We start from the raw sequence: 72,089 nt of genomic DNA, 5'->3' as shown, positions 1-72,089 counted from the left end.
GTCTTCTTTCCTACTGCTTGTCTCCATTTTTTATTTTTTCCACAATGTAAATAATTAGCTTCAACCTAACTGAAAACATTCAGTTAATCAGATCTCTTTCTACTTTATTACGGAGTAGAATCAACATGTTGTCTGTGGATTTGAAAAAGCACATCCAGAGTCTCTTCACATTCCAACAATCAGTATGTAAAAACAAAACTGGATAATAAATGATTATATCCACCCACACACACACACACACACACACAGCCAAAACCATGGGGAAATTTAGCATTTTTTCTTCCCCTTACAACCTAATTTGCAATTTTACTTGAGAGTTGACTTTGAATATTTTGTTTGAATATTTTTTTTACACAAGCATAAGTTTTTATGACCTTTTTGGCTTGAAGAATAGACCATCTGAAAGTAGCACGTGGAGAATTACACTCCAAAAGTGAATATGCTCCAAGGCCTAAGCAGGAAACTCAGAAATTTTGACAAAGAATGTGAAAAAGCAGAGAAAGAAGTTTTATTCTTATTGTGTTGTGTGTTTTTTTAAAAAAAAAAGGATGCTAACAATCTGAAACACTTCTGGGCTGCATCAGCCCATATAAATTTTGCACCTTAAGTAGAAATGAGAAATGCAAGTGCCAGTAAGACAGAACTAGAAAAGTGGTTGTCATCCTAATGAGTGAAATATAGGAGGTAGGAAGATATGGACTAACAAGAACTTCGCTTCCCAGTTCCCTAATTATGCAACATCAGTCACATAATGAGTATAAACTAAGATGGAGATAAGGCACAAACGATCTCTATCCTAACACCCTGAAACACCTTTGATTGTTCTTTAAATTTACACATACCAAAATGGGTTTTTTAAAGCACAGAACTGAGGTTGAGCATATGAGGGATTCCAAGCTATCCCACTGAGCCTGCCTCTTCTTAGCTATGTCCAGAGCTAAATAGAGTTGCTGTACTACTCAGAGGTGCTGTAAATTTTCTGCTCCTGGTCATGCTACAATGTGATGACTGGCTATAAAGGGGTTTCTCAAAATAAATATTCCAACAATGCAAGAAAACCTGTTCTAGCAATTCTGCAAGAGAAGGGTTTTAACTGTCCTTTCACTACCAGAAACTAGGGGGGGGGGGGAATGTAGCTCAGATCCAGTCCCAAACCATAAACCCAAATCCTTCTTTAAGTGGCTCCTTTCAGTTCAGATTTTTTTAAAAAAACCCACAGGAAAGAATTGACTAACCATAGGATACTTCTTCCTGCGGTTATTCCTTTCCAGCTTATTCAAGTCTGCATGATGAGATGCTGATTTATTTAGCAAAGAGTATTAACAATTTAAACTTCATTTAGAAAGGGAGCTACAGTAGTTGATTGTGCTTGCTTTATAACATCCTGTTAAATCATACCATCATTGTTGATTTTGGCTTAACACGCAGTGTGAAACCAGTCACTGTAGTTTCTAGATGGTTTATGTTTTTAATGCAATAAGGAAACCACCCAACAACATGTTCAACAAATCATGCTTAAAAATAAACAAGGACTGAACCCATTCTTGGTCATATCTCATACATTTTACCTTACCACACCAAGTCAAATGAAGCTTGTTAGGCTGACTGAGTGGCCCTGTACACAAGGGTCAAAAAATCATGTGTCTCAGGCAGCTTATTTTTTATTCATTTTGACTCCAGAGTTGCTCACTGTTCTATCACACTACCTCACAGGGCTTTTGTTAGAAAGTAAGAACAGAACTCAATGAAAGCAATAGGTTTGCTTTGGATGCCAATCCATTTACAGCAGCTGTGTAACAAACAATATCTTTAGAGACGACTTATGATTTGAAAGGATAAGCTGCAGCAAGGAAAATTGACAGCAGATTTTTCACAGGGTCAGAGTTGGAGCTAGATTATCAGTCCAATGAAAAGCACTGCCCTTCATGGCTTTATTTTTTTTAAAAAAAATACATTGTATTTTACAATATTAAAGCATCTGACAAAACAGAAAATAGCCTTTTCCTTTGATAAGAGAAATACTCCTTATGCAATAAGAAACTTTATCATTATTGCTAACTCATAACAGTCTACATATCTGATGAGACTTACAATTTTCTCTAGAAAATGTAGTACTTTTTTAAAAAAAATGGCAATATTCTACCTTTCTATCCCACTTTCAATGTACAATTGGAATTACTGACAAATGTTACCAATTAGATGAAAAAGATTAATATACTAGCAAGGTGATGGAGTTTAGATATATACTTAGATACAATCATTTAATACATATAACCACTATTTCCAGTAGCGTTATTCACACACCTGTAGTGCCACACTTTGGACAGTCATGGTCATTACTCTCTAATAATGGGGAAGGTCTCCAGAGAAAAGAAGCAGGTGAAGCAGGCATCCCATAATCAATATGTGAGATTTCAGTTTTGCTCCAATATAGCAAACAAAGCTCTGACATTTTACCAAAGGCTTTTAAAAGAATCAAAAAGTGCACTAGAATAACAGAAATAGGATTATCAAATCAGCAGTTAGTGAAGTATGAAATAATAACTGCATTCTTTTTAACAGAAGGGACAAATTTGCTTGGAAAACTTAAGAAACTTAGAATATTTTATCCATCCTTAAAAATAGGGTAAGTTTTTTTTTAAAAAAATCAAACCCCAAGTAACCAGTTTCTAGCAAAATGAGACTTTTAGAGGAGAATGAAGATCTAGACAGTGACAGCTCACCAGCCCAAATGAAGTCCATCAAGATATGACTGATCTATAGGAACAGATCAGTCTCCTCTAATTTGCTATTCTCCATCTGATACTAGCCTATAAATCTGATCAACCCCAAGGAAGCAGAGATATACAGTTGGAAATGATGAGTGGTTTGGTGTTGGAGAATGATAAATAGGTAATCAAAATAGTAAAATGCAACAATCCAAGTATCTATGGAGATTCTCAATCATCTAGGCCATGGTTGTCCCAAAAATGCTTTTTAAAGAGGCAACTGGACTTTCACTTCTCATCCAAGAAGCTTTTTCAGCTCTCTCCCCACCATCCAGTCAGAGCTGAATAAGCTTCTTGGAGAATAGTTTTGGCAAAAACAGAACACAATAAAGCATCCAAGGAAATTTAAACTGGATTCTCTACAAATGGAGAAACTATGAGGCAAAAGAGGATGAGAAGGCAAATTGAAGTATTCCAGTAACTGCATCTAACTAGCATCCCACTTGTAGAATACAGAGGTTTGACTGCTTCCTCTCTTAATAAGCCCAGACATCTCAAAAAGCAAGAAAATAGACACAGCCAGTCAAAAACAAGATTCTGTCCTTAATTGAGTTCACTCACTCTCCTCTTTACCTTCCAATGTCATCTTTATGAGAGTTTCCCAAAGATAACCACAAACAAACAGCTGATTGTCAACCCAAATCTTCTGGGAGAAACTCTCCCAGGATGAAAGACCTCAGTTGTTTTTCAGTCCAATCACAAAGTTGACCTAATGATGTATAAAAATACAACCACACATGGCATCCAACCTCCCCGTACACTGAAGTAAAAATGCACTGCATCTGGTAGAGCTTCAGTTCCTTCACATTTTTATGTTCAGGATTGTGGCCAGATCACTTTGGAAAGGGGTAGAAAAGAAGTCAAAGACCTGGGAAGAAAGATTTCCCCAATGCATCCATCCGTGAAGAAATCCTAATTAATCCAACCTCTTGCAGGCATTAAATCACCCTTTAAGAAAAACCAACTGTCCCTTCTTTCTTCGCTCAATAACACTTGTCAAGAAATCAAACTTCAGCCTTTGCCAGCTTCTGCATCAGGGAAGGTAGGAGAAAAGCCCTACTTCCTTTTTGATCTATTCTGGAGGTGGAAAATTATTAGCAAAGTCAAGGCCTTAATTCTATTCTGAGTAAAAATGGGGAGGGGGCTGGTTTGTTTGTGTGAAGATGTCCTGGATGTGTTGTATCACTTTCACAGCCCTACAAAAAATTAAGAGTTTTCTCAAGTATAATCTTTTGTTAGATAACAAAAATCTAAAGACATCCAGAGGGAGGTATATATTCTTCACATAATGTTTTTTCCCAGTTTTGCAAATTACCAGCCCAAAGGAAAAAAATAAAATAAATCAATTCTACAGACAGTATTCTGGAGGGGCTTGCATCCATTCTTCACCCACCTTCTCACTCATCCAGGGGAAGAAATTACCCTTTGAAAATTGTTGCTCAGATGCCCTATCCTTGCAAAGTTTAACAGTCTGGATGAGAAGCAAAATGTACTAAAAACTGCCAAGCTCACGCAGCTTCCCTGAAACAAGACCCCCTGGATTCTCAATTCTACCGACTCTCTCCCTTGGGAAAAAAAATGCAGATCAAGAGTAGAAAAGAAACTGATGGGTCATCCATTGGTCTTGGGGAAGGAGAGATGTGGTCAGCCCCGGCGCATACATTTACGGCTTTACCCCATAAGCTTTCCCCCCCCCCAAACTTAACCGTCTTTCTCGAACCCCACTTACCGGTGGCTGTTGTTGCCAAAACCCCCACCGAGAGCAGTAAAATCCGGCTCCAATAGCTCACTTCCACCGTCATGAGAGCAAAAATCCCCAATTTCCCCCAATTCCGTTTAAAGCTGCAGCGGCATGCCGGCTTGTCCCAACCGAAAGAGGATTGCATGTCAAACAGGAGCTGGGGGGCTGATTCGCTTGGAAGAGAAGGAGGGAACAGGAGGAGGAGGGGGGAGAGAGGGAGGTGGGTGATTGGTCTGGATTCCTCTTCCTTTTCAACCCCCCCCCCCTCCTCCTTTCTTTGATCAGTGGAAGAATCTAACGGAGGAGAAAAGGGAAGTATCCAGCTTGGGGGTTCTGGAGGATGGCCCTCGTTTAATCTTACGTACATGTATAAGATTAATAAGGTGGGGTGGTGGTTGTTTTTTTTCCCCTCTCTAGGAGGAAAAATCGGGATGTATGGACAGCCTCTGTGTTCCCTCCTCCCAGCTGCTGCAGCTGGACTAAACCAAATTACACAGGAGCTTGGGGAGAGAACTGGTACTCTATTCCCCCTCCCCGTTCCCTTCATCCCCCGTTTTTCTTTTAATATTATTATATACTTTTAAGCACTATCTTGAACTATCTGAAACTCCTCAGAGAATTATACTTCTAAGGCCTTAGTGATTAATCAATGATTCACCCTGGAGAGATTTTTTTTTGTTTTAAAAAAAAAAAGATGATCTGCCTTTGGAAAAAAAAATAAAACACAAATAAAATGCTAAATTAGGAAGACGAATGTGTGGGGAGTGGGGGTGGGGGTGATGGAGTTCAATTTGGATGGGTTGCTAAGGGGCTTCTATCATTCTTCCCCCCCACCCCACCCGCCGCCTCTCTTTTTCCCCACTCAACAGAAGGAAATTAACCTTAAATCCACCTTGCGGGAGATAGATGGTGCAAAATCTCTCTGGCTTCCGCCTTTTAAATTCTTGTTTATTTTATTTTTTTGTGTAAATGTATCTTCCGCCTCCGCTGCTTCTGGCGGATCTGGAGGAAAAGGGACAAGAGCCAACGCGTGTATCAACGGGAAACTGAAGAGCATCTCCCCGTTGGGGTGGACGGAGTGAGCTCTGCGTTTGAGTTAATTGCAGCAAGTTGTAAAGCAAAAGCTTCAGACCCCAAGCTCCCAGCACTACGAAGTATTTTGCCGTTGTTATTGTTGTTGTTGAATCTTTCTGCAAATGTTCAAATAAGTCACCTCGCCTCGTAGCTTCGGCCTCCTCTTCAAAATTTGCTGGAAGGGAGTAGAGGGTGTAATTTGTGCGATCTGCACCGCCGCATCCCAAGACTACAGCCTTTTCATATTAGGGAAAGCAGCAAGAAATTGCTGCGGAAAGACGGTGGGGGGAGGAGAGAGAGAGTAGGAGGGAGGAAAGAAGGTGCTCCCCAAATCTCTTTCGCACCGCTGGCCGAGGCGCCCCTTCACCTCTCCTGCTCAAAGAGGGGCCGTTCAAAGAAACCGCCGCGGAGTGCTCGGTTGGCTTGGGGGCGGAAGGGAGGCAAGATCGCGCGGTGAATCTCCTCCCGCCAGCGCCACTCCGGGCTGAATTCGATTCCAGCGCCCTTTCTAGAGGCACCCTCGGCATCCAACGCGCCTTTTGCAGCGGCCTTTCCGCGGGGAGGTCGTCCTCGCCACTCCCGCAAGTGCGGACGAGGAAAATGAGACTCCCCCCCCGACACACACACACACACACACACGCCTCAAAACCTAAGTTTCCCCTGTTTTTGAATACTGCTCTTGTCCAACTTGGCCGAGTGGGGGATTAACGCGAATTCGGATGGAAGAGGGACGGGTGCGAGACGGTAGCGGCTCAAAAGCCTTTTCGGAGTGCAGTGAGTGTGGAAGTGAGAGACACTCCTTCCCGGAAAGTCAGCGTGCTAGCCCGGGCTCCCGGAAAGACACCGGCACGGGCGGAGGTTGGGGATTTTGGCCTCCTTCCTTCGCGCGTTCCTGGCCGGTCCCTGAAATCCTGGGAGCCGCGCTGATGAGGCTGAGCGGCGCCAGGTAGCCCTCGGAGGATGTCTGGGCTAAGGGATGGAAAAGGGGATTTTATACCCCCTTATGCATAACATATAAAATCGGAGAAGCACAGGGGATGGGGCTTGTAAAAAGTCAAGACTCTGAAGTCAAGATTAACCCACCCACCCCCGTGCCAAATCTGCTTTGCGCTTTCTCAAACGTTTTCTTCCCCCGATGAAAAAGGCTTCTGGATTTTCCTATCCATAGTCTCAAGGGACTGGAAAATCCGCTTTGAATTCATCTCGATGATCTCTTGAGGCTTACTTCGTTGCTGGAGAAGGAACTGCTGAAGTGGGTATTACCAGTCACTTCCATCACCGTGAGGTCTTCCTTGGAATTTAAGAAGAATGAGGAGATAAGAAAGTCTTCAAACCACTGAAATGATTGTACGGCGAAAAACAAGATACTGGGACACAGCCCTTGACCCTCTTGTGATGGGTTATGTGACATCGAGTTGGTGTCGCCTCATAGATAAGAGTTCCATCGTGACAATCTGTCCCACACTGGTCTTTCAGGTCTTCTAACAATCCATTCATCTACAAACATTGACAAAGTCTGTTCACCTTGCTGCTGTCATCCTTTTTCTTTTTCCTTCCACTTTTCCCACATTAGTGTCTAGGGTTTTTTTTTGTGTTTTTTTTTGTATAATGCAGACATGTCAAACACAAGGCCCGGGGGCCGGATGCGGCCCACGAAGTGGTTTCATGTGGCCCGCAAAGCCATCCTGGAAACAGTGAGGGAACGGCCCCCACTGCCTTGGCCCTGGCCCAGAGACCCTCCTCCTGCCAGAGACCCTCAGATCTGTCCCACTCCTGCCCAGGCCCCCATAGGCACCCTTGATGCGAACTATGTAGAGCTGGCCATGCCCACCCAGTAGGCCATACACACTCTAGCCACGCCCACCCAGTAGGCCACACCCACCCGGCCCCCTGAGGGCAACCACAATGCTGATGCGGCCCTCAATGAAATTGAGTTTGACACCCCTGGTATAATGTGTCCAAAATTAAGATTTTGACCTGGCCAATTGTGCCTCAAATGAGAATTCTGGGTTGATTTGTTTGATGATGCAGTGGAAACGTGGCTTAAGGTATGATGGAAATTGTAGCCTCTGGCTTGTTGTAAAGTGATATGTGAATTCAGTAGAATCCTGTTCTACTCAGAGAAAGCAAAAAGAAGCACAACGTTTCAGCAAATCTGAGTGGTAAGTAGTGGTAATGGTTAGAAGACTGTGGGGAAAAAAAAAACCCTTCATTAGTTTTGTCTTTTCTTTGTGAATGGCTGCCATTTAATTACACTGGGAGAGAGTCACTGAAGCAAGCTATTCCTGTGTTAATCTAAGATTTGCTCCAGAGTAAAATCATGGTGGCCCCTGGCACTCATATTCTGTCATTCAAGATACAGCAGCAACACTCTGCTCTCAGGCCAAGAAGCCATATAGATCAGTATTCAGTGCCTCAAAATGGCCAACAGCATTCATCTGGAAAAACCATAAGCATAGAGAGCAAAGTAATTACCTTCTTCTACAGTTGATTTCCCTTAGGTGAGATGAAGATATGTTGGGTACAAATTAGCAGGGAACCATGAAGATTGCACAGCAATCCCTTACTCTCTCCTTGATGTAGTTTTGTCTATTTTCCTGAAATTTGGACTTTGAGGTACAGGCTTGCTTTAGAGTAGATGGGACATCCTAATTGTGATGCAAGCTCTTATAATACATATGCAAAGCTCATGTATACCATTGTCATATTAATGTATAGATTAAAAATGCATTGAATTACAATAGCTTAATGGGTTTGCATATTGGGAAGATATAAGTTCTTCACAGCTCTGTTGAAAATGAGTCCCATCAGGGCAGATTGTACCAAGAGATGAAAATATATGTAGTTCAGGCTTGAACTTTGGAGCCCTTCATGCTCTTTGGATTTGGTTCTTTTCTTGCAGATGTTTTATTACCTAGCTAGGTAACATCTTCAGTGATAGAATTTCACAACACATGGACAGACTGAACTATGGTTTCAACAGTAAACTTATAAGCATTCTAGATCAAGCTACATCCAAAAATGCTAGGGTATTCCTGACAAATCAGCCATCAACAAGCACATAATGATAAACAACACTTACCATTAAAAGATACAATAAAAAACTGAAAAGGAAATAAAAAGATAGAACATCTCCTTGCCAGCAATCAATACCTAGATAAGCAGGGATTAACACCAGACAAATAATAAAGCAGTAAACAACAGGCGAATCAAGGAAAAAAACAAGGAGAAAGCAGTACTCCCACCAACACTGACAGGGCAAGTTATTGTATATAAAGATAGAACAAACTCCATTCCATTCTAGCACCGATTTGTGTAATGAAATATTTGAAAGAAAACCAATTTCGCAGGATGGATTATGATATGATGTATGATATGATTTCAGCAGAGTATGGAGAAGAGAGGTTACCCAATTTGGGATTCAAGTAAAGGTTTTCTGAGAGGGTATTTTATATAACACAATAGTAAATTTGAAAACAGAAAATGTAAATGATTTTAGATGAGATAAAAAAATAAAAAAATCAGGGATGACAACTATAATTCATCAAGTTAAGCTTTTACAGAGACAATTATCTAAGACATTACTTTGGAAAAATGGATGTCTGCTAATAGAATTTATAAAAAAAAATTATGGACAATCAGACAACTTTTGAATGGACTTATAACAACAAAGAAGATATGTGTAACTAATAATTTAAAAAAACTAAAATAGGAAAGGCTTTAGATGAATCCAGATGGATTGCTGGTCTCTTACCATAAATGTTTTGCAGATAAGCTTATCCAATCTTAACAGCAAGTGATAAATATTATTCTGTAGAATGGAAAGATTCCAGATAGTTGGAAAAAAGGCTAATATAACTTGTTAAAAGGGATAAGGTTTGTCAACCAATATGTTTATTAAATAATGATTGCAAACTGTTTACCACAATATTGGCTAAAACATTGAAAATAATTTTACAGGATTTTATTTATGAAGATCAATGTGGGTTTAAACTACTGTATGTGATTATTCATTTATTAAATGTGTTTTCTACCTATCTTGCTTGGAGGTGACCCTATTACAGTATTATACTATTAATAATATTAGAAATGTTTTTAATATTCTGGAATATTTGGGGTAACTTAATGAAAACAACATACATTCATATTCTTAGATGCAAAGAAGCCTGATAATTTCAGTTGGATTACTGTGTTTAGAGTCCTAGAATATATGAACTTTGGAGATAATTTTATTAAACGGGCTAAGTTTGATTTATGCTTCTCAGAAAGCACAAATAAATGTTAATGAAAAACTAGCAAAACCTTGTGAGATTCAAAAAAAGAACAAAAGCATGTTTATTATCTCTATTTTTGCCCATTTTGCTTCCTATAAGGCAGGGGTGTCAAACTGCCGGTTTGCGGGCCATGTGCATCATACAGAGGCCGTGCCCGCCCCAGCTCTGGCAATACAAAAAGTCACGATATGTCACGACACATCATGTGATGCAGCGAGTTTGACACTTGTACTAGAAGGCAAGTTTTACCTTGAGATCAGATAGGCAACCTATAAGTTTTATAAATAAATAAAAGATCAGAAAATTATGGGAGTTAAGATTTTAAAAAGAAATGATTAAGTTAAGGGCAATCATGAATGATTTAGTGTTAATTTTAGAAGAACCACTAGAAGAAACTAATGGGATAATTAAAGGAATTTGATTTATTAATAGGACTCAAGATTATTTTTATTTTATTTTATTTTTATTCCATTTATATCCCGCCCTTCTCCGAAGACTCAGGGCGGCTTACAAGCTTAGCAGTAGCCTTCATTCTATGTATATGCCTGCTTATTAGGGCTTTCATACACCCCCCAAGCGGCATTATTACAAAGTCAGCTTAATTGCCCCCAACAATCTGGGTCCTCATTTTACCTACCTGGGAAGGATGGAAGGCTGAGTCAACCTTGAGCCTGGTGGGACTCGAACCTGCACTAATTGCAGGCAGCTGGTGTTACTTAAGGAGGCATTAGCCCACTGCTCCACCAAGATTAATGTCAGAAGATAAAGACAGTAACAAAAATATGTTATTAGATCAATTGATCTAATGGAACTGAGGGGAAAAACCTGGTTTTAACATTGAGGAAAAAGGTAAAGTACTTGGGTATTACTGTGACAAATATGAATTGTATGTTATTTCAAAATAATTATGTGAAGACATGGGTAAAGAAGGACATGTTAAGATAGGAGACATTAAAATTGTCACTGCTGGAGAGAAATTCTATGACGAAAAAGAATGTTTTGCTAAGATTGATGTTTTTGTTTCAGATGATTACCTGTTTTGAAAACAGATGTACCATTTAAACAATGGCAAAATGACTTATCTAAATTTTATATGGTAAAGGGAAAAACACAGTTCAATATTAAATGTTACCATATGCAAACAAAAGAGAAGGATTGGGTTTACCAGATTCAGAATGGGATTTTGCTTCTCATTTGGTCTGAATGAAATAATGTATGTTACTGAGAAACAAAATTTACAATTAGAAGATAAATAACTAAGGTGGATATTTATGATATTTTTAAGTTAAAATCAATCTGGATATTAGAAGTGCCATATTGAAAATATGAAATTGATATAAAACCTGGTTGTGCCTGAAAATTCCTTTATGGATCTCAGCTCAAAAAGCATATTATAAAAGAGAAAAATAGATAAAAATAATTTTCTAATAGGTAATTTCAAACATTTATCAAGGGGAATTTAAAATCAAACCAAGCGAATAATTAATAGAAGTATATAGCTGTCAATCATTCTTTCATTTACAGTTTTTTTGAAAGATTTAAATGAATAAAATGACTAGGGTATAGAGAAAAGTAAATCAGAATTTGAAACATAATTTTGTATTGATGATGAACATGTATGTGAAAATACACAAATGTATGGCTGAAAGAGTTGAAATTTAATTGTGTTATGATCTCAAAAAGAATTTTTATAAAATAAGGTATCATTGGTACATGATACCATTAACTAGAACATATAAAAGACATTGCAAATGGATGAACAACATGAAGGGACAATTAATCATGTTTGGGGGACATGTACAAAAGGTAAAAAAAATATTTAAATATATACACTGATACAGAGGATTTTAGAGATCAATATGGAATTGAAGCCAGAACATTTCCTTTTAGGATGAATAGATAAATAGTCAGAAAAAAAGCCATGGAAGTTTATTTCAGCATATGATTACTATAGCAAGATTGCTGTGTGCACAAAGATGGAAAAAATCAACAGTACCCCTATAGAGGAATAGTTGAAGTTGGCTGACTGAAGTGGATAAATTGACTTCTGTGATTGGAGAAAAGATCTTTTTACATTTATCGGTGTTTGGAAGTCTCTTATGGACTTTTACCATAAAAATGGAAAAAAAATGAACTTGTGATTTATGGTTTTGATGATTAGACAGGATAGATTATAGGAATAAGAACAATAAGATGTAATTTTGGAGAGAGAGGTTAAAATATATCTATATTTATAACTGCTGTGAAGTATATTGGAACCCACTTGTTTATATATCTTTTTTTTCTTTTCTATTTTTCTTCATAAGCCCTACCCTCAAAATAAGTCCTAGTTAAGGCCCCACCCACTCGTCCGCCTCTTTCCTTTTACTCCTCTTCTGAGGCAGAGTGCTGGCGCTTTCAGCCACCTTTGCAGCTCTGCCCACACAGCAACCAAAATGGCAGACAGAGCCCCAGAGGGTTGGGGAGGGTGCTGAAGGTGAGTGAACATCCTGCCTGCAGTGCCCATGCCAGCTGCCCCTTCCCTGCCACTGAAGATGTTTCCCTCTACAGCCATTTGTTTTCCAGAAGCCCCCACCCCCACCTCAACAATACTACATCACAACAGCTAATCGGGACATCTTGGAGAAAGAAAAATATGTCCACTAGGAAGATCAATTCCAGAGAGTTTTGCCATTTCAGAGAAGAATAAGGAGGTAAATGAGATTTTGTCTATCATCCCACCAATCGTATGTGGTTTAACATTTTCAAGAGAAAACGTGTGTGTTAGTTTTATGTTTTACTTCTTCATTCAAAGAACCCAAGAAGTAGGAATAAACATTTTATTAAAAAGCTAAACGTATGTAAGACCGGCAACTTCATTTTTCTCTTTGCGTGGATTCTTTTAAAACTGTCAAGCTGTAGGATTTTCATAACATGCTGAGAACTGTACAGAAATTCAACAGAAACAACATTGTTGTATTGTCTGGCAATGACTTGCTCCTCAGCTAATATCTTTCTATAATGCTTATTTTTTAAAAAAACAAAAACATATGTTCTTTAGTAAAGTTCCTATTCGATAGTATTTGAAAGTACCCTCTTTGCAATTCTGCCTTTAATAGCTTCCTGTTTAGACTAATCACTCATAAGAATCTGATAAAATCACCCATATTTAGTGCTGTTTTTTGGGATGGAATTTAATAACCATTTCCTCTCATTTTTTTGTCTTTAGTTTTGAACACTTATTTCCAATAAGATCATTCCCACCCACCCCGGTTTTCTGCATCATTCCCCCTCTGTGAATGATGGGAGGTAGGATTGTTTCATATAATATTTAGAACTTTAGATGTGTAACAATTTTTTTGAGCAATTGCTAATCCTTAAAGCGTGAACTAGTTTATTTATTTAAAAATAAGTGTGTGTGTGCAAAATGAAAAGAAAATGGAACCACAAATATTATTCTCTTATCAGTGTAAACATATGTCACATAATACAGAAGCTTTAAAAGTCTGGCTTGTATAAGTCCACTTTTCATGACATTGTCCAAAAACAAACAAAGAACAAAAAAAAAAACCACAACAAAATAATATTGCTCTGCATTGCCACCTACAGTCAAAACAGGGACAAGTAAATGGAGGAACACAGTTGCCCAGGAATGTGTCCAAACTTTTATGCTTTTAAGTTGGGAACAATATGACATTTCCCTCCTCTGCTTGAGGTTCAATTTTACCAATTAAAATTACTTGAGTCCTGTGAATAGCTTTCCCTGCATGAGATGAGTACAAATAAAAATAACAAATTGTAAATTGTAATCCATTGTAAATTTATTTAAGTCCTCTTGAAATCAATAGAACTTACTGTTCTGTAGCCTGTAGCTGGATTTAAAGGCTGCATGAAGCCATGATTTGTAAGTATTGTTATTGGTTGCATATTATATTGCCTAGGTTCACACAGACCATATTAAACCACAATGGATTGTTGGATTCACCTGTTTTAAAGCATTATGCTTAGTATGATATGCAGATTTGATCTTTGTTTGGTCTGAATTGCTATTAAGAGTAACCATTATATATGCATGTTATATATTTATGAGAGACAGTTTGGTGTAGTAGTTAAGGCAGAGGTCCTCAACATTTTGGGCACCAGGGACCATTTCCATGGAGAGAGGGTTTTTTTTGTAGGCCAGGGGGCATGGTTTTGTGTGCTGCCTGCATCCTGTGGATGGGGCTTCACTTGTTTGTACGGACCATGGCATGCCATGGACTGGTGCTGGTCTATAGACCAGGAGTTGGGGACCCCTGGGTTAAGGCACTGGGCTGGAAACCAGAAGACTGTGAGCTCTAGTTTTGTTTTATACATAAAGCCTTAGGTCAGTCTTTCTCAGCCCTAGGAACCAAGCTACTTATGAAAATCTTGCCAAGAAAACTATAGGGACTTGTTCAGGGAGTTGTCAAGAGTCAACACTGGCTTGAAATCACAAATAGATAGATAGATAGATAGATAGATAGATAGATAGATAGATAGATAGATAGATAGATAGATAGACAGATAGATAGATGATAGATAGATAGATAGATAGATAGATAGATAGATAGATAGATAGATAGATAGAATGTCAAGACACATGGGACTTAATTCTGAATTGTTACAAATAAGAACCTAGGTTAGCTCATTTGACATAATTTGTTTCTCATAAAAACTCTAGTTTTGAAGTCAGATTCTTCTCTGACACATAAAGCCACACGATGTTGATGGCTATGTATGCCATCTTTGATAGAGAGGCCCCACCCTAAGCATTTAATTTAAAATAGTTTGATATTTGTTTAAAAAATAGTTGACTAATTAGGGAGTAGTGTATCCTGAACAAAACAGTATATTCTGAACAAAAAAAAAATCTAAACATGTTCTAAGATGGCGGCGCCTGGAATGGCTGTGGCTGCATTGGCTCTTGAAGGCGAATAGTTTTGGGAGGGATAGTAAGGGCTATAGGCCACATGATCAGGAAGATTTTAATGTGTTTGAGCAACATGGTGGAACTAAGGTAACATATGACATACGACCGACAATCTTTGCTGGCCTAGCGAGTTTCTAGTTGTTTTGGAACTGTTGGTGAGACCGTTAAAAGTTGTTGGCGCTGTTTGAATTTGTTCTACCAGCAGCAAGATCTGACTGCTGGCCTAGTGATGGATTGTATTGCAAATCAGGGCTGTTTCCAGAGGAGGCAGAGGAGGAGAGGACCTGGAGCTTATGGAGCAAAGGAACTGGATGAGGCTGTCGGCAGGCCCAGAGGAAGAGAGAGAGGCTTTTGGAGGAGCTGGTGGCAGCGGCAGCAGCGTGCTGCAGGGGCGAAAAGAAGCAAGGCCTCTTTAAGGAAAAGGTGGAAGAGTCAGGATCAGAAAAAGGAAAGAAGGCGAGGTTGTCAGAATACAAGCTAACTTGAGGGCTAATCCACATGGAGCCCCATTTCCATCTGTCCTGTTTGCCATCGTTCCCTCCCTAGAGACTAAAATGGACAATGTGAAATTTGAGCGGGCCACGAACAAGGAGTATATATTGGAGGCGGTGACCCTTTGAGAACTGTATGCAACAAAATTTCATTTTGATGTATGCCGATTGGTGTACATTCAAAGTGACAATAAAGTTATCATCATCATTAAAGGCAGAATTGCAAAGAGGGTACTTCCAAATACAATTGAATATGAACTTCATTAAAGAGCATATCTTTTTGTTTTTTTTTAAATAAGCATACAAAATTATTTTTTTCATGCCTTGAGTTGCTGTCTTCCTATTTCAAGACCTGTAACTAGGAAGTTGGATGAACTTGAATAATGTGACCTGTCTGGTCTTCTGGAGCATGATGCCTTACTAAGCTACTTGTAATTTGTCAATCTGGATTTCACTCCATCTTTGCTTAAAGGCACAACTATGGTGGTCATTTTAAAGAAATGACCACTGCCCCTTGAAAGCCGCTGAAAAATAGATTTTGTTGGTTCCACTTTTCTTCTCAGAATATCTTCATGAAGAGTTTGGCTTAACTCATCACCAAAAAAGTTATCAATAAACTCACATCCATCCCTTTCATTTTTTTCTTTTTTAATATTTGTTTACATCTGTACATAGCAAACACTCTAGTCCTCAACCCTGACTTTCTTCTATTTATTTCTAACTGCAGAGTGTAGATGAACAGTAATAGTAAATAAGAATAGTCAAGACTAATTTGATGGATCATTTCTCTGAGTATATAGTAGGCATCTAATATTTTTTATTTGGAAACCATCAAAAGGGAAACCAAAAAAGGGAAAAAATACCTTTGATTGCAAGTAGATGTTCTAGATCAGACATGTCAAACTTGTGATGTCACGTGACATTGCACAATGTATCAGGACGGTTTTGCCATTAACGGCAATGGGGTGGGTGCGGCTTCCGGATGATGCATCCGGCCCACGGGCCAGCAGTTTGACACCCCTGCTCTAGATATATATAGCTGCAGGAAGTAAACCTAGTTTCAGCCTCTATATGTATTTTATGCTTCTTCAGAGACAACATAATATCACCTTCCCCTTTTTGCTAGATCTTTGTGGCTCAATATGACTAAATCCAGTTGCTGTCCTGATCAGTTGGCTTCCTACAAGTATTCCATGGTTACTTGGCTACCCAGGTTTGTTGCTATGCATTCCATTCTAGGCCATCTGAAAAAAGTCACACTATATTAACGAACATGTACACACAACAGAAAAAGTTTATGGCCCACTCTCCTATTTTGTAAAAATTTTCTTCCTGCTTCTTGATGTTCAAAGTGAAATGCTGACAAGTAGGAGCAATATTCAGTGTTCAGCAGTCAACCCCAAAGGCCCTTTCCCTCTAGGCCCATTCCCAAGACATATCTGGATCCACCACAACACTCCCCAGGACAGTTTGGATAAAGCTTGCCATGAGATCTGGAAGAGAGTCCAAGGTCTCCCTGAGGAACTACAGCCCAAATCTTCATCACCTCTTCTGCAGGTTAGCTGTCACCCTATCACCTCTTCAGAGGCTCTACTACAAGAAGACAGCAGTAGTACTCACAACAGTTCTCAAAAAGAGTGAGTGTTTTTGTTATTTTTTAAAAAATGCTTTTTTTAATAAAATGAGAATAGACTTCTTTCCAAAGATATTGTCCTGTAGAAGATTTACCTAACTAGAGATCTCATACAATGACTGAGTTGGGAAAAAAGAGGCATATTTTTTTTTATAAAACCCTAAACAGAGCCATTGGGGGCCTGAAAGGATTTCACTTGGTGTGTCCACAATAGTTGTGATAGACAGTTGAGTAATAATCCCTGGAGCCTCAACTTATGGACCCTTCAAAGAATGACTAAACTGAATGATAAATAAACAGTCATGGTGAATGTAATTCAGAATACCTATTGTAGAGCTAGTTTGGTCTAGTGGTTAAGGAACCTGGTTTGATATCAGGAGATGGTGTTGCAGTCCAACTCTAGGCATGAATACTGGCTAGGTAACTTTAAGCCAATAATGAGACAGTGAGTTCTAATTCTGCCATAGATAAGAAAGCTGTCTGGGTAACTTTGAATCAATAACCAGGGAGCTGCGAGTTCTAGTCCTATCTTAAATATGAAAGTTGGTTGGATGACTTTGGACCAGTCATTCCCTATAGCCCAACTTTGCCCAGATTCGCCTGGTACGCCAGTTGCGCCCCTTTCTGGACCGAGATGCCCTACGCACAGTCACCCACGCACTCGTTACCTCCCGTATAGTTACTGCAATGCTCTCTACATGGGGCTGCCCTTAAAGACCACCCGGAGGCTTCAGCTGGTGCAGAGTGTGGCTGCACGGGTAGTGATGGGAGCATCCCGATACTCCCATATTACACCCCTCCTGCGTGAGCTGCATTGGTTACCGGTTGCCCTCCGGGTGAGATTTAAGGTGCTGGTACTTACCTTTAAAGCCCTACATGGCTTAGGCCTGGGATACTTGCAGGACCATCTGCTGCCGGGAACGAATTCCCATCACCCAGTACGCTCACACAGAGAAGGCCTCCTCAGGGTACCGTCGGCTAGACAATGTCAGCTGGCGACCCCCAGGGGGAGAGCCTTCTCTGTGGGAGCGCCAGCCCTGTGGAACCAGCTCCCCCATGAGCTTCGGATGGCCCAAGATCTCCAGTCCTTTCGCCGCGGCCTCAAAACACTCCTTTTCCACCTGGCTGACCTGGACTGACAGGGATTTTAATTATGTTTTTAATTTTTTAACTCTAATTTTAATTTATTTTAATTTTAATTTTATTGTACAGAGGCCTTTAATTTTAATTTTATCTTAACTTCTGTATTTATTGTATGTTATTGTTGTTAGCCGCCCTGAGTCCTTCGGGAGATAGGGCGGCATATAAGTCCCAATAATAAATAAATAAATAAAAATAAACTCACCTCAGAGGGTTGTTGTGGAGAAAAATAGGAGAAGGAAAGTTTATTAGCTATGTTTGCCTCCCTGGCTTCTATAAAAATAATGATGGTGGGATAAAAAAAATACCTAATTTTAAACAATCCAATATTATTATTTCATTTAGGAAAAAAAATAGGATGCAGGTAAACCTTTTTAAGGAAGTTTTACAATAATCATAAACACTGAATGCAAAAAATCAGAATACATAGCTTGGAACCTGAATATTTCACAATCACTTTTTCTCTTGCCTTCCCACCCAGAAGAAATACTTTGTTATCAAATGCATAAACATTCACACCTAAATAGAGAATAATTTCGATAAAAGTGCCCCAACTGTAAAATAGTCTCCCTGTTCAGTTACACTTGATGTGGAATCTTCTTAGCTTTTAGCGTCAGCTGTAAAGCTATTTATCTGACCAAGCTATTGGTTGAACTTATGTTTCTTGGTCATTTAGTATATTGCTCTTGCTTTTATGATGCTATTTTTTAGGCTTTAAGTAGTGTGATATTTTTTTTTACCATTTTATTGGTTCTGTTGTATTGTATGTCATTTGGGGATTACTTTTAATGGAAAGTGGGAGAATGCTTTTATAATGAATAAAATAAAAATAACATTAAAAACCACTCAAGAAAATCTAGAGAAAACAAATAGGCCACCTAATTTATAGGCAATTCTGATATACCGAGAATGGTTTCTTGTTTAAAAGAGAAGTATGTCATATATCTTTCATTTTTAGTAGTCAAATAGCTTTTGCAATCCCTCTACCAAAACACACAAACGAACAAAACCGAACATCAAACAATCAAATGAGTAGTAGATAATTTATCTCCCCAACTTTGGAAGTTTTTCCTGACACTCTGGGGGGATCTGTGCACAAGTGAGTGTGTGTATCCAATTCAGATTGTTTGATAATTTTGATTTAATTTTTCTCTGGAATCATAGAAAAGCAATGTCTTAATGGAATTAATGCAATTAATGGAAAGGATCAAAAAGCACAATGAACAAGATTAAAAAAGAATTACAAATGTGATTCTTCTAATGTAATGGACATTCTACCCAACTTGCAAATGCTTTCACAGCAGTTTACAGCCTCATGTTGACATAAATCCATGTCTGAGATTATGCAAGCAGCTAGAGGATGCATCAGTACAGGTCTTAAATTAAAAAAGAAGCAAAATAAGTCTTTCATAGAGGAAAATGAATGAAACTTATAGAGGAGCATTATAAGGAATATCTGAGGAGACAGGCAAGAAATTTTGTCAAAATTCCAATAAAATAGATATCTTTGAGAACAGTCATAAAGCAAAAAAAAGTATGAATAAATTTGTAAGTGACCATTAAACAGAAAGATGTGGAGTTATCCTGCTGAACAGGATGTTGAACGCTAATAGTGTTGCTCAGATAACGTATATGTGTGTGGTGTACACTTCAGTAGAATCAGTCAACTGCCTTGGACAATTGATTGGGCAATGAATTGTTAAATCATTTCTGCTGTACATTTTTACTATCTAGGAGGAGGAAACATCCCATCAGATCTTCTGCCTTAATGCCAAAATAACTAATCTAGTCTTGGGGTAGGCAAATGTAGAACTTGCTGTTTTACCCGGGCACAAATAAGCTAGAATTTGGGGAGAGTTTAATATTGTTTTGGTATAAAGAATTTATCAAATTCTTTCTAAGTCTATATGTGAAATAAATTGTAGCTTCCCTTTAACGATTTCCAGATTTTTATAATGCAAAATACATTTATCTATCCCTGAATATGATCATCTAAGCATTAGGGAACTGCATTGATTAGGCAGTTTATTAAGAAGAACAGGGTACAACAATACATATATTCTAATATATACCGTAAGTATGCAAATTGATAAAATCTGTCCAAATATATTTACAAATGTTTTTGAGACTTCCCTTGATCTGATAAGCAACGTGGAAATACTGATGATCATTAAAGTGAAGAATTTTTTTTTCCACCCGAAACAGCAAGAAAACTATATTGAATTTTCCTCTTCATATTTAAGCTGTACATTTTAGCCACTGATATAGATTAGGTAAATATGTTTAGATTGTGGTAACACCATGATTAAAATATGTATAATCAATTTTTAAATGGTGTTTGTGTTACTCTGTTTATCAACATTCTGCATTACATAGAAACACATGCATATTTGCATATTTGCTTCTCACACAAGAATTTTTTTCATTCATTCCCTACCATTCAGTTTGAACTGAAGAAGCTTGTTGGATGAGAAGTGAAAGATTTTCAAAAAACCAAAACCCAAAACAAGAAAGTCCAGTTGCCTTTGGGACAATGACTGAATATGTTCTTTCCGCATCAGTTTGTATTTTTTTAAAAAGTCTTCATGAAAATGCATTCTTGAATAAGTTCTTCTCTAATATGCACATTATTTTTCCAAGCAATTTGCTTTTAATACTGGACTTTCACAGACCTTTCCCATAATGTGTGCACTTTATATGTGGTTTTTTTTAATGAAAGCATTGCATGACAGAATTTGGAGAAGTGTGAAAAATGAAGACATTTGCATTCCACTTTGTACATTAGCTCAGGAAGTCTAACATTTATATTGAAAAGTGACCCAAACATTTTCCCCCCTAACCCTAATGATTAGAGATGCTTCTCTTTTGGCAACAGCTGCCATCAGCTTATCTAAAAGCAGACCTGAATAATTCAAAAAGTATGGAGCTGTTTAGCAAAATGAAATCATAGCCATCTGCCTTCGGTGAATCTACTTAATTCTCTAGAGGCCAGGAGTATGCATGTTATTCCTAATACATTGGAGGAATGATAAAATATGAATGCAATAAGCAATAATGCAAGTGTAGTATGAAACATTTACAGCTTAGGGGAAGAAGATCTATGTTCTTTGTACAAGTTCCTCAATCCAATTCCTGCCATCTCCACGTTAAAATGGGAAATATTTCTGTTCTGCAGAGCTCCTACTGTAGTCATAAAAGCAGAAAATGCAGTGCTAAAAAATTACCATATGTGAGGCAGTTGTGAGTTCTATTCTACTTGGGTGACTTTGGCCAATCACAGAAGACCATGAGTTCCAGTCCTGCCTTAGGCATGAAAGCCAGCTGGGTGACTTTGGGCCAAACACCAGTAGATGGTGAGTTTTAGTCCTGTTATAGACATGAAAGCTAGTTTGGTGACTTTGGGGCAGACCCTCTCTCCTAGTCCAACTCAGTTCAAAGGACAACTTGCCATTCCCAACTTGTCATGGCTTTCTCACTGCTGTTAACTTGCCACAGTCATTTTTCCATAGCCAACCTGGCACGGCCATCTCACTGTAGCCATCTCACCATAGCCAACTCACCGTTGAACAACTCTCTGCAGGACAATCCATGCAGGATAACTCAAAGCAACAAAGGTTATTCACCACTGTTTCTTCTACCTTATTTCCATTTTTGTCAATAGAAATAATGTTCAAAAACAGTGGTACATAATATTTATCATGTTGAGTTATCCCATATGGAATTGTCCTGTGGTGAGTTGTCCAAAAATGAGTTGTCTCACAGCAAGTGGTCTGCCATGAGATGGCCGTGGCAAGTTGGCCAAGATGAGTTGGCTGCAGCAAGTTGTCCCATTCCATCACAGGATTGTTGTTTTGGGGAAAACAGGAGGAGGAAGGAGAAATATGTATGCTTCTGCCTTGAGTTATTTATAAACACAACAAAGACATGATTTTAAAATCTAAAATCTGTTGTTCTTCCTATAACACTTTGCATACTCAATATACAGTTATTATTTCAATAGACAAAATGCTACATATATATTATATTATATTATATTATATTATATTATATTATATTATATTATATTATATTATATTATATTATATTATATTATATTATATTATATTATATTATATTATTATATTATTATATTACATTATATTATATTATATTATATTATATTATATTATATTATATTATATTATATTATATTATATTTATTATATTTATTATTATATTATATTATATTATATTATATTATATTATATTATATTATATTATATTATATTATATTATTATATTATGTTATTATATTATATTATATTATATTATTATATTATATTATTATTCACAAATCAGGAAACATCAGAATAGTCCAAAGAGAGCTAGTGTTGAATAGTGATAAAGTAATAGACTAGAAATGGGGAAACCCAGATTCAGGTCCATTCTCAGTAATGGAAGCTAACTGACTTCTAAGCCCAAACTCAAGTTTCAGAATATACAGTTTTCAGGTCATTTAAAAATGCCAGTTCAGGGTTAAAATGACCTATTTTGAGATTTATTTTTTTATGACTGGGACATTCAGAATGATGCCATTTGAAATAACTAAGCATTATTTCAAAATGATTTGCTTTGTTTTGAGGTCAAGATGCATTTTGTTTTGAATCCGAAAGAATTGAAACAGGTGTTTCAAAGTTGAAATATTTCAAGATGAAAATTCAACCCCTGAATAGTATATGTAATTATTATAATATCCCTCTGTTGATTTACTTTTGGTAAAAAATGAAGGGTCTAAAATGTGCTGGACAATGGCAGGAGGAAAAGTATTGCACTCTCTTAGATTTATAAAACATTTGTTGATGCTCACTTTTCTACTAGCTCTGGAACACTGATGTGATATTATTTCTCCTTTATTACATGGATCAGCATTACAAATAAAGAAATTGCTACTGAAAACCCATTTCCCAAAAGTATTATGTAACAATAAGGCAACATATCCAAGAGTAAGTTTTGCAGAACTGTATGGCTTGTTAAAATGTTTTGCAACTTGAAATGTAACTAAAAAATCCTGTAAAAGATAATGTATCTACAATTTATCTGGTCCTCAAATTTGGGAATAAGGGGGAAGATCAAAGCATGCCTCAGAATATCATAAAATAGGGAAGATATGGGCAAGAGTTTCTACCTTCCTAGAGCCACTAAGACAAAGTTTCTGAGAATAAACAGTGCAAAGGGAAGAATATGTTTCTAAAAGCTTGCCTACACTTACTAAGACTGTGAAGATACCCCATGGTAGTTTGTGGCAGTCTTGCATTTGGTGGTACAATTCAAAGCATTAACCAAGACTATGTAATTCTGGTATGACATCAAATGATGGAAAATTACTTGAATATACCTAATGGCAGTGGATAGGTTTGGAGAATCCTAAAAACTGGTCCAGAAGTTAGGATGTACCTCATCAGATAATTCTCAGCCCAAGTTTCAGGTAGCTCCAATACTAAACTTGTTGCCAACCCCGAATTCCAATTTTCATTCTAGATTGAAAACTAATTTAAATTTCAAAAATTGTCCATTGCTTGTCACTTAATTGTACTACAATAGAAATAAATTGTTCAAACCACTTGAGCAATCTACACTATTAGTTAATGTGCAGCCTTTTTCACTCTTTTTTCACCCTTCAAGGTTTTTTTCCAACTGTACTTAGAAGAAAAAGGCAGTGCAATTACCTAAAAGTGCAATATAGTTTGTCTTACTTTGAAACAGAAACAAGTAAAAATTATAGTTTTGTAGCTAAAAAAGTGAGTGAAAAATTTCTAATCCTATATTCTTCCGTGATTCTGCCCCATCTTAAACAAAAAACTCCAAGCACAAATATCTTAGAAAACATTTTGCTACAGAATTCTCCTTTTCTCCCCATCAGTTTGAAGACATTTTGATTTAAAAATATTTGAAAGAAGAAAATTCCACAGAGATCTGTAATATCAGAATATGAGCTCCTTGCACTTGTTTAGAAAAAAAAAGCAAATGCATATCAAATGAATGGCATATCTTGTACACTCCTCTGTTTCCAGCCCCTTGTAATCTTTTTACACTTTCTTTTCATCATTTAAATCTAAAGAAAGAAATTCCAAGGAAATACCTTCCGGGGGTCTTTTCATTCAAGATACCATTAAGGAAGAGTTTTCCCCATGAAAAACTAATATTTATCGGTTTTTAATTTCCTGTAGAAAATTACTCATTTATTTCTCTGCCTTAATTAATCATTAAGGCTACAGCCTTCATCTTCTCATCAGATTTCAAACTGTCCCTTGCTGAAACTTTTGGGGAAAAATAAAAATAGTGGAAGCATTTGTCAAGAGTTTTCCCACTCTTATTTGAACTTTTCAGCTCTTGTTACTGGCCCAAGGCTATACAAAGAAGAAAACACAATCCAAGGGAAGGGGGCTGCCCCTACCCTATCAAAATCCATCACTGTTGATCCAACTGATGAGACAAAGGGATCAGGAACAAGAGGCATAAAGTTAGTATTAATCATGCAGACATCCCATTGCAGGGAATAAATTGCATGTCATTTATCTTTTACCTTTAGATCAACAAAACACCCATTGAGTCATTGGGGAGACAGAAAAACTTTGATTCAGTTTCATAATTCAGCCTGAGTTAACTCAATATATAGATTCACCTCAATCATTTTATAAGTGAAATTTTGAACTGAATTTTTGCACAGCCTGTCTCTAACCCTGTGTCTCTGAACATCCTATTTTAATCTTTGAATGAGTTAATACAATATGCTGAATTCTAAAACCAATTTAGATGAAGAGAATTTCTGTGTTCATGGAACACACTATGCTCAAAACAAATACATCACAGGATTACCATAGGGGCCTCAAACTCTACCAAGTAATTTCCTTTTGCAAGCAACAATATTTTGTAGCAGCTATTATATTATTACACTATTATCCATCATTTTAATCATTGTCTATCCACCGCAGGATGAAGGCCTCTTCTGCATGTTTCCAACCAATATGGTCCTGAGCTTTCTTTTGCCAATTGGGCCCGCAATACTCGCTGATGTCGTCAATCCATCTTGTTTTAGCTCTCTTTCCTGGATGCTTTTTATCAAGTGGGATCCATTCTATGACTGGTTCAGTCCACCTGCCATCAGTTCTTCTTGCTCTGTGACCAGCTCATTTCTACTTCAATTCTTTGACTCTCTTGATGATATCTTATACTTTCATTTGTTCTCTAATTCACATGCGGGTCTATCTTGTCTTGTAATACTGAGCATATATCTTTCCATAGCTCTTCGTACCACTCATAGCTTTTGTATAGATTGTGAGGCTAGTGTCCATGTTTCACTGGCATATGTTAGAGCAGGTAGTTCACACTGATCAAAAACTTTTCTCTTCAGGCATCGGGGGAGTTTGTTCTTGAAAATTACATTTAGCTTGCCAAATGCCTGCCAACCACATTTAACGTTCCATTCAATTTCCTTTATTGTATCACCTTCCATTGAGATCCATTGGCCAAGGTATATGTAGTGATCTACTATGTCTAGATGATGATGATGATGATGGTTGTTGTTATTATTGTTGTTGTTTTTGGAAGGGACCTTTGAGGTCTTCTAGTCCAACCCCCTGCTCAGGCAGGAAACCCTACACCGTTTCATATTTATAATATTATTCTATTATTAAATTGTTCTGTAAGGCCAACACATGAAACATCACATAGAAAAACAGGAAAGGAAGTACTCCAGGGAGAAGAACATCATGGCACAAGTGCCTAATGCCTCATCTTGACCTAGCTTGGCTGATTTCTCAGGTTTTAGTCAGCTGGCCATGCAGTTCTCATAGCCTCTTATACCAAGCAGCATCATTGTCAAAGGAAGGAAGGAAGGAAGGAAGGAAGGAAGGAAGGAAGGAAGGAAGGAAGGAAGGAAGGAAGGAAGGAAGGAAGGAAGGAAGGAAGGAAGGAAGGAAGATCTGCTCAGCAAGGAGAGAGAGAGAAAAAAGAAAAAGTAAGATTTGGGCAGTTCTTAGTGGAATAGGTTTCCTAAAATATATCATTACATATAAACATAGTAATAAAACCAAATATTTCCAGGTAATTTATTTTATTTATTTTAATTCCATTTATATCCCGCCCTTCTCCGAAGACTCAGGGCGGCTTACAAGCTTAGCAGTAGCCTTCATTCTATGTATATGCCTGCTTATTAGGGCTTTCACACACACCCCAAGCGGCATTATTACAAAGTCAGCTTATTGCCCCCAACAATCTGGGTCCTCATTTTACCTACCTCGGAAGGATGGAAGGCTGAGTCAACCTTGAGCCTGGTGGGATGCAAACCTGCACTAATTGCAGGCAGCTGGTGTTACTTAAGGAGGCATTAGCCCACTGCTCCACCAAGGCTCTTAAAAATTGCTGTCAACTTTGTGGCCAAAGTGAAATATCTGTTTCACAATAAATGGGTTTTTTTAAAAAAATATTGAATACATTTATGTTTAATGGCATGCTGTGATATTCTTTGCTTTCAACTTGCTGGAGACATTTCTATCAATGTACAAAATGGCTTCAGCATTCCACTCCTCAGATTAATGAACTAATCTTCATGTGGCATTTGTGATGACTTCAGATTGAGGCTCCTGGCTTATCATCCATGACTGTTCCCACAATATACTGACCCATGAAGAAAACATTACTTTTAGAACCAGTGAGGTGAGGGAAAAATGCAACCAGAAAAGATTCCTAATGTTAAATGATAGGACATTTTAACCTTAATGTAATGAAATATCACCTCAGCACAGAAATAGATGAATACATTTCTTAAATTTTATCCCTTTGTAACTATGAGAATTTAAAAGAAAAAAAGAAAACCCTCACACTAAGCAACAGAAAATACCTTGAGCTAAGAAAACAAATCTTTATTTGTTAAAAAGATTCCAAAGTCCTTTCAAATTGAACTTGAAGCAGATCATTTGCATAAGTCAATATGTTGAAATAATTAAAGGCCACCAGATCATGGTATACACAAGGTGTAATCTTGGCCCTAAATGCTACTACAGATGATAAATTGAAGGGACACATTCTATATTCGGCAGGAAAGTGTGGGGTAGGACCTTGATCTTGATTTAGAGGAACCATAATGAATTGAGGGCATCTACAATGTATACTTGTGCTTCTAAGGTCAGAAAATTATAAAATGAGAAAGTAAGAATCCTTTTCATTTTATTCAATGAAATTTAATCTCATGCCTCACTGGATGATAACTGGGATTTCTTTTTTTCTTTTTTACCCCCTTCAAGATATGGACAGCATGGTAGTTCATTTTTCATTTTCATCAGGTCTGAATGAAGTAAAAAAATATCTAACTTTAAATATTTGTTCGCAATTTCAAGAAAAATCTGGCTAGTTTGCGGAACTCATATTAAGTCAGAGAAAGATAGTTCAGGACACATGTAATTCAGGATCTGTGCAAAGAAGTTGCTCAGCAAAACCTTTTAGCAAGAATGAAAAAATGTTATAATATTTGACACACTTGCACAACTGCTTCAAAAGCTTTCCCTGAATATGTATAAACTATACACTTCATTGGTCTGGCAAAGTAGGGAACTACCAGAGGACTGGAAGAGAGCTGATGTAGTTCCCATATTCAAAAACGGGGAAAAATAGATCCAGGAAACTACAGACCTATCAGCCTCACCTCAATACCTGGGAAGATTCTGGAAAGATAATCAAACAACAAATCAGCGAACACCTTGATGCAAACAAAGTTATCACTAAAAGCTAACATGGGTTTGTCAAAAACAGATCATGCCAGACAAATCTTATTGCATTCTTTGACCAAGTGACAAAACTAGTGGACCAGAGGAATGCTGTAGATATAATTTACTTGGACTTCAGTAAATTACATTTGATAAAGTAGATCACAACCTACTACTTGATAAGATAGAAAAATGTGGGTTAGATAGCATCACCACCCGATGGATTTGTAGCTGGCTGACAGGCCGTACTCAGCGTGTGGTCCTCAATGGAACTGCATCTACAAGGAAGGAAGTCTGTAGTGGGATGCCCCAGGGCTCTGTTCTGGGCCCAGTGCTCTTCAACATCTTCATCAACGATTTGGATGAGGGGATAGATGGGGAACTCATAAAATTTGCAGATGACACCAAGCTGGCAGGAATAGCCAATACTCCAGAAGATAGGCTTAAGATACAGGAGGATCTGGACAGACTTGAACACTGGGCACTATCTAACAAAATGAAATTCAATTGTGAAAAAAGTAAGATTCTACATTTAGGCAGGAAAAATCAAATGCACAGGTATAGTATAGGTGGTACCTTGCTCAATAGTAGTAACTGTGAGAGAGATCTCGGAGTCCTAGAGGACAATCACTTCAATATGAGCCAGCAGTGTGCTGCAGCTGCCAAAAAAGCCAACACAGTGCTAGGCTGTATTAACACAGGGATAGAATCAAGATCACGTGAAGTACTAATACCACTTTACAATGCCTTGGTAAGGCCACACCTGGAATACTGCATCCAGTTTTGGTCACCACGATGTAAAAAAGATGTCGAGACTCTAGAACAGACATGTCAAACACAAGCCCCGGGGGCCGGATCCAGCCCGTGAAGTGGTTTCATGTGGCCCGCAAAACCATCCTGGAAACAGTGAGGGAACGGCCCCCACTGCCTTGGCCCTGGCCCAGAGACCCTCCTTCTGCCAGAGACCCTCAGATCTGTCCCACTCCTGCCCAGGCCCCCATAGACACCCTTGATGTGAATAATGTAGAGCTGGCTATGCCCACCCACTAGGCCATATGCACTCTAGCCATGCCCACCCACTAGGCCACACCCACCCTGGCCACACCCACCCGGCCCCCTGAGGGCAACCGTAATGCTGATGTGGCCCTCAATGAAATTGAGTTTGACACCCCTGCTCTAGAAAGAGTACAGAGAAGATCAACAAACATGATTGGGGTAAAAAGGTAAAGGTAAAGGTTCCCCCGCACATGTGTGCTAGTCGTTTCCGACTCTAGGGGCCGGTGCTCATCTCCGTTTCATAGCCGAAGAGCCAGCGCTTGTCCGAGGACATCTCCGTGGTCATGTGGCCGGCATGACTAGACGCCAAAGGCGCACGGAACGCTGTTACCTTCCCACCGTAGTGGTCCCTATTTTTCTACTTGCATTTTTACATGCTTTCGAACTGCTAGGTGGGCAGAAGCTGGGACGAGTAACAGGCGCTCACTCTGCTACGCGGCACTCGGGATTCGACCCGCCAAACTGCCGACCTTCCGATCGACAAGCTCATGATTGGGGTACTGGAGGCTAAAACATATAGGGAAACGTTGCTGGAATTGGGTATGTGTAGTTTAATGAAGAGAAGGGTGAGGGGTGACATGATAGCAGTGTTCCAATATCTCAGGGGCTGTCACAAAGAAGAGGGAGTCAAGCTATTCTCCAAAGCACCTGAAAGCAGGACAAGAAGCAATGGATGGAAACTAGTCAAGGAGAGAAGCAACCTAGAACTAAGGAGAAACTTCCTGACAGTTAGAACAACTAACCAGTGGAACAACCTGCCTCCAGAAGCGGTGAATGCTCCAACACTGGAAGTTTTTAAGAAGAGACTGGCCAGCCATTTGTCTGAAATGGTATAGGGTTTCCTGCCTGAGCAGGGGGTTGGACTAGATGACCTCCAAGGTCCCTTCCAACTTATTATTATATTATTATTATAAAGTATAGAGCTACAAAGTATAGTAAAGTGTAAACCTACAAACAACTTGGAACAACCTTTGAAGAAGCACAAGAGTCTTATTATGGAATTTACTGCATGCTCAGCTTTCTGCCTACTCAATACTTTTGGCAATATGAATAACTGAGATGGCTCCCACACCACAAAATGGTAACAAAAAACAAAACAAAACAAAACACCCAGTAGGTACCAGAGAATTAAAAGGATTGCATTCCCCCGTTTAGTTTCCAATATAGCTCATCTATCAATATGTCTAAGGTAGTGCAGCAAAGCAGACTACTAATAGTATCCTTACACTTCTGCAGCTACCCAAACTTAGCAGCAAATGCCCACTGCATCGTGTGGTATGTCAATGGACAGAATAGGAAAGATTGATTCCCATTTTTTCCTCTTAGCTAGGATTTGATTATTTAATGTATTTATTTATTTGCTGCCCGTCTCATAGCCAATGACTCTGGGCAGCTTTCAGCATTAAAATCTTAATAAATAAATATCTTTAAAAGAATAAAAGTAGAAATCCCAATCAAGATAAAATACAGTTAAAATATAGTTAAATTCTACATACCAGGTTAGCACTTATATCCAGGATGAAATTCTGGGAAATAGATGAAGTCCCAGAATTCTCCTGGTTGAAAACAGGATCTTTAACTTAGGTCATCTATCATTCTTCATTGTAATCTAGACTTTTCTGGATAAAGTCTAATTTTCATGAAAAGGAAGGTGCTCCTCTTTCCATGCTATAGTCAGGTTGCATCCTCCCATTGTGTCTCCCTCAACAAGTTACTATATAGGTTTGCTTCCAAGTGAACCTTTATTTCTCATCTTCTTACATCTGTCAAACATATCCCACAATAACAAGCAACAGTTAATAACAACCAGCAAAAAAATAGTTCTGCATCTCATAGAGTTTGAGTTGCAATGCTCATTCAAGAAGAACATTCAGGTTGGCCCAAAGAACCTTCCAAAGGGACGGTGGATCTTCCCTTTAGCAGTGACCTCATCGCATAAAGGAAACATTTGTTTTAGACCAGAGAGGAGGAGGAGGAGGAGGAAACCTCTGTGTAGAAAGGCTCCACCTGAATGTTTCTTCAGTTACTTCATCCCACAAAGCCAGCTAGAAACAGATATTCCGCAGCTTCTCTCCCAAAGATTGCTTCCAAAAGCCTCAACTGCTGTTATGTTCAAGGAGATGATCTTCACTCATACCAAATTGCTTTGCAAAGCACTTCTTTATTATTCAAAAGCCAATTACAATATGGCCAAATAATTTAAAATGCAAAATCAGGAGAGCTTTAAACTATTAAAAATCTTTAGGAAGAGACATGCTTCCATTACACAAAGTTGAACCATTTGTCCATTTAACACAAAATACTATTTGCTTGCACTTTCTATTACATCAAGCAGAGCTAGAACTCTCTTATCACCTGCTGGCTGAGATTTCCAACTCATCTCTGATTCTGCTGTAGAGCATGGTTGGGCGACCTCCAGGCTAAACTTGCCCCTGAACCTCTTTTTTTTTGTTGTTGTTATAGCTGATGGGAATTGTACTGTCAAAATCTGTTAATAAATGCTAAAAATAGACATATTAGTTTCTGCCAATTTGGGGCAGGAAAGCTGAACACCAGACAAACTATTTGACAGGCTTTTTAAAAAAACACACTTCCAATTACCCCAAACAATAGATAAAATAGCCCATTCAAGTAATGTCATCATATCTTTCCCCCATGACTTTAGGCCATACAGAGAGTATCAAAGCAATTGTCTTCCCCAGGCAGGACAAGCTGCCTGTCCCTTCTGTGAACACTTCATTCAAATGATTTGGTCTGCAAAATAATTATAAACGTAAAAGGCAAGATATCAGGATCAATCTCCATGGGGAGAATATTACAAGGAGAGGATTCTGCCATGCAAATAAATAAATGAATGAATGAATGAATAAATAAATAAATAAATAAATAAATAAATAAATAAATAAATAAATAAATAAATAAATAAATAAATAACAACAGTTTTATGGTTGTTATCTATTTCATTTTTAAAGTTGGAACACTTAGAAAGCAGTTTGAGATGAAGAACTTACATCCTGGGGAAAATCCACAAGACACTTGCAATGATAAAACAAGGGAAGTTCACCTTGGACTCCATGAAGGAAGAACAGGATATAATGTCATTGCTCCTAATAAAAACAAACAGCCAGACATTACAAGGAATATGGAGTCACTCACCTGTGTTGCTCTCTCCCCATGAAAAATTCACTCCTGTGTTGTCTTGACATCATTACACTGTGTTTGAGTAGAAGTGAAGAAATCGTATATATACCTTTCATAAAACAGTGACCTGTAAAAGAGGAGAAGGCTACTTAAGTTGAGATATAATAATCAAGACAAAATGAACTTTGGGACCTTGAATGAGAGGCAGAGAGATATAAGTTTTGGACCTATACGTGATTTCTTTATAGGCCTCTCTACAAAAGATAGGGGAGTAGCCAATCTAGGCATCTGAAGTTAAGCACCATGTCAGCAAATCATCTGGTCCTAGTCCTCAGATCTAGAGGTAAAAGAGGTGTGTATGTTAGTTAAGAGCAACTGTAGTAATTTAGGGGTAAAGCAGAACCTTCTTTTGTTTTGATGATCAGGCATGTATTCCAATCTTGTGTATCCTTTATAAGATATGAAAAAATAGCAGAACAATTTGCTTGTCTCAGTTTGCAGTGTTATTTGAATAAAAATGAACAGAAAATCTGTTCAATTTACAAACTAATAAAGGCTGTTTTAATGGCATAGTGGTGCCATAATTAGAGATAATGAAGTAATATGCAGTTTACTAAGAAATCTGGCATGATATTTATATATAGATAGATAAGTACTTATGCAATGGGTGCTATAATACCAGCTGTTCTGTCTTCAGAGCTTATCATAAAATAAGTAAAATTTTAACAATACTGCTGGGTAATGGCAATTGACAGTGCATGATCAAGCTGGATTGGCATTTTGGAGCAAGTACTTGTTTGTGTTGGCAGATGGTAGCATTCTATAAATCCTTACTAAGACTTCTGGGTTTCTCAAAACACTTACAACTAAAGGATTAATTACTGACCATGAACACTTGGTTAGCCCTTTTCTGTTATGTTTGGTGCAGTTCATTTGCTAGAGCAATTCACTTGATTTTATTCTCCAATGTCTCCTCCTTCTGGATGTAATCTGAGCTGTACTGCCTGTGTTTGATATATACCCAAGTAATAATTGGAAATTACAGTAAAGTAAATTCAGGGAAATAAATTTAAAAAATGAAAATCCTTCATCACTAAACTCCAGCAGAAAATTTGTCCAAAAGGTATCATTTCAACTTCTAGAGTTGGTAATCAAAGTAGTGAATGAAGATAAATTATGGCTGTGAAGGACCTGACTCAGTTAAACCTCTGAAGAAAGCAGAACTCTTGAAATTTGCCTAGTCTCAACAGGAACTTCTATTGGAAGGTACTGATAGCAGGATAGTTAGGTAGGAACTGAGGATTTCCCACATGAAATGTTACATTAAAAGAACCCTTTCAAACCCCACCCCAAATGTCCAACTAGCTGGTTTGAATCAAGCCAATCCATAGGTGTTAAAAGTGGTGTGGGAAAGAACCGATAAAGCACCATTCTCAAGGGTGTCAGGTCTCTCCCCGCCCTCTTCCCATCTGACTTGAGACAAGGCAGATAGCCAGAGGCACATTCCTTTCACACCCCCAAATAAGGTACTTCAAAGAGGATAGAACAAACCAAAGGAAGTACATTGCAGAAGACCCATAGGTCCCCCCCCCCAGAATAGCAGAACCCAAAAAGGAAAGCATAAGGAAGAAATACATTGAGGGTCTGACAGGCTGTCTAGCCTTTAATTCATGAAGTTTTGGTGAAAAATCTAGTTGGGATGGACTCGGATTTTTGGTGACTACAAGGAATGCTTCAATTGTTTCAAGTAGTTTAGAAGTTAACATACAATAAAGACACCTTGAAGTTAGGTTTGACCCCTGGTAGCTTTATGAACATATCCAAGTAATGTTCTTAACAGCAATAGTTGACCACTGCGTACTTCCAGGATGTTTTTTTCAACTTCCTAGACTAGCCTGCAGCCCTGGTATAATTTCCAGGTGCTCCCTTCCTGCTCCATATGTCTATATTAGCCAGATATAAGGAATAATTACAAGCCCCAAATGATGTGGAAATACGGGTAATGGTGACTGGGAACTATGTTTCAGCAGAGATTCCTTCTCTTTCTACATGATTTATTTAAATATAATTCAACAAATATTTCTCTTATTCCTCTGGTCATATCCAAAGTAGTAGACAGAAACATTCCCCCTTTTATTTTTACTAATTCTTATTTAATTTTAATGAAAGAGAAACTAGTTTTCTCATTTCAAAGATCATTTCAGAGAAATTGATAAGCTTCTCACTTAATTGGTTGCAAAGTAGGATTGTGTATGTATTTCACGGAACAATATTTTTCCAGTTATCTGTAGCCTCTCTGGTTTCTCACATTTGTATTAAATCTCAGAAGCAGAGTTAAGATGGAAGTTAACGTTTTTGAGTGACTGTACTATTGCCACTGCTGAGGAGATGCTGTCCTTGGACAATAATTGGAGATTTTCTCCTTACCCAATGTAAATTTTGAAAACAAAATATCTCAATCTATAATTTTTGAGGATTCAGAAAGGCTATTTGTGTTCTGTTTTCCTTATTAGTTATGGAATGCCTTCCTTTGGCAAATTCTTTTAAGTTCTTCATATTCATTTTTTACCACATGTTTGTGTATGAGACATTAAGTAGCCATTCAGAAGTTATCAGCAAACATAGAATGAATCTGCAAAATAAAGCATTTAGTCCCGTCTCCAGGCCATATCATTTAACTTAGTTTCTAATCAGCTGAAATTCAATCTTTGCAACAAGAAGCCGTTTTTATCTATGCAATTTTTCAGTAGCTCCCAGCTTCTCTCAAGATTTCCATCAAACTGTAATTTTTAAAATATGAATTAAGAGGGAAAATGCCCAGCTGGGAGGCAATACCTATGCAACCGTGGTTGTTGGAGAATGCTAAGGAGGATTATTCTGGTAAGTACTTAGATGGGAGGCCTCCAAAATGTTCCAGGGATGCAGACAATGTGGAAGACAAACAATTCCAGGAAAGACTGGAAAGATAAAAATCAATAGATATTCTTGTGATCTCAAGAAAACTTTATGGACATGTCCATGAAATCACCTTAACTTAAAGATAATTTTACTCAGAGGAAAATATATTGAATATGTAACAGGAACTTATGATCCAGAGCTCAAGGAAAGAGAGAGATAATGTAGTGTAGGTTCCATTGCCCACACAGATACCATTTCCTACCACTCTGACTGAATTATTTTATTAATTTAGCCAGCTGACAATTTGACTGGGTGCTGTTAAGAGAACACTCTTAAGAAGATCAGTTATAAATCTCACCCTTTACATATTGTGCTCTACCAAATTACTTATAATCTTGGTTAACAGGCTTTTTGATGATAAGTTGAGCATGTTGGCATGCACTGAGGGAGATGGGCAGTTTCAAAAATCTGATAAATACATAAATGTGCCAATGAAAAGCAAATTATTTTGCAACACAATAGAGTGGGCAAACTCTGAAAATGTGTTAATTCAGAACCAGCTGGGTGAAAAAGATCCTTCACGGGAGACTTCAAGAATAATCCAGTAAAAGTGATACTATCTTTTACCTGTATGTCAAACAAGAATTTTGTTTTGAGGCTCCTGTATAGTATACCACTGTAATACTATTGTTCAGCAAACTCAGTTCTCAAAAAGATTTGCTTTGTTGTTCTGGAAGTGGGTGTTTTGTTTCTGTTTTTATCTTTATTTTCTAAATTGTGGGAAGCTGCTGTATACCAACTTTGACCATTTGTCCACCCAACATGGTCTTCTAGTGTTAGCAATCATTCATCGAGATACTATCCCCAGCTGTATCCGAAAATTCCCTAGGATAAGATCTGATAGTTTTTGCATGAAAATCATGTACATTGCTAATGAGCTACAGCCATTTTCTTACCTAATTTGTAACATGTCATTTATTTATTTATTGGTATGTTACATTGTTTAAATTGAATTAGCAATTCATCTTTCACACAGTGGAAAGATGAGGAGGAAGCCCTTAATAAATCAATCCTATATAAATGTGTTCTTTCTCTTTCACATAGATCTTTGGAAGCCAGCATTTGCAAAGATGAAATATCTCAGCTGGTTGAGCAAGAATATTTGAGCCTTACCCAAGAGAATGCAACAGAGATAGAAATGCAAAGATCTGAAGATGAGAAAGTGGCCCCTGTTGCTTCAATTAAGGCCCCAAATAGCAAGCAGCTTGTCATGCTTTCTGATGGGGACCAGGCATCAGATGAGAAGGATACAATGGAAAATGTCTATAGGGCACTCACTGGAAACAAAAGAGAAGTGAAATTGAAGTCTATTTGTGATGTCCAGTTATCCACCAAGTCTACTGTCACAGGCATTTTACTCCCTGCAAAATTAATCCACAAGAATAACAAAAGTACAGAAAGTGGGACCAATACAATATCTTCCAACACTCAAATTGCCAAGCTCTTGGCTCAGCTCCCACTCAAACGTGTTGAGGCTACCAAAGCTTTGGACAGTAAGTTGGTAACTGAAGAAACCAAGCTCATCAAGGATCTATTGCAAAACAATGTTTTTGGATCTGTGCCCCACAAAGACAGTATCACAAGGCCACCCCCAATTATGACAATAACAGAAAGTCAAGGATCAGGTCAAAAGAAGCAACTCCCGGTGTTTGCCAAGATCTGCTCAAAAACTGAACCTGAACTTGTTGCTGATGGACTCTGTCAAAATCATGGTAAGAACTGTGGACTAACTAATATTAAACTGAGAATATTCAATAAGAACAGACCTAGGAAACATAAAATTTAACGTTGGGCTCAAATCCACCTTATAATTTCTCAAAATATTTCTTTCTCATAGGAAGAAACTTTTACTTTACTATGTTATCCTCAGGAAGCTTAAGAATTTCTAATTTCTTCAGATAGTTTGTTTTTTAAATTTTATTTTTGGAGGTAGCTGAGAGTTCACTTCCAGTGACTGGAAGAGGGCAAGTACCCAGATAATATGTGCAACTCTCTATTTCTCTTCCCCTCCAACTATGCTTATCTATTCTCCCTCATAATAACGAAGCCAGTGCATACCTTTGATTTACTTTTAGAACTGAGCTAAAAGATTTTATGGGTTCCCACACTACTAGCTTTGCATGTTGTGCTCTGGTCTGAACTCAAACCTGGCACACAACTTTCTTTAAGAGAGAGGTTGCTTTTACAAAGATACTAAACTTTGTTAGTGAACTAATCAACAAACTACTCATAAAACAAAATAAAAACAAACGAAAGTTCAAAATATTCAAGTTCAGCTGTTGTATAAATACTGCTGCAAGGTTTGCAACCAACCTAATTCAGGATATTGTCCAGATAAGGGCAGTCTGGGAGCTTTAATGTGAATTCAGCCAAGGTATCTAAGTTCAGCCTAGCAGAGCAGAGCAGAGCAGCCATCTTGGGACTTGAACTACTGGAAACAGGCAGGAATGCTTAAAGCAAAAGTCCTCCCACTAAGTAGGTAAAGGTAAAGGTAGAGGTTCCCCTGCACATGCGTGCTAGTCGTTTCCAACTCTAGGGGCCGGTGCTCATCTCCATTTCAAAGCCGAAGAGCCAGCGCTTGTCCGAGGACGTCTCCGTGGTCATGTGGCCGGCATGACTAGACGCCAAAGGCGCACGGAATGCTGTTACCTTCCCACTGTAGTGGTCCCTATTTTTCTACTTGCATTTTTATGTGCTTTCAAAGTGCTAGGTTGGCAGAAGCTGGGACGAGTAACAGGCGCTCACTCTGTTACGCGGCACTCGGGATTCGACCCACCAAACTGCCGACCTTCTGATCGACAAGCTCAGTGTCCTAACCCACTGAGCCACCGCGTCCCTTTCCCACTAAGTAGCCAGGTGTTAATGTTAATTATAGAAGGCTGAACTAGGAGAAGCACGTAAGGCAAATTCACCACCACTGAAATTTCCTCTGTTCTTCTCTTCTTTCTTGAAGTCACCAGTGTGGGGACTACTAAGTTCTTTTGTGCAAAGGAATCAAATTTGACATGAAGGAGTCCTCAAATTTATTTTTATTTATTTATTTATTAATTTAATTTGTATACCGCCTTTCTCCCGAAGGACTCAGGGCGGTGAACAGGGCAATACATATTAAAAACAAGATACAAAAATTAAAAGTGATTAAACAAACAATGCCCATGAATAAATTAGTACACATTAAAAAGTTAAAACAGATTTATAAAACCCAACCCCATCCCATCAGGCCAGGCCAGCTTGTTCAAAAAGGTAGGTTTTGAGATCGCGCTGGAAGGAGCGGAGGTCAGGCGCCATCCGGAGCTCGGCCGGAAGATGGTTCCATAAATCCGGCGCGCCCACAGAGAACGCCCTCCCCCTGGGGGCCACCAGTCGACATTCTTTGACCGGTGGCACCCTGAGGAGGCCCTCTCTGTGGGAGCGTACTGGGCGGAGGGAAGTTGACGCCGGCCGCAGGTGCTCCCCAAGGTATTCCGGACCCATGCCATGTAGGGCTTTGTAGGTCATTACTAACACCTTGAATCTCACCCGGAAGACAACTGGAAGCCAATGCAGCTCGCGGAGCAAAGGTGTAACATGGGAGTGTCAGGAAACTCCCAACACAACTCTTGCAGCTGCATTCTGTACCAGTTGGAGCCTCCGAGTGGTCTTCAAGGGTAGCCCCATGTAGAGAGCGTTGCAGTAGTCCAGATGAGAGGTCACGAGCGTGTGAGTGACCGTACGTAAGGCATCCCGGTCTAGATAGGGCCGCAACTGGCGCACCAGGTGGACCTGGGCGAAGGCCCCCCTAGTCACAGCTACTATACGGTCTTCTAAGGAAAGCTGTGAATCTAGGAGGACTCCCAAGTTGCGAGCCCTATCTACGGGGGGTAATTGCCAGTTAAAAATACTGAGTACCTTAAGCTCCAGAGAGCAGCTGCCTGTCACCGAAGGTGGTACCGAATGTATTAATTTTTCTTTCTCTCAATATTGTCCCTCAACATTGAGACAACTGATAAGCAGAAGAAACAATGCAATCCCTAACTCCCAACATTCACTGAATGCAGATTAGTGTTCAAATTGAAGGCTTCGCTTCAATGTGATGATTCACATCAAGGGTGCCTGCATGGAGGAGGTGACAAACTTCAGGATGGCAGCCACAGCCATGCAGTTGAAGCCCCACCCCTTTTATGTACATATAAAATATGCACTTTCTCTCTCTCTCTCTCTCTCTCTCGGTATAAATTCTTATTTTTATTCAAAATAATCTGAAATACAGATGCAAAAAAAGGAAAAAGGAAAAAAATACAAAAGAAAAACATAACAGAAAACATTACACAAAGAGAAAAAAATGTGCATAAAAAAAACATACAACATAAATTTCCCCCCAGTTTCAAAGATAATAATGCTCCCTTTGCAAAGCAGGCACACAATTTATAAATTTCTACAACACTGTTTACCCAACTCACTTGACCTGACATCTGTCTTTTTTATGTGTTTGTGTGTGTAGCAGTACAGAATAACAGAGTTGGAAGGGACCTTGGAGGTCCAACCTCCTGTTCAGGGGGGAAACCCTACCATTTCAGACAAATGTTTGTCTAACCTCTTCTTAAGAACTTCCGGTGTTGGAGCATTCACAACTTCTGGAGGCAAGTTGTTCCACTGATTAATTGTCAGGAAATTTCTCCTTAGTTCTACGTTGCTTCTTTCCTTGATTAGTTTCCATCCATTGCTTCTTGTCCTGCCTTCAGGTGCTTTGAAGAAGAGCTTGACTCTCTCTTCTTTGTGGCAAACCTTGAGATATTGGAACACTGCTATCATGTCACCCCTAGTCTTGCTTTTCATTAAACTAGACATTTATTTATTTATTTATTTTATTTATTATTGGGACTTATATGCCGCCCTATCTCCCGAAGGACTCAGGGCGGCTAACAACAATAACATACAATAAATACAGAAGTTAAGATAAAATTAAAATTAAAGGCCTCTGTACAATAAATTAAAATTAAAATTAAAATAAATTTAAAATTAGAGTTAAAAAAATAAAAACATAATTAAAATCCCTGTCAGTCCAGGTCAGCCAGGTGGAAAAGGAGTGTTTTGAGGCCGCGGCGAAAGGACTGGAGATCTTGGGCCATCCGAAGCTCATGGGGGAGCTGGTTCATACCCAATTCCAGCAACCATTCTTTATATGTTTTAGCCTCCAGTCCCCTAATCATCTTTGTTGCTCTTCTCTGCACTCTTTCTAGAATCTTTTTTATTTGCTGTTTCTTTTAAATAATTTAAATCCCTCTAGCTGTATATTCCATTTATGGGTTTCATCCCACCAAGTTTCCATAATGGCAACAATATCATATCTGCTCTTACTTGAATTTCTAATCCACCCTGTTTATTTCTCATACTCTGTGCATTGGTGTATAGACATTTGAGTCCTTTTTGACTGACCCTGTGTTTGTTGTTGTTGTTGTTAGTTGCGAAGTCGTGTCTCACCCATCGCGACCCTATGGACAATGTTCCTCCAGGCCTTCCTGTCCTCTACCATCTTCTGGAGTCCATCTAAGCTCACGCCTACTGCTTCAATGACTCCATCCAGCCACCTCATTCTCTGTCGTCCCCTTCTTCTCTTGCCCTCAATCTTTCCCAGCATGAGGCTCTTCTCCAGTGAGTCCTTCCTTCTCATTAGGTGGCCAAAGTATTTGAGTTTTAGCTTCAGGATCTGGCCTTCTAAAGAGCAGTCAGGGTTGATCTCCTCTAGGACTGACCGGTTTGATCGCCTTGCAGTCCAAGGAACTCGCAGGAGTCTTCTCCAGCACCATAGTTCAAAGCCTTCAATTCTTTGGCGCTCAGCCTTTCTTATGGTCCAGCTTTCACTGCCATACATTGCAACTGGGAAGACCATAGCCTTGACTATACGCACTTTTGTTGACAGGGTGATGTCTCTGCTTTTTAGTGTGCTGTCTAGATTTGCCATGGCTTTCCTCCCAAGGAGCAAGCGTCTTTTAATTTCTTGGCTACAGTCCCCATCTGCAGTGATCTTGGAGCCCAGGAAAATAAAATCTGTCACTACCTCCATTTCTTCCCCATCTATTTGCCAGGAATTGAGAGGGCCAGATGCCATGATCTTGGTTTTCTTAATGTTTAGTTTCAACCCAAGTTTTGCACTCTCCTTCTTCACCCGCAACAAGAGGCTCTTTAGTTCTTCTTCACTTTCTGCCATTAGAGTGGTATCATCTGCATATCTTAGGTTGTTGATGTTTCTTCCGGCAATCTTAATTCCAACTTTTGATTCATCTAGCCCTGCCTTTCTCATGATGTGCTCTGCAAATAAGTTAAATAGGCAAGGCGACAGTATATAGCCTTGCCGGACTCCTTTCCCAATTTTGAACCAATCAGTGGTTCCGTGTCCAGTTCTCACTGTTGCTTCTTGGCCCGCATATAGATTTCTCAACAGACAGATAAGATGGTCTGGTATGCCCATCTCTTTAAGGACTTGCCAGAGTTTGTTATGATCCACACAATCAAAGGCTTTAGCATAGTCAATGAAGCAGAAGTAGATGTTTTTCTGGAACTCTCTAGCTTTCTCCATGATCCAGCGTATGTTAGCAATTTGATCTCTAGTTCCTCTGCCTCTTTGAAATCCTGCCTGTACTTCTGGTAGTTCTCAATTCACATACTGCTGGAGTCTAGCTTGTAGAATTTTAAGCATAACTTTACTAGCATGAGAAATGAGTGCAATGGTGCGATAGTTTGAACATTCTTTGGCACTGCCTTTCTTTGGAATTGGAATGTAAACTGATCTTTTCCAATCCTGTGGCCACTCTTGAGTTTTCCAAATTTGCTGGCAAATTGAGTGTAGCACTTTTACTGCATCGTCTTTTAAGATTTTGAATAGCTCAGCTGGAATACTGTCACCTCCACTAGCTTTGTTGTTGCTCAGCTTTTCTAAGGCCCACTTCACTTCACATTCTAGGATGTCTGGCTCGAGGTCAGTGACCCCCTCATTGTGATTATCAGGGACGTTAAGCTCATTCTTGTATAGTTCTTCTGTGTAATTTTGCCACCTCTTCTTAATCTCTTCTGCCTCTGTTAGGTCCCTGCCATTTTGGTCCTTTATCATGCCCATTTTTGCATGAAACGTTCCTTTCATCTCTCCATTTTTTTTTATTACATTTATATCCCGCCCTTCTCCGAAGACTCAGGGTGGCTTACAAGCTTAGCAGTAGCCTTCATTCTATGTATATGCCTGCTTGTTAGGGCTTTCACACACACCCCAAGCGGCATTATTACAAAGTCAGCTTATTGCCCCCAACAATCTGGGTCCTCATTTTACCTACCTCGGAAGGATGGAAGGCTGAGTCAACCTTGAGCCTGGTGGGATGCGAACCTGCACTAATTGCAGGCAGCTGGTGTTACTTAAGGAGGCATCAGCCCACTGCTCCACCAAGGCTCTTGAAAAGATTTTCTTGAAAAGATCTCTGGTCCTCCCTATTCTATTGTTTTCTTCTATTTCTTTGCATTGTTCATTTAAGAAGGCATTCTTATCTCTTCTAGCTATTCTTTGGAATTCTGCATTTAATTGGGCATATCTTTCTTTTTCTCCCTTGCCTTTCGCTTCCCTCCTTTCCTCAGCTATTTGCAAAGCTTCCTCAGACAGCCATTTTGCTTTCTTGCATTTCTTTTTCTTTGGGATGGTTTTGGTTGCTACCTGTTGTATAATGTTGCGAACCTCTGTCCATAGTTCTTCAGGCACTCTGTCTATCAGATCTAATTCCTTAAATCTATTTGTCACCTCTACTGTATATTCAACAGGGATATGATTTAATTCATACCTGACTGGCCTAGCGCTTTTCCCTACTTTCTTTAATTTAAGCCTAAACTTTGCAACAAGAAGCTCATGGTCTGAGCCACAGTCAGCTCCTGGTCTTGTTTTTACTGACTGTATAGAGCTTCTCCATCTTTGGCTGCAGAGCATATGGTCAATCTGATTTCTGTGTTGACCGTCTGGTGATGTCCATGTGTAAAGCCGTCTCTTGGGTTGTTGGAAAAGAGTGTTTGCTATGACCATCGTATTCTCTTGACAAAATTCTATCAGCCTGTGCCCTGCTTCATTTTGTACTCCAAGGCCAAACTTGCCTGTTATTCCAGTTATCTTTTGGCTTCCTACTTTAGCATTCCAATCCCCCATGATGATAAGGACATCATTTCTGGGTGTTAGTTCTATAAGGTGCTGTAGGGCTTCATAGAACCGGTCAATTTCATCCTCTTCAGCACCGGTGGTTGGGGCATAGACTTGGACTACTGTGATATTGAATGGTTTGCCTTGGATTTGAACTGAGATCATTCTGTCATTTTGAGGATTGTATCCCAGTATTGCTTTTCCTATTTTTTTTATTGACTATGAAGGCTACTCCATTTCTTCTGAGGGATTCTTGCCCACAGTAGTATACCTGATGGTCATCTGAATTAAATTCACCCATTCCTGTCCATTTTAGTTCGCTGATACCTAAGATGTCAATGTTTAGTCTTGTCATCTCTTGTTTGACCACGTCCAGCTTTCCTTGATTCATGGATCTTACATTCCAGGTTCCTATGGAGAAAAAATCTTTACAGCATCGGAATTTCCTTTCACCACCAGACATATCCACAGCTGAGCGTCCTTTCGGCTTTGGCCCAGTCGCTTCATTCTTTCTGGCGCTACTAGTACTAGCCCTCTGCTCTTCCCCAGTAGCATATTGGAAGCCTTCCGACCTGAGGGGCTCATCTTCCAGCGTCATATCGTTTTGCCTTTTGGTACTGTCCATAGGGTTTTCATGGCAAAGATACTGGAGTGGTTTGCCATTTCCTTCTCCAGTGGATCACGTTTTGTCAGAACTCTCTGCTATGACCTGTCCGTCTTGGGTGGCCCTACACAGCATAGCTCATAGCCTCATTGAATTACCCAAGCCCCTTCGCCACGACAAGGCAGTAATCCATGAAGGGGGACCCTGTGTTTACTTTCTACATAATCTGTTTTGTGCTTAAGTTCCCCTACTTCCTTACCATGTTTATTTAGTGCAAATCATTGACAGCAATGTTGATATTCTTACCCCCACAAACATTGGTTACAAGCAGTGATAACCCTATTAGTTTTAGACTGCTGGGGACAGAAATTTTCTGTATCAATTAACTCTCTGTCCCCATTGTTTAGTTTAAATGTTGCTCCAGAAAATCCATGGATTTAATGCCAAGTAACTCAGTCCCTTTCTTTGATGGATGCAAACCATCTCTTTTGTATAGTTTTTCCTCAGACCAACTGCAGACATTGTGAGTAATGTAACCAAACTCTTCCACTTTACACCACTCCTTTAGCCACACATTGAATTCAAGTATATGCTGGCCTTTCCCTTTTTGTTCCTTATATACAAGTAAAACCTCTGAAAAAAATAAGTCTACAGCCTACCCTACTAAGTTCCTGTCCAAGCTCTGGAAATCATTCTGCACAGAGAGTATATCTTTTGGGAATAGATCATTTGTGCCAAAATGTACAACAGCATCAACATTACAGTCCTTACTGGCATTCTTGACTATCTTTAAATTACACCTATTGTCTCTGCTGCCAGTAGCACCTGGCAGACACCTGACCTCTTTCAAAACCTCCACACCCTTTCCTAAATTGACATCCCTTACAATTCCATATATGATTGTGTATATAAACATAGGTAACACCAACAGCAAAATTAAACTTCAAACCTCTCTATTATTGTATTTCACTTACAGGAAGTCCATAATGGCTTCTAGTCTACTATTAGCCAGCACAATCATTTTCTGACATGAACCTTATTTCTGTAAGCCACCTGGAATCACTGTGAATTGTGCAGCCATGTAAATTAGATAGATAGATAGATAGATAGATAGATAGATAGATAGATAGATAGATAGATAGATAGATAGATAGATAGATAGATAGATAGATAGAAAGAAAGACAGAGGTTTCAACCACATGGCTATGGCTTTCATCTTAATATTTGTGACACCCTTCTTTGTGGACACCTCTGATTTACCTCATAATCCAGTTTGGGAAATCAGCCTGGTCATCTCCAAACTGAATCTTTGTCCGGGTGAATAACCTAGTAAAGGGATGTTGAATTACCACTTTATCTGAACAGGTAAATAAGGTTAGGGATAATTGGAAAGGAGGACATGCTAACTGGTTCACTTTCTTGGTGTCTGTGACCAAAAAATTACAGTGAAACATTGCAAAGCAATGTTTTTAGACTTCTGTGCACATGAAATTAATTTTTCCCCATATCAGAAAAACTGGATTTTCAGTTGCAATACCTTTCTGGCAAACTGCCTTTATTTTACATATTTATTTATTAATTTTTAGGCCACCCATCTCCCCTAAAGGTTACTCTGGGCAGCTTATTTGTTATAAAACAAATAAATAATTAAAACGTTAAAACTAGGCAGAATAAAAAGTTTCAAAAATGTTTCTTTTCAACAACACCTGCTAGTGTTAATATAGAATCATTGATAATGCATTTTTCAAATTTCACCTTAGAAATATATACCATATTGTGTGATCCACAAACCTGGGGACTATACAGAGAATATATGATTTTAAGACTATGCTGCTGGATGAGGACATGAGGAATTTTATAATCCTAATTGGTTGCCCAAAATGTCTCCCTCTTGGGAATCCCTCAGCCATCTCCTCAGGCCATGACATTTAATTAAAGTAATTTTGGAATATTTTTTGTCTTCCAGCAAGCAATCCATCTGCTGGAAGACTAAAAGTACCCTCCAAGAAAGAATGTATTTAGAGAGCATTAAGTATTCTCCTCAAGAATAAGAGAAAGCAAGATGTCTGAGCAAAGATGGGGGAGGAATTTTCCCGCCCTTTTTGTTGTTCTTACTGCAGCCTTAGCATGAGAGGTGCAGTCTGGCTTTTGATGCTGCTTTCTTTTTCCAACTCAGGAACAAAAGTGTATCTTATTTAAAAATATATAGTATCAATCTATTGTAGGAGATGTTTGGACAAACAATCTGTAGCACACAGTCCTGTTTATAACTATGTAAATGATACTATATCTCCACAGACATTCATGCAGTTTTTATTTTCATAGAATTTCAGGGCCTGGCCAAGAACTTTTTGAATAAGATCTCTTGAAAGATCATGAGGGTTTTTCCCCCCCAGAATTTACATAACATAAGTCTTTTCCTGAATTGGCAGCTTCAAATGTAGACACTGGATGAAAAGCTGTTGGGAGTCAGATTTATTGTTGCTGTAATTTTGTCACTTATGTCTTGTCAACTATGATAATCAGGTTAAATGTATTTGTCCTGAGATTCTATCAAATAACTAGAAGCACTAATGTTGCTTTACCATTTTTTCCTTGGCAACTTTTCATATTTGAGGATATTTTACAAGCCTCATCATTAAAGCCAAGCAGAAACATTTTCTATTCCATGGTTTGGAGGGGAAGGACTTGACCTGTCACCTGTCCATTCCATGTGGGACAATTTAAAATTGAGATTTTAGGAATAAGTTGAACTTGATTCTCCAAATTAGACAAGTTGTCAGCTAAGTCAGCTTGATTTTGTTTGAGAAATCCAAGTTCTTTGTGGATATCAGAATAATAAATCTTGCCAACTTGATATACCTACTGTTTTTCCTGACACTTTTTGGGGAAAGAATTTCCAAATGTTTTAAGCACATTTATTTTAAGGTTTGATATTGAAAAGTTCCCATATGAGGAGTTTTCCCCCACTTACAGAAATGTATTTAGAGTTCTTCTTTTTTAGATAATCCAGAAATAGTGCTTCCTTAAATTAATTATTAGAGCATTTCATTCCTAATCTACTATGCAAGATTTGCATTGTTTCAGGTATTTTTTTTCCCTTAGTACATGGCCTCTAGAGAGAATCACTTATATTTGAGGAGAAGTCAGTTTTATTTATTTCTAGTCTAACCTTTTTTTTATGAAGTGACAATTTCAAAAATGCTTTGAAAATTAAATCATTTTGCAATATAGTACTCATAGTTGTTTGATGGCTATTATCATATTATGATTTGCATCATAACCTGTAGTTAAAAGGATGTCATCATCCCAGGAGCATCATATCAGCATATCTAGCTGATATCTCCCACCATCTGTCCACTTTCCTGGTGAGAATTTGGCAAGTCAGAGACAGTCTTTTAAAGTTTTCCATATTTGGAAACAGATTCCACAAGGAAAGTACCACTAAATGTTAAAGTGATATGTTATAAAAACAAAATTATGCAAATTTGCCTGTTTTTTCTCCCCTCCTGTTTATACTCCAGTGAATCATGGAGGATCCGGTCTTGGTCTCTTCCTAATGCTACCTCTTTTCCTTGGGCTTCTGCTTTTTTATTTTTATAATAGCTTCTGAAGGCCATGGCTTTCCAAAGAGTACTTAAATTTCACAGCCTAGGAATGATTCCATTTTCAAGTATTATTTGGGTTCTCAGACCTCATGATCTTCAGCAGCTGTTCTCAGGGCCTTTCCTGATGGTGTACTTTAGTTGGTTCAACATTTTAAAAGGGGATCCAATTTTCCTTCTAGTTCCATGCTGGTTTTATTAGTGCCAGTAGATTTTTTTTATTCTAGTCTGTTGGAGGCATTCATAAACACCTACCATTAGCTTTCTTACATGCTTTTTATATCCTACAGTATTTTTATACCCAGAAAGGTCTTATTGATTGACATGCTTTGGCTATATTGTCACAGAAAGCAATACAGTTCCAGAGATTCTTTAACATAAGTCTGTTGAAAGAAGGTTGAATAAAATTGCAGGAATTTTTGTAACAGGATTTTCCCCCTTAAAATTCAAGTCATCTTCCAAGTTCCTACACAGAAGAACTTTTCAACCTCTTATTTGTGGTTTCTGAGTGAACTAGTGATAAGGCTGTTGTGGTCCCTGGTAAAAAGGGGAAAGATCAACCATAGAAAATATGAAACATTCTGTGGTTCTAAGATTTCCTTGCACTTTCCAACATATAAAGATATTTATATGTTATTCTTACTAGAAAGTATTTTATCTTCTGCACTAGAGATCTGTCATCTTTCACCAGCATTCAGATTACCAGTTATCCTGGATACAACATTGAATACAAAGATAACATTTTCATCTACAATAAAGAAGTTAAAACAGAAATTCCCAACCATTTTGTCTAGTAAGAACATTTGGAATTTTGAGAGCATGTCATGTGCACTCAAACAAAATGGCTTCAGGGGGAGTGCCTATTCAAAAAATAACTGCCATCATATTATTTATCCAAAGACAAACAGGTGAAATTTCTCCTGTCACTCCAAAATGCTACCATCTCAATGGATTGTTTGTTCATTGGAATAGACAGATACTCTTCCAGATAAAAGCTAGAATTGTGGCGGTCTAGCATTTTAATTTTCCAGAAAAGTCTGTGGGACCCAAATCTTTTCTTGGAAATAAAAATATGTTGCAGGGTTTATTCTACAACAAAAGCTTTTTTTAAAAAAAAATCTGTATCGAAACACGTTCCTGTCCATAGCTATATTGGTATCCACAGTGGGAGACTTCACAATTAAAGGGAGGGCATCATCATAATAGGAGTATTACATAATGAATTAGGACTGGTTCATGCAAATTGAGGCTTTACAGTGTTGGTTTGTTAGCATTTAGAGCCAGGTCAAGGGAATGCAGCCGCGCGAGTCGTCTTGGGAGTTTCCCGATACTCCCATGTTACACCTCTGCTCCGCGAGCTGCATTGGCTACCGGTTGCTCTCCGGGTGAGGTTCAAGGTGTTAGTTATGACGTACAAAGCCCTTCATGGCATGGGTCCGGATTACCTACGGCAACACCTGCGACCGGCGTCAACGTCCCTCTGTCCAGTGCGCTCCCACAGAGAGGGCCTCCTCAGGGTGCCGCCGATCAAAGAATGCCGATTGGTGACCCCCAGGGGGAGAGCGTTCTCTGTGGGCGCGCCAGACCTTTGGAACAGCTTACCGGTTGAGCTCCGGACGGCCCCCGACCTTCCCTCCTTCCGGCGCGATCTTAAAACATTCTTTTTCGAACAAGCTGGCCTGGTCTGACGGGATGGGGTTGGGTTTTTAAAATTAGTTTTTAACTTAATATGTATTGATTTTATGGGCATGATGTTTAATTGGTTTTTAATGGTTTTTTAATTTTTGTATCTGATTTTTATTGTGTATTGCCCTGTTCACCGCCCTGAGTCCTTCGGGAGAAGGGCGGTATAGAAATCAAATTATTAAATTAAATTAAATTAAATTAAGTGAGTCTGGTAAGAAAAAATGAAGTTCACGCCTACTTCAGGAAAGAGCGCTACATTTTCAGAAAACCACGATACCTTGGTGTGCAGTGAGGGCTCCTAGAGATGGATCAAAAGAGTGGCTTCTTTTTACTTGGGCATGAGGCTCCTGCTGGCATTTTAATGGGAACCAGAAGTGTAGGGTGCACTCTGTGCTTTTGTTCCGCTTTATGTTCCACAATACAGATGAATGTAGGAACTGGTCTTCCATGTTTGAGCATAGAAGCGATCAAACCTGTTAGTTTGTCATGGGAAGGATGAAGGGGCAGTTCAAAATTGCAGGAATCATGCAGAAGAGAAGAATGCATGTGTTCTGGAGAAAGTCTAGGTCCTAGGGCAACTGGTGTGGGAAAAAGTAGGCAGCTTCTGTCCTCAAGAATGGAGGAAAGAACATCTTTAGCTTGCAAGCCTATGCACAATCTCCTGAGAGTAAATTCCATAGTTTCTCATGGGAGCTTTCTTCTAAAGAGATCAATATAAGATGAAAATAGTTGTTATCTGGTTTTCATAACATATCTGTATTGCAAATACACTGCCGTATACAATTTAGAAAATAAACTAAAACAAGAATCTGGTATTCCAGGACATGACACTGTTGTATCTTTCACAGCAACTTCAACAGCTATCGATAAGAACAACCTTAAATACAGCGGGAATGTCTTTACCCCACGATTTCCAACAACTTCAACTACTACCTCATTGAAGCAACCAATGTGGCTGAGTTTGAATTACCCTCCACCTACTGTTTTTCCCAACCACTCAAGTTTCCCTCAGTATCAGGTAATAGTGGCACATATACTTATTGTGTAGTAGAGTTATTTCTAAGGAATCAGTAAGTCTGTCTGTATGGAGCTGGAAGGAAGGAAAGTAGAAGAGGAATCAGAATTATTGGCATTCTGGAAGCACAAGAAAATTAAGGATTTGTTCAGTAGCAAGATAAGCCATATATAATCCTTTCTCTAAAATAGCTTGTTCTCTGAAGCACGGATGGCCCTAATACTCATGACCTTCTTGAAATAGGTGAAAACATGGGTCTTCTGGAAGACCAATGGGGATGAATTATATATAGCAGGACAATCTTCTCAAATTCTATAATTTGAGTCCTGTATTTAGCAGAGACAGAGCAAGAGAGTTAGGATAACTACTCAGAGGGTATACCCATTAAGGAGAGAGTACCATAAGTTTAGTTTAGCAAAATTCTGCTTTTTTGATGTGAGCAAATAAAGAACTGAATTTTGATGGCATTGTTTTATGCTATTCTTGGGAGGTACTTATGATGATGATGATGATGATGATGATGATGATGATGATGATGTCATCAGTGTACAGCATATGCTGCCTGATGCAAGAGAATAGCTTAATTTAGCTACAATCTAAAACCTTCATTCAGATACATACACTAGGAAGCAAATGGAAATGGACCTTCCAAAAAAGAAGGTTGTATGATTTCTTACATGCCTTCAGTAGGTTATAGATTACTTTGCACTAAGTTACAGTAACATCAATACTCATGATATTAATTTCAATTATTATGGATACAATCTTCTGCTTCTGGGAGATCAGATCAGGGATTAAAGAACTGGTTAACTACTATTCTTGGTAAGATTTTTACTGAGGATGGGCCAATTTAAGTCTGGATCCCACTTCACTCTTCCCAATTGCAGCTGGCTGCTTCGGATATTAAAGAGCTGCAACCCTAAAAATATTTCCAAATAAGGAATATTAAAGATGGACACACAAGACAGGGTGATGAAAATTGAGATTGTTAGGAATCCAGAGCAATCCCAATTTTCTGCCATGCCATCAGACTTGGAAATATTCAAGCAATTTTCTTTCTTATACACTTGCTTGGCCATTGTGAGAATAGACTCCCATACCAGATAGGCTAGGTGTCCAATTCAGTAGAGTACTGCTTATGTTAAGAATGAGGAGCATTCCAGGACCATTGTGGAGAAACCTCCAGGTCCAGCATCCCCTGTCTGCATTTGCCAGGAAGAGGACACTACCAAATGTTTTTTTTTTTCTGGGAAAATACACTGCTAATAGGTCAAATATAATTGGAGAAGGCAAGGGGTCCTGAAGATACCAAGGTATTAGACTATATATTACTTTATAGGTTAAAGCCAGCATCTGGTCTACTGCATCTGGTATCAAAAGCAGGGTGGGTTCAGGTATCATCCAGGAAATTCCAAGAAATCAAAACAACACAGTAAAAGAAACAATAAATCACTCTTATGTTGTCTAAAAATCTGCTTATCTTGTCTGTGAAGGGAGGAGAAGTCAAGTCAACATGAGGATATCTTGACTTGCACCTCACCATGGGAAATGTCCTCCCTATGAAGAGGAGAGAGTGACACACAGAATATTTGTTTCATTTCAATGTTATAAATCTGCTTCTTGCAGGGATTTCACAGTCCCAATATTCAGATGCCATAGTGTCTGCTCCCATGATATAAATTTTTTATACATGAATCAACTTTTGATTCATTGGCTAGAGGAATGGTACCACTGCAGACTACTGACAGTTCATCTTTGGAGGTTGATAGTTTACTTTTGAAGGGCATGAAGACAAAATGATTAAAGATGTCCTTTCTTTCTCACAATGTAACTCTTTTTATAATGTCATATTATTTTATTCTTCATTACAGAAAGTAGTTCTTACTTCTGTGGGTGATTTTGTTATATTGGTCTCTGTAAATTGTTTTTCTTGCCATAGTTGTGGTTGCCTGTATTTTAAATTCATGTCAAAATGAAAGAAAATCCCATAGATTTCTAAAGCCACGTAGTGAAAAATCTCCCCCACTCCTCCTTGTCTAGGTATTCTTTTAATAAAAATCTCTCACGTTGTCAGCAATGGAAAGGAAATGATTTATAACTGCTCAAGGGCTTGTCTAAATTCCCCCAGAATGAAGATGAGGTGGAGGGTTAGTATTGTTTATGATGCCCCATTGAACTCATGTTCTGCCTCCTTTTCCCTTGATTCATTTTCCAATAGTTGGAAAACTGGTTTTAGAGAAGAGGGTGATTTTTCAGCTTTCTCTTTAAGGAGTGCTATCACTCTGTGAGCTTGGAGGGGGAATTCTAAATTATTCTACACTTCCTAGGATGGCAGTCTAAAATATTTTTGGTTTGATTGGATTGGTTTGTTCTAATGTTTGAAGAATCATCTTAATAGTTTCTTCTTTATTTACTCCTTTGTTTATTATGCTGCATTTTGATTAGAAATTTCAGAACATTACATATTATAAATGGTTTTTCTCCTATTCATTTTGAACAGAGTTTGTATCAGCAAAGGGCACGGATCCCGTACCAGCAAACTTTACATCCTCAACTAGGGTGCTATTCCAGACAGGTATGGTGGAAGTTCTATAAGTCACCTGTGACATAAATTGGGGGAGGGAAAGTAAATCTGAGAAGATCTCTGTGGCTTTGAGCCATTCCCTCTCACTCAACCACCATCTTTTAATTGAAGAGGGACATTGGCAGTAAATCCCTAGAGACATATGAAGGCTCGCCCTATACTTGGAGTATGCCTCGTTAGAGAACCACCCAGCCACTCCTTTGATGCATACAGCATCTTGGGACAATCAGTTTAAAGCAGTGAGTTATGTACTATAAATGAGAACTACTTAGAACATATTACAACACAGCTCTTTTATTTCTGCCCCTTCCCAAAATCTGCAATATTCCAATGTTCCATTCAGCTATTGCAGGCTGAAATATATTAATATATTCTCCTATCATTTTTGTTTGTTTGTTTTCCTGCAACCAACTGATAACTTGAATTGCTTACATCTTCTAGATCTTCTGAAGCTTTTAATAATATAATTTAAAAATATGCTCTATTTCTGCATGCTTAGGGATTTCTTTAATTCAATAAAAGGAAATTGCTACTTTCTTAAGAGACCCAGGTATGAGATAAGCAGGGTCTGACCTGTTTAATATCTGGATGGCTGATCACTGAAAATCCCAAAGTTATACAGGGAACTAGACTGGGAAATCAGAAAATAAACACTATAATGCCAATCTACTCCCCTATTGCTGCTAAGAAAAATACATGGAAGTATGGATGAATATAATAGTCACCAATTTGATCTGACCTTTTCCCCTGCCAAAAGAAATTTCTTTTTCAGGTTTTGAATCTGTAGATAGATGGCCTTTCATAAAATGCTCTGCATAATCAACCCTAAGCCATGAAGTTAGGGCTTCTCAAGAAAGATGGGAATAAAATAATTACATTAAGTAAACTATAACTTTAAAGGCAAGGATGTAAGATTGTGTCACTTTTACCATTCCTAAAAAAGCTAACAACTTAGTCTAGATCTTCCAAATATATGAAAGAGGGATAATATATGAGCTGCTTGGAAATATGTATTATTTTTCATAATCCAGAAAGATGTGTTGCATATATCTTGATTAATATATGCAGGAATTGTACCATGGTTCAATTTTTTTAGTTCATTTTCTTTTTGAAAAATATTTCCATCCACATGCTCCTGGTAGATTTTCTAAGTACTAACCTGAGAACAAGGGGACAAAAGTGGAGGCTTATGGCAACAGTGAAATAAGTGCTAAGTTACATTTCTCCCTGGATTTAAGAATTCTAAATAACTAAACATGTATTGTGGCTACCTAACTCAAATATATGACTCTGTATGGCTTTGTTCCTGAAATGGACATAAAATCTTCAACCTCAATAATTCACACATAGATCTTGGGCAACCTGTGTATTCCCCCACACCCCCCAAAAAAATTCTTTTAATTTGATGAAAGGAAATTTGATTTATAAATGACCTTTAAAGGAAAAAAAAAACAACTGAAGAAATTTTGGGGAAGTCCTCCTTGCAATGGGGTGGTGGTGGTAGTGACGTGTGTGTGTGTGTGTGTGTGTGTGTGTGTGTGTGTGTGTGTGTGTGTGCTTCCAAGTTGGGAACCTGGGAGACTTCTGAGATTGAAGTTGTAAAATAGAAGCCTCTTCATAGGGGAAGAAAACTGAAGAGCAAGGCAGCTTTCAACACAGCATCCATATAAAACTGCAACTTTCATTAAATTGAAAAAGGCAAAGGCACAGTTTCATACAACCTCCCCACCTCTCTCCCCCCCCCAAAGAGAAAGGTTTGATTGAGAAGAATAATGCAAAGAAGTTGGCAACATGCATTTGGATGAGATATAGACAGATTTGTGTATCTTCAGTTGATGCACCTGGATCTTTCTATTTTCCGTTTATGGTTGTAAAAGTGGGAAGTTTCTTCCCAGGCTTAATTGTATTTTCTCTATGTATTCAGTGGTAAAAGAAGCAAAAACTCTCCCAGAAAACATTTTATTTTATATTATATTCTTTTCACTTGAGAATTCTAATCTTCCCAAATTGCTTTGAGGACAAAGGGAAAAGAGAAGGAAGTGGACATTCATATCCAAGTCTCTATTTGATGTGGAGATTGCTGGATCACTTTAGAGTAGGGCTGTCAAACTTCTGGCCTGTGGGCTGCATGCGTCATGCTAAAACCGTGCCCACCCCATAGCCGGTAATGGGACAAAAGTTGTGATATGTTGCGACACGTCACGTGACGTCAAGAGTTTGACACCCATGCTTTAGAGTTTGCCTGCCTCTCTTAGCCCATCCTGCATTTCAAGATTGTTATTATGGGGATGAAATGTATGCTTCCCATAGCACGAAATGTATAGTTAGGATGTAAAGGATATTTCTACCTGTTCCACAAAGTCACATAGGGTAGGTATCCACCAAGTTCCCTGTTTGAAATAAGGCCACCTAATGGGGCCTAGTGACTTCTCTCTCCTGCCCACCCAGCAGTTTGAAAGCATGCAAATGCAATTAAATAAATAGGTATCACTTCAGTGGGAAAATACCAATGACATGAAAGGAGCTTCCTCAGGAGTCTCTTGGGTAACTGTGATGTCACTGGCTAATCCTTTCAAGCTGAGAAAGGATGGCAGGTAAGCCTGTTCTGTCATGTGTCTAGTAGTTTTCATCCCATCTCACTTGCATGTTGATTATATTTTGGATGTTGTTGAGAGGTTGTTGTTGTTTTTTACTCTTAGGGGGATTTATTTTATTTGCTTTTCTTTGGGGTAATATTTCAGAGTCACATATTGTGAGAGGGGTGGTCAAATAAATAAATAAATAGATGGGTGGATGGGTGGGTGGGTGGATGATAGGCCAGTTCAAATGGGAATCTTTCTACATTCATAGACACAGTCATTACATCATATATATTTTTCTTCCTGTTCTACAGGTAACTCCTTACAACCCACAACAAATCTTCCGCTCACCTTACACACCTGTCCTCAGCTACATCCCTTTGGTTCAACCTGGTTATTCTTATCAGCAAAGGAATCCAACCAAAGCTTCTAGTACTGTCCGTGATCCTCCAGCAATGGCAGGGGATGGGCCTCAGTATCCATTTTCTGCTTCTTATGGGTAGGCAGCTTATCACACTTCCTCCTTTAATGTATTTGTGTGCATGTGTGTGTGATAGGAGAGTGTCCTTAATTATCAGTTTGTTCTGCTATTACCACTAAAACCCTTTGACAGTTTACAAATTATTTTAACCATTAAGGGGAACCTAACTTTGTGGAACATAAGGAAAATTGACATAGTAAACAAAACAAAAAATCCCAGATTTTTATAACATAGGTAACTGAAAATGGGATTTAAAACAGATGTACTTATTTCTAAACATTATCTATAACCCATCAATTGTAGCCTTTTTGGGGTCCTAAATTTATTCTTAAACCTGTTTCCCCAACATGATATATTCATATAATTCCCCAGTTAGTACATTGAGCATTCCTCTGGGCTGGCTGGGGGATTCTGGGAGTTGGAGTCCACACATCTGAAATCTGCCAAGGTTGAGAAACACTGTTTTGACTGAACCTTCCACCAGCACTTCCTAATTTCCTCTCTCCAGCTGTCTCCTCTGATTGGAATATAATCCAGTATGATGCGACCAATCTTTGACTGGCAGTTTCCCCATCCAATCATTATCTAGCTTTTGTAGTATTATTATGAACATGTCTGTTTCACTTTGATCAGTATAGGGATTGCTATCTTTTACTCAAGTTTGAAATTTATTCAGTTGGGATGGAGGATAGATTCTGAAATTGGGAGAATGGTTGTGTATAGATACTTTATCCCTTTTCAAGGAGAGGGAAGCAGGATTCAGGATTTCTTCACCTTCAATAAAAGATTTTGGGAGATCATGAAGGGGGTTTATGAAGAAACAAGGAGGAGCTTCATCTATGGCTTTTTTCAAAGTCACTGTAGTAGCAGTGGAGTTCTTCGGGTTGTTGCCACTATCCTTTTCCTTTCAGATAAATTTGCTGGTACAAAATAATAAGAATTGCAATAGTAGTGTTGATGAGTTGGAAGTTTTTAAAAATGAGAAGGAAAGAAGCTTTGCATTGCAAATCCCCTTTCTTTTTCCTTAAAAAGCACTCCAAATAAGAAAAGATTACAAATGGGAAAGTACAGGGGGGAAAAATAGGAAAAAAGATTAGAGGGGAAAAAAGTGTGTATGTGGGGGTGAGTGGTGGGGGAAGAAATGACCCTGATTCTGTTTCTTGTTTCATGCAGAAAATGGCTTGCCCTCTCTAAATTGGGTGTTTCTTGGCCCAAGATCATGTTGACAATTGATCTAACTAAATAGGGCAAAGAAGAGGTGGATGCAGATCCCACAGGAATTGTCTGCTCTTAAACTCATAATATTGAAGAGATGACCTTACTGTTATACACAACCCAAAAATGTTGTGAGAAGTAGATGTGGCTCTATATCCTATTTATTATTCCAAAACAGCCTTTTAAAAACACTCTGGAAGGGCTATTGGCTATTAGTATCCAGGAACACTAATTGGTTTTATTTCCTTAAATGTCTCAGTCACTTTCCATTCCTTCTGCTCTTTCCACTAACCTGGGATTTCCTTCTAAAACATGACTTTTACCCCTCATTCTGATCCAAAACCTGATCTAATTCTCTTAGTAAACCACAATAAGTTATTCTTTTTTAAAAATGTGATATTTACATTCAACCGTTATTTGTCATCACAATATGTATACAAGGCCACTGTGGTTTCTTCAACCAAACATAGCTTTAAAAGTGCTGACTTTACACTATGTAAAGTACTAAGGCTAACAATATTAGTACCAATAGAGACTATTATTATTACAGGTATGACTGCAATAGAGCCTGCCCATTATGGTCACATATTACAACAGTTGTTAGGTAAAACATCTCACCTAACATGCTCCCCCATCCCTGCTCTTCTTAATGAATTGTTAAACAAATGTGTGTGCCATTAACTGGAGTATAGGATGACTCGTGTGTTTGTGTGTGTGTTTGTGTGAAGGCCCTTGGAGGCTGAGTACAGGTGCAGGATCACTTCTCCTGCTTCTCCCAAAGCCTTCCCTGCCCCCTGAGGTGCCCTGTGCTCTGCTTTCTGCCCCTTGAGTACCCACAGTCCTTTTCTCACTCTCACCAGATCCTCTCACCCCAGCAGGCCAAATACCCTCCTCCTTATTTACTATTTGAAGAGCTCTGAGGCCTTCCAGAGTGTTGGAATCAGTGCCTTTTTTGTCATAGAACACACTGGAACGGAGTTCCGGCACCTTTTTGGGGGGCAGATTTTCCAAGTTTTAAAAGTAACTTTTGAGAAGTTGATGTTTGGTCCACATGGACTTAAATCGCCCTGTTGAGCGTAGCAGGTTGGCGGCAAAAGCATTAAAACAGTGCATGCGGGCTGCTTGTGTGTCGAGTCCAAAGCATGTGTACTTCATCCACACTGGTTGTGATGGCGCTGCTTAGCTTGTGGCACTGCTCGGCTTGTGACTGGTTGTGTGATCGCGCACCAAGTACTTACTGCAGGTGGCAACCACTATGTTTCATTACACAACTGATGTGTATGGGTGTGTGTACAGTGATTGACTGCATGAGAAAGGTAAATAATTTCTTTATTTTAAAAAATCGTTAGTGAATTGAAAATCTTTTTTTAATTTTTAGTGTAAAATTTACTATGAACATTTGCCTTAAATACAATAAATTAAATTTATGTTAAGAACTGAATATATATATATATATATATATATATATATATATATATATATATATATATATATATATATATATATATATATATATATATATATATAAAATAAAAGATTAACAAGATGTGAGTTCCGGCACCTTTTTTCTTACAAAAAAAGCACTGGTTGGAATGGATTGCTTCTTTGCATGACCAAATGGTGCAATTCCAGAAGCAGCCACCATTTTGTTCCAACAACAAAATGGCAACTGTGTTCGCGTCATCAACGTGTGGACCAAGTACACAGTGCTCCTTTTCACTACCTTAATGATGCCTGCACAGGATTGCAGAAGCTGCTGAACATTGCAGAAAGCTTCTGCAGTGCTGTGCAGATCTTGTTAAGATAGGGTTGTATGAAACAGGGTTGTATGTAGCTTTTGGATGGTCAGTCATAACTTTGAGCAGTTGTTAAATGACAGGTCATACCTCAAGGACTACCTGTAGTTTTCATTTACTAGTAATAGTTTTAATTTAATAATTTATTAATTTGTATAATAATTTATTGTTTCATTTTCTATTTTATTTATATTTTTGCATACTACTAATAAGAATACTATTAAATATTAAAGGAGATTATTCAATAAAGTTTCATAATGGGGTCTAAATATACAGTAACAATAATTCTGCTAATTATTCAATAAATTGCTATTTAAAATTCATTCTTTTATCCTCAGGTTCACATCTACCACAGCTGCTCCTGTCAGGACAAATCCTTATTTCTCTTCTAATGGAAGTGGTGGCAACAATTATTAGAACATTTAACATTTTGTTTTATTAGTTTTGTTATTTTCCTGGAAATATGGACAATTTAGAAATATTTTTAAAATTCTTATAATTGGACATTTTGCTCCAGAGTTAAGGAACTCAGATCCAAATCACATGTGTAATTTTAGGGCTAAAAGATAGGCACTCATCCAAAAGAGCAACATTTTATTTAGCAAGAATGGATAAATATTTCAGCACTTTTTAAAAGAAATATATATTTTTAAGACAAGACAGATATTTTTAAAGTTTTTTTTTAAATGACAAATATCTTTGCTGCTTATAAGTTGAAATTTTCTGTAATAAAAGTGGCTGATTAAAAAACAAAATCAACAAATGCTCCTGGTAACTTTGGATAGAACTGTATCCATCTGTTATTTGAAAAAACAATCAATTCATTGGATATGATTGCATATTGAGCTAAGCAAAAAATACTCCTTATTTCATTTTAGTTTAAAGCATTGCACGAACCATCTGTTATTATTTATAAGTCACGGTTTAAGGCTACAAATGGACCCAGCCCATTGCAATATATTCAATAAACTGTGTTGCAATATGTGAATTCAATCAGTACCTGGTTTTAGACCATGGCTTTTAAAAAATCTTTCAGTTGATATAAATTTGTAACATCTGAGATAACAAATGGCAGCACTACAGAATTTGCTAGCATCCCTCTTTCTCTGATCAAAATGGAGAAAACATTCAGATTTGCTAGATAATCCTAGGAAAAAGAATGTATGTCTGATGATGCTGAACACCAAAAGGGATAGTTACATTTATTTATTTTTATTTATTTATTCAAATTTGTTAAAAGCTGCCCGACTGTAATAGACTCTGGATAGCATACCAGACAAAAAAATAAATCCACAAAAAGAGATAAAACATAAAACCACACAAACAGCCTGGACTAAAGCGATTTTAAAAGCAACATGTTAAACAAAACAGGAACAGCAAAAATGCAGTAATCCATTAACCCTGGGATGAGGAAATCTCCTTATCTCTGGGGGAATGCAGCCGTTATCTTTTGGGGATGCTGGGTGGTGGCCATGACAGAGAAGCCCCATTTGCTTGGTCCTGTAAGATTGTTATATTATTTATGAAATTTATATGCAACTCACTTCGCTGTCAAGTGACTCTTGATGGCCGAAATGGCCAGGAGAAATGATTGGAAGTAAATGGTCCCTCAGATATCCATCCCTAAGCCATACTGGGCTTTATAGGTAATAACCAGCATTTTGAATTGCACTGAGAAATCAACCAATGGAGCTTGCATAGCAGCAAAGACATATGGGCATGCCAAAAGGCTCCTATTACTGCTTATGCCACTACATTTGAGCCAGCTGTAAATTCTGGGTGGTCTTTAAGAGTAGTTCCCTGTAAAGTCCAATTTTATTAAAAAATGTTTCTCTCAGGTAGATACATATTTTGAAACCTGCATCAGAGATATCTATGTTACTGGAATGAAATAAAATCTATATAACTTTATTGTTTACTAAAGAATCTACACCAGCAACTTTCTACATTACAAGGAAAAAGTCCCTTATGGGTGGTCTGTGTCTTCCTCAATCTCAGATCCTATCAGAACTGGGAACTGCCCGACTGTAATAGACTCTGGATAGCATACCAGACAAAAAAATAAATCCACAAAAAGAGATAAAACATAAAACCACACAAACAGCCTGGACTAAAGCGATTTTAAAAGCAACATGTTAAACAAAACAGGAACAGCAAAAATGCAGTAATCCATTAACCCTGGGATGAGGAAATCTCCTTATCTCTGGGGGAATGCAGCCGTTATCTTTTGGAGATGCTGGGTGGTGGCCATGACAGAGAAGCCCCATTTGCTTGGTCCTGTAAGATTGTTATATTATTTATGAAATTTATATGCAACTCACTTCGCTGTCAAGTGACTCTTGATGGCCGAAATGGCCAGGAGAAATGATTGGAAGTAAATGGTCCCTCAGATATCCATCCCTAAGCCATACTGGGCTTTATAGGTAATAACCAGCATTTTGAATTGCACTGAGAAATCAACCAATGGAGCTTGCATAGCAGCAAAGACATATGGGCATGCCAAAAGGCTCCTATTACTGCTTATGCCACTACATTTGAGCCAGCTGTAAATTCTGGGTGGTCTTTAAGAGTAGTTCCCTGTAAAGTCCAATTTTATTAAAAAATGTTTCTCTCAGGTAGATACATATTTTGAAACCTGCATCAGAGATATCTATGTTACTGGAATGAAATAAAATCTATATAACTTTATTGTTTACTAAAGAATCTACACCAGCAACTTTCTACATTACAAGGAAAAAGTCCCTTATGGGTGGTCTGTGTCTTCCTCAATCTCAGATCCTATCAGAACTGGGAATTTGAGGGTTTTGCACTGGATCTTAGCCGTTCCTAGCACTGTACCCTTATGGATAGAGATCTGTAATGTTTCCAGCATCTGCTGGAGCCACTCTCCTAGCTTAGGAGTCATACCCCCAAGTGTCCCTGTGAACACTGGGACCCACTTTGGCCTTGATTTTCCACATCCTCTCCAGTTTCTCCTTCTGCCCCTGGTAATTTTCCACTTTCTCATATTTCTTCCTGATGTTGCTATCATTTGGCACCTCTACATCTATTACTACCACTGTCTTCTAGTCCTTGTCTACTACCACAATGTCTGGTTGATTGGCCAGTACCTGCCTACCTGTCTGGATCTGAAAGTCCAATAGGATCCTAGCTTTCTTATTCTCCACAGCTTTTTGTAGCATCTCCCATCTAAGACTTAGGAGGGTCTAGCCCACATTCAGTACAGATGTTCCTGTATACAAGGCCAGCTACTTGGTTGTGCCATTCAGTGTATGTTGTTCACACCTGCATGCTACACCCTGCCACTATATGTTGAACTGTCTCTGAGGCCTCTCTGCATAGCCTGTACCTTGGGTCCTGTCTGGTGTAGTAGACTCCAACATCTGTGCATATGATGCTTAGTGCTTCTTTTAATCCAGCCCTTTCCACCACTGGTAGATTTCCCACTAGTTCCACTTCAGCTCTTATCTTGCCATCATACTTTGTTTGCTTGATATTTCTCCCACATCTGCTGTTAACTCAGGCATTCTCTCAGCAGCTCATCTTTGGGTACCATCTTACTGACCCACTTCTGGATGCTCCAGGTTTCACACATGACAGTCACTTTGACACTCACCAGACCCTGAGTGCCTTCTTTCCAGCTGGTGTACATTCTCTGAATGTTGGACTTGGCATGGTAACCTCTGTACATTGTGAAGAGCTTCCAGGACTTCACATTGGCAGTTTCCATACCCTTTTTTTGGCGAGCTCACTATACCAACAGGGTATCTTGATGACTGGCAGAGCATATATCTTGATGGCATGGAACTTGTTCTTTCCATTGAACTGATTCTTCAGAACCTGTCTCATCCTTTGGTGGTACTTAGATATTGCTCTCTTCCTTGCCCTCACCATAGTTCCCATGTGATACCAAGGTACATGAATTGGCATGTATGTCTGCTATAGTTCTACCCCATCAGTCTTAACTACTTTCCCTCTCTTGATTACCATCTGGCTACATTTCTGTAGTCCAAATGACACCTTGATGTCCTCACTGTTGATCTTTGTCAGGTGGATCAGTGAGTTGATGTCTCATTAATTTTTTGCATACAGTTTTATGTCATCCATGTAAAGGAGATGGCTGATGGTAGTTCCACTCTTCAACCTGTATCCATGTCACAGTCTTTGTGATTATCTGACTGAGGGGGGTTCAAGCCTAGGTAAACAGCAGCGGGGACAGTGCATCACCTTGGTATATGCTACATTTGATGGTTACTGTCTTAAGTTGAATTCCAGTGTTGTCTTCCACAGTCCCATTGAGTTCCTGAGGAAGATTTTTAGTGCCCTGTTGACTTTGTATAATGCTAAGCATTCACATATCCATATGTGTGGCATTGAGTCATAAGATTTCCTGCAGTCAATCCAAGCTATGCTCAGACTGATCTGTTTAGACCTTAATTAATTAATAATTTAATAATTTGATTTCTATACCGCCCTTCTCCCGAAGGACTCAGGGCGGTATAGAAATTAAGTCTTGGTCTACTGCTCTATTAAAGCAACTGTTGTTTTGAGCCTCTGGTGTTGTTCCCAAATGCTTTTCTGAGCTGTGCTTGTGTATTAACCCAGATGTTCCTGTAGCCTGGTGTCTGTAATACCTGACAGGATTTTATATATAATAAAGTGTGTGTGTGTTTCTGTGTATGTTTGTGTGTTCAAGATCTGAAGAGGATCAGTTCTTGCTGGTTACAGCACAACATGAGTGATTCACTCACTGAGAAGCTTCCGATAAATTCCATTCAGTTCCTTGGGAAACAATTTGAAATCCACTGACTAAACTCAATAATATTGATATTCCTACAGTGAACTGTGGTACAGCATTCTCTCTGCAGAAACGTATTGGTTTTTGCTCCCTGACTCTGGGAAAATTCTACACTGGTGCTAACAATGTTTCTCCAGTATTCGTAATACAATTAAAGTAAATGAGATAAAACAATCATTTAGTTGAATTCCATTTCTCTTTCTCTCTTCTCTCTTGTTTTTTAGCAAGCTTTTGATGACAAACTAGGACCCCAATTCATTATTGAATTACTTTTACCACAAAGGAGTTCATTAAGTTAGAGTATCCAATAAAAACTATCATCTTTCAACCTGCAGGAAGGCTTTTTTTTTTAAAAAAAGAAAAAAATCACTTAGCAAAAGAAGAGCAATTCTTGTTCCTGCATTCCCATCTGCTCTGTTGGCCTGCAGTCCTTTGAATTTACATGATATAAACTTTTTAATAAACAAATAGGGAGTTTGCTACATCGACTGCAAATTATCTAGATCTAGAGCACTCAACTTGATACCCTCCATTTCAGTGTACCACAATAACTAAATGGACACTATGGAATTCTAGAAGTTGTAGACTGATGTTTCTTAAAAAGTGGGCTGTCTGATCAATTCTACTTTGTACCAGTTTGGGACAGCCTTATTCACAATTTTATCCTATTCTTTTTCTAACTAATCTGCCTTTAATCAGCCCACTTGTTAAAAAAAGTTCTGAAAATAGATATCTCAAGACAATATTATAGGGTTAGGGTTTTCTCTTAGAATGCACATTGAAAGATGTAGAAAACTGAGATATATTTCAACACATATGACAATATACCCCCTTCATGGATTACTGCCTTGTCATGGTGAAGGGGCTTGCGTAATTCAATGAAGCTATGAGCTATGCCGTGCAGGGCCACCCAAGATGGACAGGTCATAGCAGAGAGTTCTGACAAAACGTGATCCACTGGAGAAGGAAATGGCAACTCACTCCAGTATCTTTGCCATGAAAACCCTATGGACAGTACCAAAAGGAAAAAAAAAGATATGACACTGGAAGATGAGCCCCTCAGGTCGGAAGGCATCCAATATTCTACTTGAGAAGAGCAGAGGGCTAGTACTAGTAGTGCCAGAAAGAATGAAGCGACTGGGCCAAAGCCAAAATGACACTCAGCTGTGGATGTATCTGGTAGTGAAAGGAAAGTCCGATGCTGTAAAGATTTTTTCTCCATAGGAACCTGGAATGTAAGATCCATGAATCAAGGAAAGCTGGACATGGTCAAACAAGAGATGACAAGATTGAACACCGACATCTTAGGAATCAGCGAACTAAAATGGACAGGAATGGGTGAATTTAATTCAGATGACCATCAGGTATATTACTGCGGGCAAGAATCCCTCAGAAGAAATGGAGTAGCTTTCGTAGTCAATAAAAGAGTAGGAAAAGCAATACTGGGATACAATCCTCAAAATGACAGAATGATCTCAGTTCGAATCCAAGGCAAACCATTCAATATCACAGTAGTCCAAGTCTATGCCCCAACCACCAGTGCTGAAGAGGATGAAACTGACCGGTTCTATGAAGCCCTACAGCACCTTATAGAACTAACACCAAAAATGATGTCCTTATCATCATGGGGGATTGGAATGCTAAAGTAGGAAGCCAAATGATAACCGGAATAACAGGCAAGTTTGGCCTTGGAGTACAAAATGAAGCAGGGCACAGGTTGATAGAATTTTGTCAAGAGAATACGATGGTCATAGCAAACACTCTTTTTCAACAACCCAAGAGACGGCTCAACACATGGACATCACCAGACGGTCAACACAGAAATCAGATTGACTATGTGCTCTACAGCCAAAGATGGAAAAGGTCTATACAGTCAGTAAAAACAAGACCAGGAGCTGACTGTGGCTCAGACCATGAGCTTCTCATTGCAAATTTTAAGATTAATCTGAAGAAAGTAAGGAAAAGCACTAGGCCACTCAGGTATGAATTAAATCATATCCCTGATGAATATACAGTAGAGGTGACAAATAGATTTAAGGAATTAGATCTGATAGACAGAATGCCCGAAGAACTATGGACAGAGGTTCTCAACACTGTACAAGAAGTAGCAACTAAAAACATCCAAAAGAGAAAGAAATGCAAGAATGCAAAATGGCTGTCTGAGGTAGCTTTGTAAATAGCTGAGGGAAGGAGGGAAGCAAAAGACAAGGGAGAAAAAGAAAGATACCCCCAATTGAATGCAGAATTCCAGAGAATAGCTAGAAGAGATAAGAATGCCTTCTTAAATGAACAGTGCAAAGAAATAGAATAAAACAATAGCATAGGGAGGACCAAGAAAATTGAAGAGATGAAGGGAACGTTTCATGCAAAAATGGGCCTGATAAAGGACCAAAATGGCAGGGACCTAACAGAGGCAGAAGAGATTAAGAAGATGTGGCAAAATTACACAGAAGAACTATACAAGAATGAGCTTAATGTCCCTGATAACCACAATGAGGTGGTCACTGACCTCAAGCCAGACATCCTAGAATGTGAAGTGAAGTGGGCCTTAGGAAAACTGAGCAACAACAAAGCTAGTGGAGGTGACAGTATTCCAGCTGAGCTATTCAAAATCTTAAAAGACGATGCAGTAAAAGTGCTACACTCAATTTGTCAGCAAATTTGGAAAACTCAACAGTGGCCACAGGATTGGAAAAGATCAGTTTACATTCCAATTCCAAAGAAAGGCAGTGCCAAAGAATGTTCAAACTATCGCACCATTGCACTCATTTCACATGCTAGTAAAGTTATGCTTAAAATCCTACAAGCTAGACTCCAGCAGTATGTGGATTGAGAACTACCAGAAGTACAGGCAGGATTTCAAAGAGGCAGAGGAACTAGAGATCAAATTGCCAACGTACACTGGATCACGGAGAAAGCTAGGGAGTTCCAGAAAAACATCTACTTCTGCTTCATTGACTATGCTAAAGCATTTGATTGTGTGGATCATAACAAATTGTGGCAAGTTCTTAAAGAGATGGGCATACCAGACCATCTTATTTGTCTCTTGAGAAACCTATATGTGGATCAAGAAGCAACAGTGAGAACTGGACATGGAACCACTGATTGGTTCAAAATTGGGAAAGGAGTCCGACAAGGCTGTATACTGTCACCCTGTCTGTTTAACCTATATGCAGAGCACATCATGAGAAAGGCAGGGCTAGATGAATCAAAAGTTGGAATTAAGATTGCTGGAAGAAATATCAACAACCTAAGATATGCAGATGATACCACTCTAATAGCAGAAAATGAAGAGGAACTAAAGAGCCTGTTGTTGAGAGTGAAGAAGGAGAGTGCAAAAGTTGGATTGAAACTAAACATTAAGAAAACCAAGATCATGGCATCCGGCCCTCTCAATTCCTGGCAAATAGATGGGGAAGAAATGGAGTTAGTGAGAGATTTTATTTTCCTGGGCTCCATGATCACTGCAGATTTATTTATTTATTTATTTATTTTATTTGTATACCGCCCTTCTCCCGAAGGATGGGGACTGCAGCCGAGAAATTAAAAGACGCTTGCTCCTGGGGAGGAAAGCCATGGCAAATCTAGACAGCACACTAAAAAGCAGAAACATCACCCTGCCAACAAAACTCCCTATAGTCAAGGCTATGGTCTTCCCAGTTGCAATGTATGGCTGTGAAATTTGGACCATAAGAAAGGCTGAGTGCCAAAGAATTGAAGCCTTTGAACTATGGTGCTGGAGAAGACTCCTGCGAGTTCCTGATCAAACAGGTCAGTCCTAGAGGAGATCAACCCTGACTGCTCTTTAGAAGGCCAGATCCTGAAGTTGAGACTCAAATACTTTGGCCACCTAATGAGAAGGAAGGACTCACTGGAGAAGAGCCTAATGTTGGGAAAGGTTGAGGGCAAGAAAAGAAGGGGACGACAGAGAATGAGGTGGTTATGAGCCTAAATAGACTCCAGAAGATGGTAGAGGACAGGATGGCCTGGAGGAAGGTTGTCCACGGGGTCATGATGGGTCAGACACGACTTTGCAACTAACAACAACAATGACAATATACACATTTGGCTAAATGTAAATTGCTGCAAACTGTATCATGGTATTTAACAATGTGCAATATATACTAAAAAGCAGCATTCTAATTCCCCTTATATCTTATCCAAGGCAGATGCATCTGTATACCAATGTGCCTCAACCTGGGCAAGTTTAAGGTGTGTGGACTTCAATGCTGGCTGAGGAATTCTGAAAGTTGAATTCCACACAGCTTAAATTTGCCAAAGTTGAGAAATGCTACTGTATACAATGAATAGGTATTTGAAAAGTTCAAGGGATGAATCTCCTATACCAACTTACCAGGATCTAAACATAATATGTCCTATTTGAGCTTGGGCTGCTGAAAATTATGGTTTATACGTAGTGATTAAAGAAGTCATTGTTTATCATATGTAAGGCCAAGCAAGGGACCAACAGGAGTTCATGGTGAATTACTTACACTCTATACCAGGGGGCTGTTTGTTTCAAGCAATTTCCCTCCTAATCACAGTATATTTTTAAGAACCTGTGAAAACTGAAATAATTCAGTTAAGGTCAAACCCTTAGTTGAAGTAATCATCTCCCTGAATTTCTTTGAAAGTTATGAAAAGCCTGCGTCCAATTATCCTTAATTTTGATTGACTTCTCTCTATCCATTCCTTTTCACCAAGAAACGATCTGCTCCATGTCCACATATTTCAGTTGTTTTAGTTCAGACTTCTTTTCCCCATTCTACAGTATATTTGTCAACTTTGAAAATGAGCGTGGCTGTAGCCATTTTCCCTACTCATTTTCAGTTGACACATAGTACAAGGGGGAGGGGGGGGGTTTACCAGGTGTTTCGCTAGACTAAACAGATTTTCTCCCATGGGAACCAAGATCATCAGCTGCTCTGGAGACTGCAGGCTGGGGTGTTTCATGAAAAGCCCGCCAAGAAGATGTATTATTTATTTACTTATTATTTATTAATTTAATTTGTATACCGCCCTTCTCCCGAAGGACTCAGGGCAGTGAACAGGGCAATACATATTAAAAAACGAGATACAAAAATTAAAAGTGATTAAACAACAATGCCCATGAATAAGTTAGTACACATTAAAAAAGTTAAAACAGATTTATAAAACCCAACCCCATCCCATCAGGCCAGGCCAGCTTGTTCAAAAAGGTAGGTTTTGAGATCGCGCCGGAAGGAGCGGAGGTCAGGCGCCATCCGGAGCTCGACTGGAAGATGGTTCCATAAATCCGGCGCACCCACAGAGAACGCCCTCCCCCTGGGGGCCACCAGTTGACATTCTTTGACCGGTGGCACCCTGAGGAGGCCCTCTCTGTGGGAGCGTACTGGGCGGAGGGAAGTTGACGCCGGCCGCAGGTGCTCCCCAAGGTATTGAGGAACATAGTAGCTTGTATACCTTTAGGGGTGGGATTTCTTAACTGTGTGCTGAGGATTGGTACGTGTCTATTCAGACTTGGTTTCACTTTTGACGTACCAATACTTTGTATCAAGGAATTTCCAAGCCGTGGAGTTCTGCTTTATTTGTCTCTGTCTGTCGGAACCATAACAATATTCCTGATGGGTTTATGGCGAAACTTCATCTAATGAAACCATCTCAGTGTTCAGACTGCTAGTGTTATTATTTTAAGATTTGTTTTGTGTGGTGTTTACCACTATGGGGGGAGTTCATGTCTGCCACAATAAAACACTGCAAGCAAAGCATCTTGGTGCGGTTGTCAAGAATGCTTTCCCCCCCACATATTTCCCTTTTATTTATATATATATGTACTTTCTTTACCTAACAGATAAGGAATATTATTGAAAGCAGTAGAGGTGAATCAGCCAAATAACTTAATAGAAGTGGAACACAAAAAGAAAATGGAGATTTGGTACTGAATAAATTCCTTTGAGAGCAATGCTGTCTAACTATAACCTGAATTAGCTTTATGGAATGGAATGACTGGATATTTTTGTACAATTCACAATCTATGTTATTATTATAATCCTCATTTTTAGAAAGCAACAACAATAAAAAGTAGAGATAGAATGAGAATCTCTATGGCAACCAGGACTAGCTCAAGATTTTGAAGGATCCTTGGCAATATGCCATCCCACGTGCTTTTTTCTTCTTCTTCCTTTCCCACTGAAGAGTGAGCAATATCTGTTACAGCTCTCCCAACTCATCCTTAGCAAATGGATAGTAAATGTTATTTCAAAGAGCCACCATTGCTGCCACTCAAAGGAAAAGGATAGGAGACCAAGTGTCAACATTCAACCATTTTCTTCTCTGGATGGTGGCTGAAGATGAAGACCTTGTAGATTACTAACCTGCTTAAATGCTCATCCAGAGAAAATAAGAGCAGGAGGCATCATCTAAAGAAGGAGGAAGCTCACTGCTTCTGCTCATAAAGAAAAAAAAGCCAGGACATGTACCAAAAAGTATGTTCACAGAACATAGTTAACCTATCAATGAATTAATGTCCTGGGTTCACTTAATATATTGTTTTATAAATTGAATTAATAAAGTGGCCTGGGCTCCCACAACATGCTAAGTCAAAGAGGCAGAGAAAGAGAGAGAAAGAGAGAATAACATCAACCAACCTGCTGCAAAAATGCAGCTCTTTAGCATATTGTCTGAAGACAACCAGTGAGAACTGTCTAAACCTAACAAAGTTCCCTGCCATTATTGTTATTTCTGTTGGATGATATTTCACTTTTGATCCACAAGGCATTAAAATAACACTGTACACACACACACACACACACACACACACACACACACACACACACACACACACACAAAAGTAATCTGAATGGAACCCTGCCTACAAAGGAAAAAAAATGGCAACCTGCCTGTGGAACAGAGCCATTCATCTCCATCTCCAATTTATTGTTTTATCTTTGCATAGAGAAGAAGATGGCTTTCTGCATGCTTTTAGAAATGACTGGGTCATCTGAATATGATCGTTTGTTCAATGCCCACATTATTTCATTTCTATCTGTGTTTGGAAAAGCAGACCTTTTTCAGTATATGTATGAAGGGACACAGAGCAATCCAGGAAACCTGGAGAAACTGCATTTTTATGTTCATAGGGGTTGGAGTGTTAGAAGAATTCCCAAACTGGTTTTCCTAAAGAGCACAGGACAATTGCTTGAAATGGAGGTTAAGTTTATTCAATAGCAAAACAGACAAATAGCAAAGATAGCCACACCTTGAAAAGAAAAGTTGGTTATTTTTATAGGGAAGTCTGTCTTTTGTCCCTGAAAAATCGGCAAATTTACCCCTCCTTCTAGGGTTTAGACTTCAGGTCTGGTGGAGAGGAAATGCAATTTCCCACCCTACAGAGTTTTGCAGTTGTCACCTTTTGTAAGTCTCGTCATCTTGAGATGGTGACCTCGAGATGGGTTTGAGTGGGGAAGGTCATTGTGGGCATGAGAAATTTTCAGATCTTGGTGGGATTTTGCTTTTAGTTTTTATTAAGTTGCTGGGATTTGCCACTTTCTCACACAGAGACATGCTTCGGCCATTTCAACTTAGGTTTCAGAATCAGTGGAAGGGCTTAAGTAGTCTTTTATATTATTGTTGGAGGTTCACCAGCAGGACAGAGATAGAGTTGGTGGGTGGCATGGAGGGCATAGGATTTTCTCCCCGAAGAGAAAGGGACTTTTTCAGCTGGATGGAGCAGCTTAATAATAATAATAATAAAGTTGGAAGGGACCTTGAAGGTCAACTAGCCCAACCTCCTGCTCAGACAGGAAACCCTATTCCATTTCGGACAAATGGCTGTCCAGTCTTTTCTTAAAAAATTCCAGTGTTGGAGCATTCACCGCTTCTGGAGGCAGGTTGTTCCACTGGTTAATTGTTCTAACTGTCAGGTAATTTCTCCTTAGTTCTAGATTGCTTCTCTCCTTGATTAATTTCCATCCATTGCTTCTTGTCCTGCCCTCGGGTGCTTTGGAGAATAGCTTGCCTCCCTCTTCTTTGTGGCAGCCCCTGAGATATTGGAAGACTGCTATCATGAAATTTCCCCACCTCGCTAATCTGTGTTAAGTAACATTGATTCTTCTTACCCAGTATACAAACCTCAAGACCCTCATTTCTGAGGTATTTAATTCTTACCCTCCTAGTTACTCTAAATGCAAAATACAGCCTTCAAGCAAGCCAACTGTGCAAACAATTATCTAGGCAACTTTCTATAAGATTCATTCCACTTAAGGCAATATAGGATTGAAAAAGGAGGAGGTTATGATGAGGACTGATTGAAATTCTATTAATCATCCAATAGGCTTATTAGTCTTGTGATCGTCATGAGATGGCACTGCTAAATCCATAATGGTTCGTTAATTTTACTGGAATGCCAAGAAAAATAGATAGCTTTAATAAGCCCATTCTGCTTATTCTATGTATTTTTTTTACATAAAGAATATAGAATTAAAAAATAGACTTTATAAAAATAGCATTTCAGAGGGGAAAAAATGGAAATGGATGTATTTTACAAGCAGCATCTCTAATAGTCTGAGTTCAACCACCAAATACCCTATTATTCTGAATCTCATTAACCGCCACAGAAAGCAATTTTTAAATAGTAAAGATTTAGCAGCTTTTATC

General features: G+C 38.7%; 2 protein-coding genes across 2 annotated transcripts in view; one reads left to right on the top strand and one right to left on the bottom strand.

The window, feature by feature from the left end:
• CSMD2 (CUB and Sushi multiple domains 2) overlaps window positions 1-4,654 on the bottom strand; it is a gene marked incomplete at both ends in the record, with an annotated part of 651,882 nt that extends 647,228 nt beyond the window's left edge. The window contains one exon of the mRNA XM_081334380.1: window positions 4,498-4,654. Coding sequence (XP_081190506.1) covers window positions 4,498-4,654 — 157 coding nt within the window. The remainder of the gene's footprint in view (window positions 1-4,497) is intronic.
• Window positions 4,655-16,634: 11,980 nt separating this feature from the next.
• Window positions 16,635-59,074, top strand: LOC308671896 (uncharacterized protein C1orf94; the record flags this gene model as incomplete). The annotated part of the gene is made up of 6 exons (XM_081334379.1): window positions 16,635-16,915; window positions 35,991-36,658; window positions 49,836-50,005; window positions 52,503-52,577; window positions 55,480-55,664; window positions 58,996-59,074. The coding sequence occupies 6 exons, from the start codon at window positions 16,635-16,637 to the stop codon at window positions 59,072-59,074; spliced, it is 1,458 nt and encodes a 485-aa protein (XP_081190505.1).
• Between the last annotated feature and the right edge of the window lie 13,015 nt (window positions 59,075-72,089).

The sequence above is a fragment of the Vipera berus genome, assembly GCF_964194415.1.
Source record: "Vipera berus genome assembly, chromosome: 9".
Taxonomy (NCBI): domain Eukaryota; kingdom Metazoa; phylum Chordata; class Lepidosauria; order Squamata; family Viperidae; genus Vipera; species Vipera berus.
Note: the sequence above shows the minus strand (reverse complement) of the source record. Positions and strands in the feature narration are given on the sequence as shown.